This window comes from Vicia villosa, unplaced genomic scaffold (genome assembly GCF_029867415.1).
Source record: "Vicia villosa cultivar HV-30 ecotype Madison, WI unplaced genomic scaffold, Vvil1.0 ctg.001178F_1_1, whole genome shotgun sequence".
NCBI lineage: Eukaryota > Viridiplantae > Streptophyta > Magnoliopsida > Fabales > Fabaceae > Vicia > Vicia villosa.
The window spans coordinates 293,001-358,268 of NW_026705519.1; the positions used below are offsets into that span (position 1 = coordinate 293,001).

General features: G+C 35.6%; 4 protein-coding genes across 5 annotated transcripts; 1 reads left to right on the forward strand and 3 right to left on the reverse strand.

Moving 5' to 3' along the window:
* Window positions 1-17,961: 17,961 nt before the first annotated feature.
* On the forward strand, window positions 17,962-22,213 carry LOC131633809 (uncharacterized). Its single transcript, XM_058904491.1, has 8 exons — window positions 17,962-18,443; window positions 18,519-18,668; window positions 20,368-20,544; window positions 21,010-21,101; window positions 21,180-21,244; window positions 21,348-21,450; window positions 21,638-21,748; window positions 21,831-22,213. Exons 1-8 carry the CDS (start codon window positions 18,200-18,202, stop codon window positions 21,960-21,962), a joined length of 1,074 nt encoding a protein of 357 aa, XP_058760474.1. The 5' UTR covers window positions 17,962-18,199; the 3' UTR covers window positions 21,963-22,213.
* A 4,068-nt stretch (window positions 22,214-26,281) lies between these two features.
* On the reverse strand, window positions 26,282-37,339 carry LOC131633824 (uncharacterized). The gene is made up of 6 exons (XM_058904505.1): window positions 37,156-37,339; window positions 36,213-36,524; window positions 35,787-35,993; window positions 35,147-35,441; window positions 31,494-33,199; window positions 26,282-29,334 (listed from the first exon to the last, which is right to left on the reverse strand). The coding sequence occupies exons 2-6, from the start codon at window positions 36,468-36,470 to the stop codon at window positions 27,364-27,366; spliced, it is 4,437 nt and encodes a 1,478-aa protein (XP_058760488.1). The 5' UTR covers window positions 36,471-36,524; window positions 37,156-37,339; the 3' UTR covers window positions 26,282-27,363.
* Window positions 31,242-35,147, reverse strand: LOC131633805 (cationic amino acid transporter 5-like). The gene has a single exon (XM_058904490.1). It carries the CDS (start codon window positions 33,213-33,215, stop codon window positions 31,440-31,442), a length of 1,776 nt encoding a protein of 591 aa, XP_058760473.1. The 5' UTR covers window positions 33,216-35,147; the 3' UTR covers window positions 31,242-31,439.
* An 8,599-nt stretch (window positions 37,340-45,938) lies between the features above and the next one.
* Window positions 45,939-49,927, reverse strand: LOC131633803 (allantoate deiminase 2). 2 transcript variants are annotated; one of them, XM_058904487.1, is made up of 12 exons: window positions 49,519-49,927; window positions 48,746-48,837; window positions 48,351-48,454; window positions 48,193-48,277; window positions 47,981-48,097; window positions 47,661-47,770; window positions 47,476-47,581; window positions 47,300-47,386; window positions 46,950-47,192; window positions 46,715-46,840; window positions 46,452-46,613; window positions 45,939-46,329 (listed from the first exon to the last, which is right to left on the reverse strand). In XM_058904487.1, exons 1-12 carry the CDS (start codon window positions 49,604-49,606, stop codon window positions 46,210-46,212), a joined length of 1,440 nt encoding a protein of 479 aa, XP_058760470.1. In that variant the 5' UTR covers window positions 49,607-49,927; the 3' UTR covers window positions 45,939-46,209. The 2 variants fall into 2 exon arrangements, with proteins under 2 accessions (XP_058760470.1, XP_058760471.1); XM_058904488.1 differs by having other exon boundaries at window positions 48,746-48,790; window positions 49,519-49,925.
* Between the last annotated feature and the right edge of the window lie 15,341 nt (window positions 49,928-65,268).

Below are 65,268 nucleotides of genomic sequence, written 5' to 3' on the forward strand. Positions count from 1 at the left end.
TAAAAGCTTCGAGCTCCAAGACCTCAAAACGAGAGCCAAAGGATAGTGACACAAGTGATGACGAAGACTCCGATGATGAGGAAATGGGACTGTTTGTGCGAAGATACAACAAATATCTAAAGAAAAATGGAGCAAAACATTCCGACAAAGGATTGATCAACTATAGAAAGCAATCAAACATGTTCAAACAAGATGACGACAACAAAGGAAAGATCAAAGGTCTTTGCTTCAATTGTGGGAAAGCCGGTCACTACAAACCGGATTGTCCATACCTTAAGAAAGAAAAGGAGAAGAACCAAAGCAAAGTTCATAACAAATCTAAAAGAGCTTACATAGCATGGGAAAGTGATTCATCTAGTGAAAGCTCGTCAAGCGATGAAGAAGAATCAGCAAACCTATGTTTCATGGCTCATCAAAACAAGAAAAAGAAAGCTGTAAGTCATCTTAAACCTGAACTCGTAGATAAGGTATCTCATTCTCAACTAAAACTTGCTTTTGAAGAATTACATAGAGATGCAATTAAAGCTTTCAAACTTTTGGCCTCAAATAAGAAAATATTTTCATATCTTGAATCAAAAGTTGAGAAAACCGAAAGGGATATGGAAGCTTTAAAACAATCTATGCTAGACATTCAAAAGGACAAAGTTGAATTAGATCCTACATCATGGTTTGGTTGTGAGACATGTCACATTTGGCAAAAAGAAGTGAGAGATCTAAAAGCCAAGTTAGACAAGGCTCTACAACCAAAAGTGACTTTTGCGGTTGATCCAAACAAGTTCAAAAGATCGTATACTCCTTTATATAGTAAATACACTTTTGTACCAAAAGTATCAACTAGCAAAACTCCATATTCTCATCATATTACCTGTCATTATTGTTGCAAAAAGGGACATACCATTGAAAAATGCAAATTTAGGAGAATTTTAGTTCCTAAAGGAGTATTTCAATGGTTGCCTAAGTGCAACAAATTGTGTACTCACTACCAAGGACCCAATGAAAATTGGGGACCTCCCTCTTTAAATTAATCTTGCAGGAAAAGTGTCTTGACATTGCCGAAAGGTTGTGGTTCCTTGATAGCGGATGTTCAAGACACATGACTGGAGACCTATCTCTTTTCGTTGAGTTTCAAGCAAAGAAAAAGGGGTATGTCACCTATGGAGATAACAATCGTGGAGCCATACTTGGTAAAGGAAGTGTTGGTAACCCTTCTACCACTACTATAACTGATGTGCTGCTAGTAGAAGGTCTTAAACATAATCTTTTAAGTATAAGTCAATTGTGCGACAAAGATTTTAAAGTAATGTTTACAAATTCTGGATGCACAATAGAACATACTAAGAAAAGAGACATTATGTTTAAGGGCTTAAGAGTAAACAACATCTACATGCTAAACTTGGATGAGGTATCTAAGTCTAGTACCAAATGTCTAGTTGCTCTAGGCGATGACTCATGGCTTTGGCATAGACGTCTCGCCCACATAAATTTTGACTTACTAAATAAAGTTGTCTCAAAAGATTTAGTAATCGGCTTACCCAAAATGAAGTTTTCAAAAGATCATCTATGTGATGCTTGTCAAAAGGGAAAGCAAACAAAAATCTCTTTTAAATCAAAGAACGTGGTTTCAACATCACGCCCTCTTGAACTACTTCACATGGATCTCTTTGGCCCTTCAAGGACTAAAAGCATAGGTGGAAACACATATGGTTTTGTCATTGTCGATGATTACTCGAGATTTTGTTGGACAATCTTTTTACCTAGTAAGGATCAAACTTTTTCAGCCTTTACTCAATTTGCAAGATTATGTCAAAACAAAATGAACAACAAAATAGTTGCAATTCGAAGTGATCACGGTGGAGAATTTGAAAACATTCTTTTTGAAAAATACTGTGACAAACATGGAATTGAGCATAACTTTTCAGCTCCTAGAACACCTCAACAAAACGGAGTAGTTGAACGTAAAAATCGAGTTCTAGAGGAGCTGGCAAGAACAATGCTGAATGAGGGTAATCTACCAAAGTATTTCTGGGCTGACGCGATTAGTACAGCATGTTATGTTTTGAATAGGATAACAATACGTCCTATACTGAACAAAACTCCCTATGAATTACTAAAAGGTAGAAAACCAAATGTATCTCATCTCCATGTATTCGGTTGCAAGTGTTTTGTTTTGAACAATGGTAAGGATAATCTTGGCAAATTCGATGCTAAAGCTGATGAGGGCATATTCCTTGGTTACTCACAATCTAGCAAAGCATATCGAATATATAATAAGAGATTACTTATAGTAGAAGAGTCAGTACACGTTTCTTTTGATGAATCTTATGCAAAATATGTCGAGAAAGGTCTTTCATTTAATGGTGCAGGCCCATCCACTGAAGACATTGTAAAGGATAAGGAAGATGAGGATGAAAGTATTGTGAAGAAAGATGCTGAGAGAGAGAAAGATGAGTCTCACAATGAAAATGAAAAAGAAAGCATCTCAAACAATGAAGAACTTCCCAAGGCCTGGACAAACGTGAAAGACCATCCAATTGACAATATAATAGGAGACATCTCAAGGGGCGTTACAACACGCTCAAAGATAAGTAACTTCTGCCATCATTTTGCTTTTGTTTCACAAGTTGAGCCGAAAAACGCTAAGGACGCATTACTTGATGAGCATTGGCTAATGGCCATGCAAGAAGAATTAAACCAATTTAAACGGAATGATGTTTGGGACTTAGTCCCTCATCCGGGAGATCATCAAGTAATAGGCACTAGATGGGTTTTTCGTAACAAACTTGATGAAAACGGTGTTATTACTAGAAACAAAGCTAGATTAGTTGCTCAAGGTTACAATCAAGAGGAAGGTATTGATTATGAAGAGACATACGCTCCTGTAGCACGTCTCGAAGCTATTCGCCTTTTACTTGCTTATGCTTGTTCTAAAGACTTCAAACTATTCCAAATGGATGTTAAGAGTGCCTTTCTAAATGGCTATATAAATGAAGAAGTCTATGTTGCTCAGCCACCCGGCTTTGAGAATTACATGTATCCAACTCATGTTTATAAGCTGAAACGTGCTCTATACGGTCTTAAACAAGCCCCTCGGGCTTGGTACGAACGTTTGAGCAAATTTCTACTTAGTCAAGGGTACTCTAGGGGTAAAGTTGATACTACTCTCTTTATTAAAAGAAAAGATAAGGATATTCTCTTAGTCCAAATTTATGTAGATGATATTATATTTGGGTCCACTAATGCAAAACTTGTCAAAGACTTTTCTAAGCTTATGCAGAGTGAATTTGAGATGAGTCTCATGGGTGAACTAAATTTCTTCCTTGGCCTACAAATCAAGCAACTCAGTCATGGAACGTTTGTGAATCAAACTAAATATTGTACGGAGCTGCTCAAAAGATTTGGAATGAGTGAAGCAAAGGAAATTGACACACCTATGGCAACAAATACAAATCTAGACAAAGATGAGAAAGGTAAAGAGGTTGACGTGAAATTATACCGAGGTATGATAGGTTCACTATTGTATCTTACTGCCTCAAGACCAGACATTATGTTTAGTGTGTGTATGTGTGCAAGATATCAATCTTGTCCAAAAGAATCTCACTTGAAAGCTGTCAAAAGAATTCTGCGATACTTACGTGGAACTACTACATATGGCCTATGGTATCCAAAAGGAAATGAGTGTCATTTGGTAGGATTCTCCGATTCAGATTTTGCTGGCTGCAAATCCGATAGAAAAAGTACTAGTGGAACATGTCATCTATTCTCAAACTCATTAATAAGTTGGCATAGTAAGAAACAAGTATCGGTTGCATTATCCACTGCTGAGGCAGAATATGTAGCTGCTGGAAGCTGCTGTGCACAAATATTATGGCTCAAGCAACAACTTCTTGACTTTGGTATTAAGCTTGATCACATACCTATCATGTGCGACAACACAAGCGCCATAAACTTGAGTAAAAATCCTGTCTTACACTCACGTACCAAACACATTGAAATAAGGCATCACTTTCTACGAGATCATGTAGAGAAAGGAGACGTTACTTTTGAACATGTAGAAAGCAAGAAGCAACTAGCTGACATCTTCACCAAACCACTAGCAACGGAGCAATATTTCAACATTCGTAGGGAATTAGGGATACTCGATATCTCTAATTTGGGCTAATAACGTTTGTTTTCTCTTAATATTATTTCTTTACTTTATGTATATATCTATTTGTCTTGCTAACATTTTTTTAGCATAAAGGTAGTTCATCATCAAGCCAGGCGTCATATTGAAAAAGCGGTAACGTAATTGTTGTTCACTTCCAAAAATATTATTGATACTATAATATGCTATCAATTAACATGCTTATAGTGACCTCATGCATAAAAACTGCTCCTGCTCACATATGTGTCTCATTCTACCATTAACTACCTTTTACCTACTATACTTTACATGCTAGCATTATTATCTATGGTTCTCTTGTTACTCTTCTATTCTCCTGTTTTCTCTTTTTGATGTTGACAAAGGGGGAGATAGATGCTGGATGTACGGGGGAGCTTTGTTAAGAGATTGCCCTGTTGAGAGATAGATGCTGGATGTACGGGGGAGCTCTGCTGAGTCTTTATCATTTACTACCAGAGCTTAGTCGAATGGTTTGCCATCATCAAAAAGGGGGAGTATGTGAATACAAGATTACACTCAAAGATGTTTTTGATTCATGGCAAACTCAAATAAGCATCCAAACAACAAGACTGAAGCAGAAAACTTAAAGAAAAGCAAGCATTGATCACTCATAAGTCAACCCATTATGTGTATATGTTTATAGGTTGCCTCAACACAAGCAAAACAAGAAGAATGCAGAAAAACAGCAGTTAGGTCGACCTACCATCAACCCAGGTCGACCTAAAATGGAGAAAAACTCATATGTCCCTGCTAGGTCGACTCACACATCATTTAGGTCGACCTAAATTGATGAATTCTACATACCAGCCTGTTAGGTCGACCTACACATCAACTAGGTCGACCTAATCTGTGAAAATGTCCCCAGAATGCATCAGAAGAGGATTCTGGTCGACCTACTCCTTCAACAGGTCGACCTAACTGGGAGCAAAATTCTGCAAGCTCTGTTAGGTCGACCTAAGCACTACAAGTGGTCGACCTAACTGATCAAGAAAGTTCAAAAATCAGTCTTTCTTGCTTCTAACTGTTATGCAATCATATATATTGTACAAGGGTAATTATTCAAGCAACACCAACGACTGAAAGATACATAAACGCTTCTCATCTTCGTTCTTCATCATCTCCAACACAATTACACATAATCATTCTTGCGTTGCGGGTTAGTGATGAGTTCGATAACGTCCATGGAACGGAATTGAAGATTCCTAGTGGGTGAAGGTTTGTGGGGTTTGTTGGTGAATAAAATCTGCGGGTTTTGTCCTCCACGACGGGTGGTTCTTGGGGGTTTTTATCAAGAGGCGTTCATTGAGGATTCGGCTGAGTGTAACGATTGAGGAACGGGGAGTTCAAGGAATCAAGACACTGCAGAAGGGAATCAAAGTGAAGCTCTTGGATAACCTTGATCTGGCTCAAGATTAAGGGGGAAGAAGATTCAAAGGATCGACATAATTGGTTTATCGTTTATCGCTTTGTTATCTTCTTTGTAAATACTACTTTCAACATTAATGAAAGATTACCCAATTTCAATTTGGAATTGGGGGCAGACGTAGTCGTAGCGAGGACGATCGACGAACTGCCTAAACAAATATCGTGTTCTTGTCGCTTTTACTTTCTCTTTTACTTTCTGTTCATAATTGGTTATAAGTGCAAAATTGATCAACGATTCAAGTGTTAAAATTGTGAATTAAAGTTGTGCATAAACATCACAATTCACCACAACTTGAATCACTATCAATTTGAACCTATCACCAAGTGTTTGTGTTTTTGCTTAATCCAATCTTACTGCATTGCAAATCAAAGTTGTCAATCTAGAAGTTAATTGGATTTCAGTTGTCAAACGTATTGGTTAGCTATCATATTACTTCACCATCAATTCCACTTACTCTTTGGTTTTGAAACACATACGACCTTTGCAATAGCGGTCCAGAATAGACGCAAGTCGATTCAGAACCGCTTTCGCTCGAGTCTGTAGAAAAATTTGTAAAAACTTAGTGAGATCTATTCACCCCCCCCCCTCTAGATCTATAGGCCAGCGTCTAACATTATTGACTTTAGGCACTAGTGTAATGAAAGAAGAAGTACAAGCTTTAGTGAATTTTGCCTTTGTTGCACCCCAAAATTTGCCCTCCTATGTCGCTGCTATCTGGCTTATTTTTCGCATTTCATCCGCATAAGGCTTTGCATACCATTTGCATACTTTCATCATATCATTAGCACATTTGCATTTCATTCAAGAAATAATATATGCATACATTCATTTTTCTTTCATAGTATTTTTGATCATTTTACTAACCTTTTGATTTATGATTTTAATTTCTAATTCAATTTAGATTTAAATTGAATTTTAAATTAAAATTAATAAGTCAATTATTTCTTTTTTATTATTGCTATGTTTGTATTTTTGTTTGTTTTTTTTTAGGTGTAGAGCAAGATTGATAAAAAAGAGATTCATGTTTGGTCCATTTGCAAATTCAAGTGTCAAAACCCAAAGTCTTAGTCCAAGACTTTTGCAAGGCCCAATTGATCCAAGTCACATTTTATTTTTTCAAATTTTGAGCCATAAGTTGAGAAGTGGGACCACAAACAATATGTTATCACACGCTGCAGAAGAAGAAAAAAAAAACAAATTTCACCAAGTTTACAAAATTCACAAAGTTTCACAAAAGACAAAACTTGAACCAAAATTTCACAGCTCAAGTTTTCCTCACCACCACTTCTTGTACGATTTGCTCCACCATTCCACCACTCCCCACTTTTTCAGCATAATGTTCTCTCCACCATAACAAACTTGATCTTATCCTCTCTACAAATCTCTCTTTTACCCTCATAATTCTCACCTATATAAGAGCACTCTTGTTCACTAAGAAAAGAGAGGAAGAAAGTGTGTTGTTACTCTGCTAAAAAAAACTTGACTCAAGCTTCCTCCAAACAACTTCTAAAACAAAAACCTCCAGAAAAATGTACAACGAAACGTTGATCTTCATTCACTGATTCAAGCAAACTTCATTTTCAATCCAAACAATCCACCAAACTTACCATCATTCACGATCCTATTCCATTCATCATCACCTTTACGTCAACACAACCTGCATCATCAAACTCTTACTCATCACCAAAACCATCACAGCATCACCTCCAACAAGTATTCACGACAACAACAAAATCTCGCAGCCTGCAGATCCCAACATCATCCAACGCACTAACAATCACCGTGACAACACAACTCAGACACAAATACACCATCAGCATCCTCTGACACGGTTCAACATCAGTTCCAATGGTAGCAACAAACTCGCAGTGATATCGAACAACTCATCATCTCAACCACGATACAACCATACACGCAGCGTCAGCATTTTCATCAAACTCTTCCCTCGGTAACTTCCGAGGCGGTATTAATCCTCCTTTTATCAGTTTGTTTTCTTTAATAGCTATTCACTATTTGGTTGATACATAGATCTATGTTTGAATGTTTGTGTTGAATCATCTTTTGATGTGCGATTGTGTGTCGATTTTGTTGCCATGTCAATGAATCCTTGCGCTTCCACTTGTATGCTGTGCGATTTTGTTTATTGCCCTTGTGGTTGAACTAAGAGAATTAGTTAACATAGAAGAGGGTTGGGTTGTTGTTGTTGTTTTGCGAGAGCAGAGAGTGAACATTTCAGAGAGAGATAGGTTGAATTTATGGAATCGTTACAGGAAAACTGAGAGATTGAAAGGTTTTGATTTCCATTTTGTGAGTTTGGTTGAACGAGATCGAGAGAGAGGGCCGAGATATTGAGAGGAGGAGAATTTGAATCGTGGAACAGGGGATGGAAGGAGATAAACCGAGAGAAAGAGAAGAATAATGGGGCAACTTAGTTTTCCATTTAGGGTTTTATTATTGTTATGGGCTTTATTGGATCAAACCCAACTCGTTTACTATCATCACCCTCTATTCCTGGGCACACATCCCTCCATGAGGCTGTTTTATTTGACTCTTGGGCCTGTAGTTAGTGTAAGCCTAATTTGTTTCTATCTTTTCCACACTCCTGCTTGCCAGCGAATGCACCCCTCTCGGGGGCATATTTTATGTTTTTAATACTTGGTCCAAAGCCAACTTGCGCCCAGCGCCCCACCTTTATCCACACCCCCTGAGTATTTTGTTTTAATTAGATTTTTTTGTTTAGTTTAGTTTTAATTTTAATTAGAATTAACTTTTAGATTTAGTATAATTAGAATATTAACCATTAAAAATTAGGTAATTGGTGATAATTAGATTCTAGTTAGAATTTAAAATTGGTTATTTTTAATATATGTATTAGAATAGGATTTTTATTTCCTTTTGATTTCTAATTCGTTTTGCTTATTTTAAAAAAAAAACTCAAAAATATTAGTTAGTATTTTAATTCTTGTATTTGATTTTATTTCACTTTGTCATACCCCAAAATTTTCCCATCACATATCAGTCCACCTGAATTTCAATTGCTCAAAGATCTCCAATTGCTCAAAGCTACCTATCTCCTAAACAAGTGCCTCTGAATTAGGGTTCTGCTTTCTTCACAATAAAATCAGGTTCTAAGACCTCAAATGAAACCCATGGTCTCTCATATGCCTCAAAGGATCCTCATACCAATTTTCAAGTCTTAATTCAAAAGATTGATCACTCAATTGCTCAGGAAGTCAACAGTCGACTAGGTTGACCTAAAAGTCAACTGTGGCCAAAATGCAGTCAAAACTCCTGATTTTTTGTCAACATCCTCATATTGAAGTATCATTCACCATTTGACCAAGGATTGATCATGGTTCATCAAAGAAAGATCAGAAATCAATAATTCCAAAAGTTTCTAAATTAGGGTTTTCATAAGAGAAAGTCAACTGAACTTTGACCAGCCATAACTCCTACATGGAACATCAGAAATTTTACATCCAAAGCTCATTTTGAAGGAAATTGAATTCTCTACAAATTTGTATCTCACATGCCAAGTCTAAAAATGCTTCATTTGAGAGATATGGATCAAGACATTATAGGTCCTTTTCAAAAGTCAACCAAAAGTCATCTTTTTCAAAAGAGCACACAAGGAGCATGGAATATTATTTTGATATGGGACCAAAAACACTGGTTAGAGGACTCTCTAAGGTTTCTAAAAAGTCCTAGAACACTTCCATACCTCAAAAATTGAGAGAGATAGGCCTTGTCAAAGTTGGACTATTTTGGAGGGAAAAATGTGAAGGAATTGAAATATTTTGCAAATGGGCCCAAATAATTTTAGTTCAATCTTGATCCTCAAGCATCCAAGAGCCCAAGATCCCCTTGCCACGAAAATATATTACTTGGTTGATTTATTTTGATTTTCTATTTTAATTAAAAAGGAATTAAAATCATATAAATCATGGAAAATCAAATATTTGGCTAGGGATCTTATTCTAAGCATATTCAATCATCATTTAAGGCATATTGCTAATATAATTTCGTGCAAGAGAGATCGATTGAAGAAAGATTGATATTTGGCCAAAATTAGAAGGAATATGAAGAAAATTTCAATCAAATTTTTCTTAATAGCAATCAAAAATTCAATGGGATTTTCTCCAAGATTAGTAACCCTAATCCATCCCATATAAGTACTGATCAAAACCAAATGCCAAGGGTTCACAATTTCTGCCCTCAAGAGTCCTTACCCGAGCTTGCAAAAACCAAGAAAATCTCAAATTCGAATTTGAGATACAAGGCAATTCAACCAATTCTAAGCATTGCTACACGTTCCCTAAGGATCACTGAAGGTGTTTGGATCATTGCACCAACCAATACTCCCAGAATCGTCTCCCTCAAGCTCTGGTTTGCACGTTTTTAAATTCCTTCGATCTGACTTTCTCATGCATCATCAATGAATTTTGTTCATATATTTGTGTTTATTATCATATGATTATCGTTTCTGGAAATTTTGGTACATTATAATGGTGTTATGAACACATCATCATGCCAGGGTTCGAACCTTCGAATTGGGGGTTTTTGATACAGGTTTCTTTAGACCAAATTGATACCATCATCAGGTTCGTGAGAATCAGACGAATTCAAGAGCACCGTCGCGAAATATTTTTATTTTTGTTTGCACCTATTTGCTATTTTCAGGTTACACATTCATAGCGCTTTTTATAAAAAGCGCTGTAAAAGGGGCTTGTTTCAGAAATCCTGGGAAGAAGATGATGAGGTGGCCACGCGCGATTGGCCAGTTTGAAACAAAAAGGCGTGCGCGTTGTATCTCCCCACCCTGGGATTTGCTGCGTTATGGCTCACCATCATGCCATGTGCCCTCGCTTCATCAGCCATCAGATTTCTCTCTCCCCAGATCCAATGATCCTGAAGCTGCGCACCTACCATAGACCCGCAGGAGCTTGCCACACAGGATTGACCGGATAAGTTTCTATTTTTTTTATATTTAATTATATAAATCCTTTCTTTTTTTATTTATATTTACATTTATATATATTGGTTTTTATTTGTTTTTTCCCTTTTACTTATAAAAACTAATTAATTTCAATTTTTTTTTATGATAATAATGATAATATTTATATAACTTTTATATTAATACCTTTTTATATTTATATTCTTTTAATACTTATTTATTTATTTTCTTTTACATTATTTATTTTATTTATATTTCTTAATATATTTATATTATCTAAATTATTTTATTTTCTTTCTTTGATTTAATTAATTAGGTTGCAAAACCGATAATTAATTAAATCGATTTTTGTTACTTATTCAATTCACGCCCGAATCAGGGTTTACGAGAATTTGCCCTTCACTAAAGAATATTATTTTTCTGTGTCCTTTTCAGGGTTAACTTTTCAGATGCCTTTCGATTAAGCGCCACGCCTTTTACAAAGCTAAGTCCCGATTAAATTTCTTTATTATTTCTTTTTCTTTCCTTTTTATTTAAATACAAATATTATTTCTGTCTATTATTCCTCTAAATTATTTATTTTGCCTTGTCAAATAAAAGAACCTTCATACACTCACTGTCTGTTATTTTTCTATCAATTCTCAGATGATCAGAGTCAATGCTCGAGGCAACCTCCGACTGTCAACCTTCATCAATCGAAGCTAAGTTTTTTTCATATTTTTTTCTTTTTTTCTTTTATCCTTATATTTTTTATTAGGGTTAACCATACCTGTTCCTGAATTAATAATGCACTCACCCCTGTTGGTTTCTATTTTTCCCACCTTTTCAGGGTTTGTCAACCGCCAAAGCTCAAATAGTCGGTAACCTTAAAACTTTTTACCTCTTCTATTTTTTGCCTAATTATTACTTATGTCAAACCCGCTGGATTCTTATTCCCTTCCCCATATTCTTATGTATCTGCTCCTAGTCTGTATTGATTGGCCTTGAAGGCACTTAAACTGCTTTATATTTTCTGTTGTGGTTAGTAATCTTAGGGAGTGCAAGCCTTGAATTGAATTAGGATAATTAATTATAAGATAAATAACTGAACTTAATCACGTGATTGCTGCACCCACACACACTTTTTGGGTAACCTCTTTGCTGCCTGTTGCCTTGTTGCCTTGTATTTTTTGCAGAATAGCCATGTCCCTCGAATACGAGGATACCTCAGCCATGTTGCCTCGATAAATACAAAGGTCATAAGTCCCTAATGATGCTGTCTTCGATACGCTAATATGATCTCGTCCCTCGAAAGTTGCCTACGAAAGGCTAAGGTATCCTCTGGTTGCCTAAACGAAAGGCTATTCTGATCCTTCCCTTAGACTACCTGCCTCTCTATGGAATGGGACATTCTTATGGCGAACGATATTGCGACGACCCTTCAACCTCCAAATGAAAGGCTTCCTGCCCTCTTATGGCATGGATAGACCCTTTCACCCTGAAAGGCTAAAAGAACCTTTTTTTATCAAATATTAAGGTAATTGCTCCTAATTGCCTTGCTCTGGCTAAAATCTTTTTTTTACATTTTTTTCATAAACCTTCAATATGGCTACGCTCATTTACGAGCTAAAGTCCGTATTCAATTCTTCTACATTTCTTTCAAAAGAGCAAAGCAATTAAGAGCCCATGGGTAACCATGGATGCAAAGGGTGCTTTACACCTTCCCTTTGCATAAATTACCACCCAAACTCAGTTTTTATTTAAAAGGTTTTTCCTGTTCTTTTAGCCTTTCTATTTATTTGGATAAAATAAAAGTCGGTGGCGACTCTTGCTTACCGCAACATTTCGATATAAAAGTCAGTTCACCGTATTACACACTTCTTTCTCTTGATTTCATTACTTTTTTAAGTAGTATTTCTTTTCTTTTGAGATGGTTATCTCATGTTCTTGAAGTGTTTACTTCTTGTTTGTATATGCTTGTTGGCTTTTCATTTTTGTTGGCCATTTAGGTGCTATTTGCTTCTTACTTAATTAGTGATAGCTTGTTTTGATTAATTTTGTTGTGAGGTGAGATCTTTTGAGGGATCAATGAGCCATTGTTTGATTGATAAGTACTTCCTTATGTGGTTTATTTAATGTGGTTTGTGTGCCCCTTTTATTTTCTTTGTGATATCTTGTCTATTGACATTGCTTGTGTGTATCCTTGCATGTCTTCTTCTTGATTTGTGTTCACTGTCTATTGACATTTCTTGTGTGTATCCTTGCATGTCTTCTTGATGATTTGTGTTTATTGTTTCTTGACATTGTTTGAGTGTATCTCTACATTGTCTCTTTTATTACTTGTGTATCTCTTGGTGTATCTTGAATACACATTGTTTATCTTGAGTTTGCTTGTGTGTATCCTTGCATGTCTTCTTTATGATTTATGTTGATTGTCTATTGACATTGCTTGTGAGTATCCTCGCATGTCTTCTTGATGATTTGTGTTTACTGTTTCTTGACATTGTTTAAGTGTATCTCTACAATGTCTCTTTTATTAATTGTGTATCTCTTGGTGTATCTTGAATACACATTGTTTATCTTGAGTTTGCTTGTGTTTATCCTTGCTTGTCTCTTTTTTGCCATGCTCCCTTAGGACTTGACTTTTCAAAGTCATTAGACCTTAGGATCTTATCCAAGCATGATAACTTTTAGGACTTTTTTAGTCTCCCTTTTAGTTTAGGTCATCTTTTTCTTTTCAACTTTAATCCACTTAATAAATATCAAATAAGTGGAGAAGAGTGAGTATCCTTGCATTGGAATTTAATTCACCACTATCCATATTTCCCTCTAAAAAATACCAACTAAAAAACTTAATAAGTGGAGAAGGGTGAATATCCTTCCATTGGGATTTAATTCACCATTATTTATTCCATAAAAAACACATAAAATATCTAATAAATTTCAGACTCTTAAAAAGTGGAGAAAGGTGGGCATCCCTGCATTGGGCTCTAGATCACCTGTATCCACATCAAAAATCACAAACCAAATTTCTTTTTTTCTTTTAAGGATATCTTAAGTCCTTCCCATACTTAGGCGTGTGAGTCTCCAAAGGTCGAGCAACGTTGGGATGTGATCTTAACCTCTGTCCACCTAAAAAACACAAAAATAAACAGAAAATTTTCAGCCGAACTACGGCTGCTCTGATTCCTTTAAGGGATACGTAGGCATTGGATCGCGGGGTCCGAACGAGCACACTTTGTAAATATTCCTTATTTTCCCCGTGTTTTGTTTTCTTTCTTTTATCATGCATTGCATTTAGCTTTAAGCTTTAGACTATTAACACCCATAGATTACAACTAACAAGAGTGGATCCCGTCGAGTACGACGGGCGTGAGGGGTGCTAATTCCTTCCCTTTGCGTAACCGACTCCCTTACCCTTTTCTCTAGGTCGTAGACCTTTGCTTGTTTGTTTGCTTGTTTGTTTATAGGTTTTAGTCGATGTTTTCCTTTCCCTTCTCTTGGGATAAATAAACACTCGATGGCGACTTCATTGTTTTCCGATGAGTTTTTCCAGTTGCTTTAGCCTTCTCATAAAAGTCCTTAACAAATAAGAAAACATCCTCCTTTAATAACTCCCAATTCTTTTTGAAGAATTCTAGAGTAAATCCATCCGGACCGGGACTTTTATTCCCATCACAGGACCAAACCGCATCTTTAATTTCTTCCTCTGAAAACCTTCTCTCCAACCAAGACACATCATCTTCCTCAATGGGCATTGAAAACAAGGCCCTCCGGAACCGGTCTCTCCCTATCCTCCTCCTTATAGAACTCACAAAAATGTCTTCTTACCTCCTCCTTAATATTATCAACTCCTTCTAAACACCCATTAGAAGCTTCCAAGGAAGTTATCGCTTTTCGTCTATTTCTCTCCTTCAAAGAGTTGTGGAAAAATTTTGTATTCTTATCACCATCCATCAACCAAAGATTTTGAGACTTTAATCTAAGCATACTTTCTTTAAAGTTAAAGTAATTCCAAAAATCTTTAGTAGCCTTCCTTCTATCCTCAACCTCCTCCTCTATTTCATCCCCCATATTCGCCTCAATGTCCTTATCAAGAACATTAATCTTTGCCGACGCATCCTCCACTCTCAAATCAATCCAACCAAACACCTCCCTATTCCACTCCCAGAGACGCTCCTTAAATTTTTTAATTTCTCATAAAGCACAAAATCCCCCTACCTCTAAACTCCAACTTCTTTCACTCATAAACCACAAAAGCATTAAAATCTTCATACTTGAGCCAAGAGTTATTAAAGCAAAAAGGTTTTGGGCCCCAATCTAGTTTTCCCACATTTAGACGAATCGGGGCATGATCCGAGATATCTCTTTTTTCGATTCTTTGATCAACCACCTCCCACATCTCAATCAACTTCTTCGAAAGTAAGAATCTATCTAATCTACTCATAGATTTGCCATTATCTTTGAACCGTGTGAACTTCCCTCCAACACAATTAATATCAATCAATTCCATTTCCTCAACGAAGCTTCGGAAATCCTCCATACCTCTCCAATTCCGATGACTTCCCTCCCCAATACGCTCTTCTTTTCTCAAGACTTCATTAAAGTCTCCCGCCACACACCATTCCTCATTAATCCTACTATTTTTTATTCTAATCAAGGAATCCCAGATTTGCTGCCTCTCTACCCTGTTACTAGACGCATAAACATTGACGAGGTTATAATCAATTCCTTTCCACATCACGTTGATGCCAACAAAGCCTTTGTCTAAGAAACTATGATTAACCACAATACTTTCTTTCCTCCATAAGATAACCATTCCTCCCGATGCCCCTATAGAATGGCTCACCGTCCACTCTACATCTTTATTGCCCCAGAAAGTACCATCAAGAACATCATTAAAAGACGATAATTTAGTCTCTTGGACGAAGCAAACATCTATGTTGTTAGACTGAATTAAAAAAATGACTCTTTTTCTTTTAGAAAAAGAACCACCCCCTCTAATGTTGTATGAAAGCAGATTCATCGAACATCGTTTCTCAACTCCTTCAAACTCCTCAACCCCTCCTTATCTCTTAACTCCATAACAGTAATCAGTCTCTCATTAACAACATCATTCTTCAGACTCTCCACACCCAAATTAGTGATTGATTTCCACACCTTCATCCCCACATCAGATTTCGCACTTAAACGCTTATTACGTCTAACAATATCAGATTCTGCTACAGAGGAACCAGAGTAGGACTAACCTGTAGAAATCAAATCTGAAGGAGATGAATTGACGATACTCTTGCCTGCCTTGAAGTCGAACCCCCTACTGCCCACTCTATTATTTCCATCATCTCCACCTCTTTCTGATCTGGGAGCTATACAAGCAAAGTAGGAAGTAGCGATGGATACTTTACTTCCCAAGTCCGCCACGATACTCTTCTTTTTAGATTTTCGTTTTTTCCTGGTGACTGGATCTAATTGATTGATCACAGGCAGATCCCCATGGAACACATTCCTACAGGCTTCATCAAAAGATAACGGTCCAATATTTCGGTCCAGAGCATTTCCAGGCCCAAGATTTTGGTCCAAAAAGTAACCCGACCCAAGATGTAAATTACCATTTTTTGGAAAAGCTGAGTCAGCAAAACCTTTTGACACTTCCGTATCCTCCAACCCCTTTGATTCCCCCACACAACTTGTGGAACAATTTTCCACGCTTACATTTAATGCTCCCTTTTTTTTCCTCGAAAGACTCCTTTTTTCCTGGAGTAGAAGCGACAAGAAACACCTTTCCATCATGATTCTGACTATTCTCTCCTTTTTGGGAAACTTGCAGCCTATTCCTGATAGACTCTTCCTTGTTAGTTTTCCTCCTATCACCCGTCCCATCAACCTCATCCTGCGCCGTCTCTACTTCCTCCATGAACTGCCCTACTTCGCCTCCCTCTTCATCATACCGACCTAGCTCCGGCAAAGATGAATCCTCAGTTTCAGATTCATCCTGATCACACCCAGACTTTGGCATTATAGCGAACCCATAGAAATACTCAACCATCCTTATGTCAAAAAGTTGTCCTTCAACGGAAAGTCTAACTGCATCATCTATCCTATCCATTGACCTAGTTTTGATGCATATCCTTGCTTCACCCATCCTATGTTTCAGCGAAGTGCCTTCATCACTTTTAACATACAGACCTTTACCTTTTACTAAGAGAGTGAAGCATCTCTCACCCTAAGCATGGCATGGGACTCCCAAAATCCTTAGCCAAACAAACGGGAGGGGAGATTATAAAAAATTGTGTTTCGTTCATTTTTTATAAGGGGATATGAGGGGAGGGGAGCAAAATTCCTCGTAGACTCACTTTTTGCTCCCCTCCAAATTGGAGGGATTCGGAGAGGAGTGAAGATTTAGTAATCATAATTATATTATTTTCCCTATTTTAACCTCAATTATTTTTTTAATTTCAAGATTGTTCTTATTGAATTATTAAAGACTAGATTTTTTCTCCGTATTATTTCACGTTTATTTTTTTCAATTGTACGGTTGCTATTTGTGCGTTGTTCCTCTCAAGTGGGTTGTTTTTCTTTTTATTTTGCTGAAGTTCCTTTTTATTTTGCTATTTGTGCGTTTGGTTGGAAGTAGATGGAGGGGAGGGGAGGGGAGGAGAGATTTATAAAAATATGTGTTTCGTTCATTTTTTATAAGGGGGGAGGGGAGCAAAATCCCTCATAGACTCACTTTTTGCTCCCCTCCAAATTGGAGGGATTCGGAGGAGAGGGGAGATTTAGTAATCATAATTATATTATTTTCCCTATTTTAACCTCAATTATTTTTTAATTTCAAGATTGTCCTTATTGAATTATTAAAGACTAGATTTTTTTCTTCGTATTATTTCACGTTTATTTTTTTCAATTGTACGGTTGCTATTTGTGCGTTGTCCCTCTTAAGTGAGTTGTTTTCCTTATTATTTTGTTGAAGTTCCTCTTTTGATATTATATTTTTTTTATAATAATAACATACTTATACTTATATCGGTCATTATATACGATAGTAATAGGGATTTTTTTTATTATATTATTAATAATAATAATAACAATATATGTAAACAATAATATATTTATGTCATAAATAAAATTTTTAACTCTAATATTATTTATTTAATTTTTTTAATATTCTAACCTTATTTTATTTATTTTTAATTATAAAAATTGTTTTATTGGGTTAGATGAATCATAAGATCAGATAATAGTTTGATTTGCGTTGAAGATATATAGTTCAATTAATGTGTGTTGTTGTTTACGATTATATTATGGTTTATGAATGAACAAGTTTTTATTAAGAATTATTTTTATTAAGAATTATTTTTATTAAGTACAAATAATAATATTTATAAAAATAAAAAGGTAAATTGATTTTAAAATCCCTCCCCTCGCCTTATGAACCTAACATACTTGTTGTTAAAATTTTCTCCGCTCCCCTTCTTTGAACCAAACATATATTTAGTTAAATTTCCTCCCCTCCGTTCCCCTCCAATCCCCTCCCCTCGATTAAATTCCCTCTCCTCCCATCCCCTCCGTTTAACGAAACGGACCCTTATGTTTGTGTTCATTTTAATTGAATTGAAGGGACTATATATTTATCATCAAAACAACATAGAGAATCATAGAACAAAAAAAAGAAGAAAACATGGGTGCTATAGCTTCAAAGTTTGTGTTCGTTTTCATTAAATTGAAGGGACTATATATTTGTTATCAAAACAACATAGAGAATTATAGAACAAAAAAAATAGAAAACATGGGTGCTATAGCTTCAACTCTGTCCGTTGCAACAGAATTAGCACCACCCGTAGCTAAAGTTAAAGGCATTTTCACCTACCCTGTTAAGTCATGCCGTGGAATCTCTCTTCCTTCTGCTCCTCTCACTCCTTTTGGTACCTTACTCTTTCTTCTTGTGCTTTTTTATTTGAATTAAGTGGAATTTTTTATTCAATATTTTTACTTGTTAGGAATTCGGTGGGATCGACAGTGGATGATTGTAAACTCAAACGGCAGAGCACGCACTCAAAGAGTTGAACCAAAGCTTGCTTTGATTGAAGTTGAACTTCCAGATGAAGCTTTTCTTGAACACTGGGAACCTACCACTGATTCATCCATGGGTATATTACATTTTTCTTATGCTCCCCCAGAACAGTTTGATTTCTAGCTCATGAATATAAAATTTGCTAACTTTTTAGAAATATTTAGAATATTATGGAACATAAAAGAATATTACTAAATAAAGATAATAGCTATGACAATCTCATTAGTTATAGAATCTTCTAGCTACATGAACTAGATTAGTTTTAATATCTCTAGAACATGTGAGATTATTTGGTTTCTAGGCTTACAGCAACAAAACGATGAATACGCGGTGAAGTAATCCTCGTTGTGAAATTAATGATGTTATGTTAGATGTGCAATGCCATGAAACATGACATGATTTGGGGTAGGGAAGGGGTGGGGTCTTCTATCCTTAATCACATTTTTTACAACCACAAGGAGATATAGACAATTTGAAACCCCTAATCAACATCGCATCAGCTATTATTGTACACATATTATCGGGTTTAAGTGTGAGTGATTAAAAATGAGTTAAATGTTGAATGTATAAGAGATATTACTTCATTAGGTACATAGATCTTCTAACTTAACAGTTTTCAACATCTATTTTTCTATCCAATGCGAGATTTCAAATTCACACTCGGCACATCAACAATATGATGCCCTTATCTCTTAGTAATCCTAGATCACCAGCCCGGTGTTGCTCTCGGTATCCTCGGACTCCTCAACAACTTCAAATAAATAAATATTGATGAAAAAGATTAACACGAGAAAGAAAAAAATATAATATTTTAGGGACCAAAAATATACTTTGGCCTTCTAGTTCTTGAAAGGGAAAAAACTATATTAATGAGAAAAGCCAGATATCTCAGCGGAGTATTTAAAGTTGTGGGGCTATTTGGTGACCTGGTCTACCTGCTTATCATAAATAGAAAATGAAAACTCATTTTGATACCTGAATAGATAGATGTGATGTGAGCTAGTGTTAAATACATTAAATGCTTGCCTAATCTGCACGCTATGCAAGAACTTCCACCTCTTTGTCTCTACCATAATCTTCATAAAGAATCTTCAAAATCAAAATTTGTATAAACCAAAATGAATGACTCATCCACTTTTTATGATAAACCCCAAAAAATTACTTTTATATAAGAATGTTGAAGCCTTATAAGGCAGGACTTGGTGATTTATTGTTTCTGAACTAGAAGTGTACAACACAGCTACTTAAAGAAGCAAAAAAAAATGGTATGATAGATGGATCTTGTGAGGCAGGACTAAGTGTTTGATTCAGTTTATGAAATAGCTTACAATCTACCTATTACATCTTCTGAGCTTATTTGTATAAGCTGATATGATAAAATTTTGAAAAACAACTTATGTGGAAATTCTTATGGATGTAAACTCTTATGCACAATTGACTTGATAAGTTATTATTGGATGAATATTTAATTAAGCAGTTTTCCTAATGCACATTCAATTCAAACAAGCTTGACCTCAAAAGTGTCCCCTCCTGACTGTTATTTGAATTAAGGCTGAAGTATTTCTGTGTTTTGTTTTTCACACTGTTCTTAAATTCCATTCATAATTTTACAGATGCTTTGCTTTCCTTCTGTTCTTGACTTTGAGAGAATAAAAAAATTGCAGTAGTTGAAACACTGACTGACTTTTGATTTGCATATTCATCATGATCAGGATTTTCTTTTTCCTTCTTCCTTTGTTTAGTTAATGAATAGTGTCTCTTTTTTCATTTTACAGTGTTGAAAGCACCTGGAATGGAACCTCTCAAAGTTTGTTTGAACAAACAGTATGAAATAGTAGATGATATTAAAGTTTGGGAATGGAATGGCCCTGCCTGGGATGAGGGAGCCGAAGCATCGCAGTGGCTCTCGGATTATTTAGGATATCCTAGTAAACTGATCCGGTTCAATACTGGTAACGTTTTTGAAACCTTAAAGAATAAGAAAACGGCCATAATAATGTTTAGAAGGATTTGTTACTTTAGACTAATGATTGTAAAGGACTTTATTAGAATTTTGGATTGGCCAGGCCTAATTCAACTCTAAACAACCGGCTAGTAGGGTGAAGACTACCTTCATTTATAAATATACTTTCGGGCCATAGCAGAACTTGATAGTAGGTAGCCTGACGAACCTTGGATACGTTCAAGCCATATCTCATTTAATATAGGACTCTTAGCACATACTATATTGAATTTGAGAGCACATGAATATTACTAGGATTAACTTGTTGCTTTTATAGCAAATGTTAGTATAATATAGTGTGAACAAAATTCAATGTAACATATGCATGTAATACACAATGGTTCCATGAACCACGGTCATATTGTGCATGACATAAATAGCCATGATAACTCTCGAATAATGTTTACAAATGCAGCTTCCGAAACTAGAAATGTAGACCCTGATTATGTTGAGGGACAGCAGATGACCTTGTTCAGTGATGGTTTTCCATTCTTACTCTTATCTCAGGTCAGTTGCAGTTGGGAAACAAAGTCGAAATTTACTTATTTAAGTCTTTACTTTTTACTTGTCATTTATTGCTTTCAGGAATCACTGGATGCACTAAACGAGCTTCTAGAGGAACCAATACCTATTAATCGTTTCAGACCCAAGTATCCATTTGTTCATGTCTTCTGCTCTCCTGTTGTAGTATTTATATTGTATTGGTTATTAATTTAGATTATCTGATTGGGATTTTGATGGCACATGGTGCAGTATCCTTGTTGAAGGTTGTGAGCCAAATGCTGAAGACTTGTGGAGAGATATCAAGATAAACAGCTTTTCATTTAAGGGTGTCAAGCTGTGTGCCCGTTGCAGGGTACAAAGTTCTACTCAATAAATTCCTACCTGTCATATAGCTAATGAGATCCTTAAGAACATCGAAATCTATGGAAACTATTTCAATGATAATAAATTACATATGCTAATCCATGTTTTCGTGTTATTTCATAATCTAGTTATGCATCCAACTTTCATTATTGATGATGCTCTTATATTATGGTCAGATACCAACGGTGAATCAAGAGACAGGAATACCTGGAAGTGAACCATATGAGACTCTCATGAAAGTTAGGTCTGGCGAAGTCTTGAGACCAAATGGAAAACACAAAAAAAAGGTGAGACATTCTGTCATCAAATTTTCAATGAATGTCCCTTTGGTTTCATTGATGTCAAGTTACATGTGAAATGCTTGTGCAGATCTACTTTGGTCAGAATATGGTGTGGAACTGGAAGGATTCTTCTGCTAAAGGGGATGGAAACGTGCTTAAATTGGGAGATCCTGTTTATATTATCAAAAAATTCTCTTCTCTAGCAGAAGCAGCTGCTTAAAAGACTATGATGACACAAACTTATCAAAAGATTCTATTGTCTACAAGAAGCAGCTGTTTAAGTGGCTATGATGAAGTTAAGTGATTATATTTACATGATTGCTGCATATTTATTTGAATAGTTGTAAATTGTAACGCATCTATTGTGTCTTGTATCCCATTAATAACATGACAATAAGGATCATGCAAGAAAATAAACAAACTTTCTAAATATATTGGATTGAGATTTTTATAGACTATGGCATGTTTGAATGGGCTTGTTTTGAGCTTATCTATTGTCATAAATTTGGTTACTCTTTAGGAGACATAATCAAAACAGTTTATGAGATTTTCCATAAACTTTTTTGAAGATTTCAAGATAGCTGATGAAAAAAACCTATGACATATATAAAATCAATTTTAATGTATTTTATCTTTTGTTATAAAAATAGTTTATGTGAGCTTAATCATAAGTGCTTATTTTAACAAGTACTTGTATTATAAATTGTAGATAAGTTGTTTATCTAAATAAGCTATATATTTTAGCATAAAAAACATGAAATTTTTAAAAGACTTTATATATTATATTGAATTTTGAAACTTTTTTAAAAAATGTTTATAATTTAGATTTTTCACTTTAAATTTCTCAAGATTTATAAAATAGTTTTGAGATTAATTACTATGCACTATCAGTGTAAAATTCTTTACACAATCAGTGCATTACAACAATTCACAAATATTATTTTATAAATAATTAAAATAAAAGTTAAATTTCAATAAACATTTAACGGTCACGATTCACTAACGGTGTAAAACTGTTTTACCCTGTCAGTGCATACCAATTAAATTCTTATAATTATATGTAAATAGTGAAAAAAAACTATGGAATATGTCTTAAAAAACACAAGATTTCAACTTCTGCATGAAGCCTTTAACGAGAGGCGTTCTATTGAAACGTAGGATGTTTCCGTGAAACATTTTATTTAAGGTGAAACGCAAGACATTTTGACAAGAAGCGTGAGACGTTTAACAGAAGAGGACAACTTCTCTACTCATCACAAAATGTTGAGTGGTATATCTTCAACCAATTATATCACAACATTTAATTTTATCATCTTTAATTATTTATTAAATGATACATTTTTTAGTTGTTTTCAATGCATTTAACACTAAGGGTAGCTCTACCAACTTTTTGTGTTGGATAGATAAAAATTCTGACAAACATTTTTTCTTAGAATTTGTGTCATATTTAAGTTTTTTTTTTTTTTAAGTATGGGGAGTTTATAATGATATACTAATTTACAGGACAAAGAAATAATTTCCTTTATTGTTCTAAGAGTTTGTTAAGCTTTAGAGATTATTTAATGATTAAGAAATATTTTAAAATATTTAAGAATTGTGTGATTCAATATATTGAAAGAATGAGAGATTGAATCACAAATTAGGTAGAAAATATGAGATATTAAAATGAATTTGAAAAGGTTAATTTCTTATAACTCATTTGTATTATAACTCATTTGAATTATAACTCATTTGTAATATTTTGTTAAAAAATTTGGATTGGTGGATCACAGTCTTCTCTCTTCCAAAGGAGATTACTTTGGATTGAACTGTGTAAACAATTTATGTGTGTTATTTCATTATCTTGTTCTTTCTATTGTGGTTTTCTGTACACGAGTTACATTAATTTTGTTTGGAAATATTTTGTGTGGTTGCTTTTGTTCTTTATCCCACATATCATATTTTTTTAGTGTGTTTGATCTTCAATTTATAACAAATGGTGTCCACCTTAGAAAAAATAATTTACATTTACTAGAACCATGAATTCTAAATGGGATACCAAAAAGTTTTCTAGAGACAAGTGGTTTTGGATTCTACAAAGAAAAATGCAAGCAAAATGGATTCAATAAAAGTGTGATGAAACATGGAAAGGAGTGACATTGATGTGGGTAAGTCTAACACAAGCGGAAAAGGCCGAAATGTTGAACAAGACCACGAGTGTCATTATCTTATGCCTCATAGATAAAATGTTAAGGAAAGTCACAAGAAAAAAGACCGCGGCAGAAATATTATATATGACTAAATCTTTGGATCATAGATTGTGTCTCAAGCAACAACTCTTTATTCTGGATGATGGATAACAAATTCAGTGTAGAGCAATTGACATAATATCTCAAAATTATGGATGACTTGCTAAATATTGAAGTGGAACTTTATAATAAGTACAGTACTTTACTTTTGTCAAGCTCATTACCTTTTTCATATGAGAATTTCAAGGATGTTCCTATTTTGGGGTAAGAAAGAGAAACAAGATTTGAGTCAATGGCTCATGATAATCTTATCACATGTGTTTATGGAATTATTACTTTGAGACTTTGGAGCTAAAAGAAGATCGAGTCGTTCGACGCAGTAATTAATAACAAGGTTTGCAAGGTTCGAGGTATTGGAAGGACTCGGCTCAAAATGTTTGACAATCGTGAGTTACTTTTATACAATCTGAGACGTGTTCTCGAACTTAATTAAAATTTGTTTTATACATACACCTTTGATGATATAGGTTATTGTACTAAAACTCAACATGGCATGTTGAAAATATCACATGATGCACTGATAATTGTTAAAAGGTATAAAATGTATGGGTTGTATATTTTGGATTGTTCCGTTGTTACTAGTAATGCATCCGTATTTAGGAAAAAATTTCATGATAAAACTACACTATGACATATAAGTTAGGGTATGTTAGTTAAAGAGGTTTGGTTGAGCTCACTAAGAAAGATTTGCTAGGTAGTGAGAAATTAAACTAGTAAGAATTTTATGATCATTGCATACTAGCAAAACAATATGTTTGGGATGATATGTATAATTCTAGTAACCGTTTGAGTATATTTTTCTCGCATCTTTGGAATCTTTCAAGAGTTATCCAAGGAGGTGGTTTATATTTTCACACTATGATTGATCGTTTTTTTAACAGAGTATGAGTTCACATCTTGAAGCATAAAAGTTAAACCTTTGAAAAGTTTAAAAAATGACATACTATTATAGAAAATCAATTAGAAACTAAGTTGAAAATTTTAAGAACTAACTATGGCTTAACCTTTGTTTCAAAGTATTTTAATGAATTTTGTAGGAAATAATTTACAAAGAAACATACAACCGTAGATGGCATAATGCAACCAAAATATCATACTAGAACAGAGTATTACCATTTTGTAGCGGGTTAGGTGTATGTTCTTAGGAATTGAGTTACCCAAAAAATTCAAGGGTGAAGTTGTTGCTAGTGCAACATATTTCATCAATAGATAGCCACTACATGAATAAATTTCAAGGCACCTATAGAGGTTTGTACTGAGAAACTAATATACTACTCTAATTTGAATGTTTCTGACTTTAGCATTTATGTATACTAAGCCAGACAAATTTGATGTTAAAAATGTGAAATGTGTCTTCATTGGTTATCCTAAATATGTGAAGAGGAACAAGTTGTGGAAGATGGGACCTTAAGGATCAAAATATATCATAAGAATTGATATTACTTTTTATGAGACTCATATGATGATGAAAAACAAAGACTTGGATATGAAAGACTTAAAAACTAAGGTGAAGAAGACCTAGTTTAAGGTGGAGTTCTCTACTAGCGAGACTAGACATGAGGATGATGTTGAGGTTCCCACTTCTATTTCTAGATAAGTGCAACCTAGATTAACTCCAGATTATCAGTGCAACCTAGATTAACTCCAGATTATCAGTTGATTAGGTTAGGAGGAAGATTGTACCACCTCAAATATATGGTTATGTTAATCTTATTTGTTATTCTTTAAATGAGGCTAAAGGTTTGCAAGACTTAGAACCAAAGACCTTTAAGGATGCATTTGAAAGCAATGAAAGTTAGAAATAGTTGAATACAATGATTAATGAGATGCTTTCATTGGAGAAGAACCATGCTTGAAAACTTGTACAATTACCTAAAATACAAAGGGAGGTTGGATATGCAAATGGATATTTAAGAAGAATGAATCTATTTTGGGGATTATAGAAGTAAGGTATAAATCAAAACATTGTCAATAATGTTGTTGAAAGAAGAATCCACAAGATGACATTGATGGAGAAGAGATAAGAAATAGGATATGAATTCCAGGATATAGAATGCAGGAAAAAAAATCTATTTCCCATGGTTCAACACTGAAGAATAGTTAGTGTAGTCAGTTTATTCTAATAAACCATGCATCCAGTATTTTACCTTCTCACACAAGATGCCAAGCAAGGTTCAATACTGAAAACTTATCAGCATTAGATAGATAAGAGAAGAATAAGAAATTAAAACTAAGAGCAAACTAATAAATAATCATATTCTTATCCCTACCATGATTTTATTGAGAATACATCGTTATTGTTATAGTATACAAAGAAAACAGATGGCTATGATTTACTAACAAATAATCAAGTTTTTAAAAATCAAGTATCACATAAAGACTGTGTTTTGATTATACCAATGGAATGGAGGAAGTTTAGGAAACTTCATCTGTACAAGTTAATCGGTTAAACAACAATAGCTGACACTCGGCTTTCTTTTTCATCAATCAGCCCCACAATTTTCCCACCTCATATGCATATTCATATGTGAATGATAACTAGAGTCAACTAGGGAATTTTGATAATCTTTTCCTTTGCAATTCTGTACATTGGCATCCAGTAGCAGTCTGCATTCATCATCATTGACTTTCATTAGCCTGACACAAATGCAATCTGCAGAATACTTGCAAATTGTATGAAATGATTTACTGGCCAATTACTGAGAGTACATTACAGCCAATTACTTTGACTGAGCCCTGATGAAATCCACTCTTATAGATCAAAGTTGATAGGATATTGAACACTTAATCCTTTCAGTAACATTCTCACCATTGTATGTTGCAAAGATTAAATATTTTAGACAGAAGCAAATGATTCTAGTGATTTTGCAATGACTGGAAGAGGTTTAAACAGTTTCATCTGTTAAGTGGCCGTATTCTCATTTGTCGCCTGTTTGGCAATAACCCCCAAGGGTTGGCCTGTTGGTGAAAGCTTGGGACCTGAAAGTCAGCTCCTCTCAAGTTCTCAAATTTGAATCCAGCTAGGTACTAACGATCTCTTAATTGGGACAGTCCATATAGAGCTTCGCTCTGGCTTTAAATGGCCCCCTTACTAGTGGACGGTAGAATTGATCCCCTTGGATTATATTTGGTCTCAAGACCGGATACCAAGTTTTCAAAAAAGAAATTCTGTGCACGTACCAATATCTTCAAGCAGGCACAAAGAAGAAAAGTTTGGTATCAAACTCATCATTGCATACAAATTTTGAAAGTTTGAGGGTCTGGATCAATACATTCCTGTGTCTGGAGTTCCATAGCTTCAAAAAGTTGTATTTGAATAACATATTTTAGGCATCAGCAATGCAGCCTGCTCCAACATTCACTTATAGTTTTTCGAACTTTCGTAGGTTTGCAGAGCTGTTGAACAACTATGGCCCAAGTAGAAGGTTTAGGCAGCAAAAATTTCTGAAGCATGACTTCTATGATATTGGAAGCACCAACTACTCTCTGTCGCTTAATTAACCGGACTACAAGCTCGTCTAGAAACTCTCTCCCATCTTGAGGCGGGTCCATATTGTCTCTTAAAGTTTTTAAGAAAATCTCACAAGTAATAAAATCAGGATCACATCCTTGATCTAACATAGTGTTTAGAACATCAATAGCACGGGAGACACTATTCGTCGTGCAAAAAGCATTAAGGAGTATATTGTACGTAACCACGTCTGGTTGTAAGTTTGGCTCGTGACAAAGCATCTGATTGAAAAGTTTCACCCCTTGTTCTAATAACTGAGCATTACAAAAGCCATGAATCATAGAACTATAAGCCACAACATCTAATTTGATTCCTCTACTCAACATTTGCTTCCACACCATTAAGGCCTCCTTAAGCCTCCCATTCTTGCACAATCCATTGATAAGTATACTGTAACAAACTTCGTGATGATTACAATTATTATCCGTCATCTCTTTCCAAACAAGAATCGCTTTATGACTATCACCTGCTTCAAAATAACCCCACATCAAGGAGCTATAAGTGAAAGAATTCGGAATGTGGCCTTTATTCTTCATCTCTAATAGGAACTCTTTCGCTTCATCTGGCTTCCCTTCTCGACAAAGACCATCAATAAGAGCACTATACACTATCGTATTCGGTTCACATCCTTTTTCAACCATCTCCTTCCACAATTGCATCCCACGCTCACATTTCCCTTCCTTGAACAACCCACTAATAAGAGACGAGTAAATAAACTCGTTCCCGCGGTGACCTTTCTCTTCCAACGAAACCAACACACGCACCCCATCTAAAGCTCTACCCTGCTTAACAAACCCATCAACAAGTGTCCCAAAAGTAACATCATTAGGAACACATTTATTCGACACCATCCGATTCAATAAACTCACCGCCTTCTCCAACTTCCCCTTCAAACACAACCCATGAACAAGCGAATTATACGTCACCTCATTCGGAACACACCCCTTAAGAAACATATTATCAACCAGCTTAGACGCACGCGCCAAATCACCTTCCTTACACAACGCACTAATCAAAACATTAAACGCAACCGGGTTAGGAAACGTACCTTCAATCTGCATCTCATCCAACAACGCAACCGCCTCATCAATCCTCCCAACATTACACAAACCATGCATCAATGTGGAATACGTATAACCATCCGGAACACAATTCCTAACACTAATCCCTCGAAAAACCTCAACAGCTTGATCAACCAAACCAAGTCTACACAAAGCCTTAATCACTAAATTAAAAGTAAGTCCATTGGGATGAACATGATTGAAACTCTTGGAATCAATAACATGAGAGTAAAACTCCAAAGCACGATTAAAATGACCCTCTTGGATAACAACATTGAGAACGGAATTGAAGGATTTAACAGTTTGCTTACAGTGAAACTCAGCGGACATTCTGTGAAACAAGTCCAGAGCTTTTTCGGGTAAATGTGCTTTTCCGTAGGCTTTGAACATGAGGATGAAATTCTTCTCGATAAAGACTCGATTTTCGCGCTTCATTCGATGGAGGAGTTGTTCCAATGAGTGAAAATCGAAGGTGGAAGATAGATTTTCGATGAGGGAGTAGAAGGATAAATCGCCTAATTTGTAAGAACCCCATTTGTGGGAAGGGGTTGATTTGAAGATTTGAGGTGAAACTGGAGGAGGGTGAGGAAAGTTGGAGGAAGAGTAAGAGAGAAGGGATTGGGTTTGGGTTAGTTGAAGTGTGTGTTTGAGGGTTTTGGGAAATGTTGAGCATTTTGGCATGGCATGAATCAAACGAGGTTTGTGTTTGGTTTGGTTGAGGAAGTGGTTTGTGTTTTAAATTTGTGGGAACAACGTTTGTTGTTGTGGTGGTGTCTTCTCTCAAGTCATACGTATATTCAACAGTTCCCGAAAGGTTAATCAATAAAACAACTCTCTCTCTCTCTCTCTCACTCTAAATTTAGACCTAATACTCAATCTTAAAAAACATTTATATCTCTTCATGTGTAATGTCGCCCTAAATTCTCCTCAGCTATTGAATAAAAGGCCAACTGGGAATATAAAGCACATAATCTAAAGACAAGTTTAAAAGTGTTTAAAAGTGGTGTGTCTGACGATGTGTCTGACGAAAACCTGGAACTTTGATTTTAGAGTTATTTGTCCTAATGACAGAAGGCAAAGAATTAAAATAAGACTAGTGAGATAAAAAAGATTTATTAGTAATCATATGATCAGAGACACCAGAGTCAAGGGTCCTAGGACCAAGGGAGGATGTAAAGACAAAGACTATAGGATTACCAGATTGAGCAATGGTAGCAGAAGACAGTGGTTGATGTGCTGATTTGAACTTAAGGAACTCATTGTAATCAATGGTCGAAATAGTAATATCTTTAGTGATAGTCGGTTGAGCAACAACAGCAATCCTAGGTTGTCGTTGCTGTTCTCTTGCCTTTGTACGACATTCAACTTCAATATGCCTGTAACGATTGCAATAGTCACACCGACTACCATGGCTCTGGCTACCACGTCCTCTATTTCGTCCACCACGACCATAGTAGTGGAAAAGCAGAAGTAGATGATTTAGTGAGAGATGGAGTACAGACATGTCTAAAAGCATGAGGAATAACCAAGCGCAATAGTTGTTCACTAACTAATTCATAGTTTGTTCACTAATTGATTCATAGTTCAGAACAGTAGATCCTGATAAAATATGGTTACATACGAAATTGGGTTATGATGACAGTCCAATAAGTATCATGATCATGAAAAACTTGATATGTTGTTGTTCATGAGTTGTTTCATCATTTGTAAACGACATTAGAGTTAAAAAAATTTGCCTTTAACAAATAAAGATCTCTCAGATACGGTTGCATATCCTTATTCCCCTATTTCAAAGAGTTCAGATTAAATATGACATTGTAGAGACAATTAACATCGCTCAAAAAAAACTTTTTTCGCCTTTTTTCAAACCTCATAGCAAGTGGTAAAGGCTTGATATTGTGCTTGAATATTAGGCGTTATGAAAAACTACAACACAATGTATCGAGAGGCATACGTTTGCTTTTATTTAGTGCGATGAGCGGCAGCAATATCCTTCGATTGTTTGGTCAAGTGATCTTCAAGTCCTTGACCATGAAGGAATCGATTGCGGATGGATCTCCCATAATAGTTTATTGTTGGAAAAACATGAAAACAAGGTTACTTAGCGGTGGGGATGACTGTGAAGAACAGTGAAACAGGATGAAAAAGGCGCAGAAAAACGGATTTGATGTAGTGTGAAGCTCACGTGTCGGGACTATGGACGCGCGTGGTGCATGTGACGTCGGCCGGAGGGGCGTCGTGGCGCTAGAATCGCGTGTTGCAAACCTAGTAGCGGTGGTGTGACAATGATCAAATGATGTTCAGTGGCGAAGAACGGGGAGACCTGCAGCATAACTGTGTATTATAGACAGTGAGGTTTCTTGGCCACAAAAGAAGGGATCGTGAAACCCTTAACTTCTAATGCCATATTGGATGAGTGGTATATACTAAAGAAAATACAATAAATAAAACTGATTCTAATTGATACACATTAATAATGATTGATTACCGAGAACAACTTATTATACTTGCTAAAATCAAAAGCATTTTCCTTTATATATTCATTATCTTTTGCTAATTGAATAAGATGAATGTCATTACTTCAATTTTTAGAGTGGTAAAGATATAAATATGATGCAAGAACATCATTCTAAGCCATGTTAACCATAAATGAAGCTGGAATTAATCCATTTCATCAAACCACAATTTATTTTCAGCTATATATCTATACATTTCTTCATTGCTCTTCTAACTCATATCAAGTAACATTACATTATTTAATGATTCAAGGACTAATAACACAGAGAATTTCATACACACTTGAAACTGAATTATGGAAGATAAAAATTACAATCATCTTAAGGCCCTTCAATCCTAGCAGTCTCTTTGAGATCCACATTGATATTTTGCACCTTCTTTTGTAGATGAGCCATATCATAAGTTGAATGAAGACCAAAGAAAACATAGTAAACCAACATTACCAAAGTGCATATTGCAAATCTCACAAAAGCATCATATTCCAAAGATCCCATGAGAAAAACAGTTGTTGCAATTGACAAAGATGGCAACCATGGAACAAGTGGGACTCCCCAAAATCTTGGTTTCCTTTGTTGAGTCAAAAAAACCGACATCGCAAGAGTCGAAAAAAACCAAACAGGAACGGTAACCGTATATCCAATCCAACCATTAGGCCTCAATCCCCAATAAGCTGAAGTTCCCATTGAAGAACCAACAATGAGAAACAAAAACATAACTAGCTTTAACTGATTCTCTTTTGTTGTAACTCCTCTAACATAGTACCTTCTTACCAGAAGTGCAATCGATATCAGCGCGAAAACGAAAAGTGTACTTACTGATATCAAACTCGATAACACGTCCAAGCTAGTGAAAAAGGCTACGCAAGCGCTTGTGATTGTAATCAGAAGTGTTGCGTTTATAGGTGTTCCTGTTTTGGGATGAACACGAGCAAACCATGGAGGAATCATGTGCGAACGCGCAATGTGAACGATGTATCGCGCCTGGCCTAATCTTCCTACTAAAAGAACTGTTGTCATACCCTTCAGTGCACCGAAAGCGACGACGTATTTTGCCCAATTCATTCCTACTTTCTGAAATGCAATTGAAAAAGCTGCACCTGTATCAATGTCTGTGTACTTCTGCATCATGCTTAGTGAAAGTGCCATCAAACAATAAATCACGATGATCACCGACATTGAACCTATTAAACCTATTGGTATATCCTTTGGTGGATTTTTAGTTTCTTCAGCCATTGTTGCAAGACTCTCGAAACCTCCATATGCAAAATAAAGAATTGCTGATGCTTGAAATACACCTCTAGCTCCATAAGGTAAAAAAGGCGTCAAATTCGCTGTGTCTGCGTGAAGAAACCCTGCAATGATTACGAATATGATCACAGCCGTGTTGATTGCCGATGCAATCCAATTGAGGAGCGAAGTTTTTCGTGTACTGATCATTGCGATCGTTCCGGCGGTTAACAGAACAGCAACTGCTATAGGGTCAAGTAAATTGTATCCTTCTTTGAGATGATGTGCTTTGATTCGAAATGAATCTTTCGGACGATTCAAAAGGCTTGTGAAGTAAGATGTCCATGATCTTGATACTGCTGCACCTCCAAGCACGCATTCGAGAAGTATGTTACCGGCTGCTAAGAAAGCAATAAAATCACCTAATTCAATTCTTAGGTAAGCAAATGAACCACCAGCAGCTGGAACTTCAACGGCAAATTCTGTATAACAGAAAACAGAAAGCATTGCTGAAATTCCTGAAGCTACATAGGATAAGACTATCGCCGCACCAGCATGGTTATGAGCTTCTTGACCAGTTAGCACAAAGATTCCTGCACCAATCACTGCACCAAAGCCAAACCAGATAAGGTCCCACCAGTTGAGACATTTTTTCATTTCATTCTCACTTTGTTTCTGAAGCTCTTGCGACTCGGTTGCATCGTCTGATCTGGTCGAAACACGGTCCTTGAACCTTAACCATGTTTGTGAAAGAGCAGAACCATAGTTGTGCCAGCTTTGAAAGGATTCCTCTGGAAAGAAATCTTGTTTGCTGCATCTCCAATAGCTTCTCTGTGGCTCATGGTCATCATTGCCTTTTGTGGAAGCCATTCAAAAAGCTTGTTTCTGTACTGAAACTGTTGAGTGATTGGAATGGAATTTTGTCTCTGAAGAAAATAACAAGATGCTTTGAAATGAAAACAATATCTCAAACAAGTGACATATATTATTTTGTCTGGTAGTGTGGACTTTAACTCTTCTTCATCTGTTTTCTATCTCCATTCGGCGGACCGGGATTCATACACCTTAAAATGATATATTCCACTAATAAAAAAGTGTGTTGAAAATAGTGTGTTATAGAGTTGTTTCCAACACTTCTCTATATACTGATAGAGAATTCATATTTGAACATCTAAGACTGAAACATCAGAACCACAGAATTCACACTCTTTAGATAAACCAGATAAACCAGATACTGAATTTAGGAATGTGATGTGCAAAGTGTGAAGATTCCTGCACGGTAAAGTTAAGTTGGATAAAAATGACAGAGTAGACAAGGGACATACGTTTCTCTTTGGAAAATAAATGAAAATGTCACAAAATTCCAACTAATTGACATGAATATTCCACGGTTTTGACTTTACAATGCATTCATATTGATAGTGCAATAATGCACATCAGTCTACACCAATTAGTGTAGTAGATTCACGTCACTAACCAAATCATGGAGATTGTAGATTCTGTCAGTGTATGTGTTGTCCACATGTGACAATCGGATCTGAAAATTTTATGGGATCTTATTGGTGATTTTGCTAGAATGGTGAAATTTCGCACATGGACTACAGTTGACAATAAGAGCCACTCAAAATTTTACAACTGATATCACAGAACTTTGGGGGTCCTCTATGTCATGAGGCCAGAGATGCACCCTCTACAGTGAACCATTGGATGCAATTGCTGTTAGTGAGGGCGCAACTTTATTTCCTTATAGTATGAGCCCTCAGGGGCTGCACCTAAAGCGAGGTTTGTAAGCTCTCTCTAGGCGCCATGGGTTGGGATGTTAAGCCCATTCGAATCCCTAAGGGTGACGCTGGATTTATTTTTCCAACAATCTCCCCCCCAGTGTCAGCCGGGGGGATTCGAACCCATGACCATGCTCTGATATCACTTGTAGGATCAAGCGCTTACCACTGCGCTAAAAGCAATTGCTGTTAGTGAGGGCGCAACTTTATTTCCTTATAGTATGAGCCCTCAGGGGCTGCACCTAAAGCGAGGTTTGTAAGCTCTCTCTAGGCGCCATGGGTTGGGATGTTAAGCCCATTCGAATCCCTAAGGGTGACGCTGGATTTATTTTTCCAACAAACACCACACAGACACTCTAACACCGATAATGTTAAAAATATAGGCTATTGATACCGCTATATATATACTCCCTCCGTCTCAAGTAATACTATGACCTTCTACTTACAGAGAGTATTATCAATTGTTGGTTTTTCAAACCATTATCGAACATTGACCTACCGTAGACCATATGAGACACTTCTTCATCCTAGACTTTGCCAAGTAGAGGTTTAGAATCAAGAGGTTGATCATGATTTCCATTGGAATCTCTGATGGAATGATCTTTTCTTCAGTCCAAAGTTATTTATATTTTATATCATCAAGATATTTATATCTAGATGTTTTCTTCAGTTTTCTGAGGGCGTAAAACAAACAAACAAAAAACCAACTCTCAAGTAAAAACAGACAATATTTTAACAGGAACATTTATACAGAGAAACAATAGGAATCTGGTAAAATATATTGGAAACTAAGTGACTAAGGAAGAGAAAGTAGCATTTAAATATAATTGTATTACAAAGTTATGGTAGAGCTACATCAGAACACTCCTGCCAACAGATATCCTCCATCATGGCTCTGAACATCAACATTCAGAGACATGCCTTTACGAAACCCGTCGGAAAGGTATAGAACACAGGTATGTTATCAGATGAGCAAAACGATACATAAATATACTACTACAGCGAAGATGTAGAACCTCTAGCAAGTTGAATTCTCTTTAGACAGCCATTCTTGTGTTGCTATTAAGTCAGGAAGAACAACAGCTCCAGATTTCCTCCACTCCTCGGCTTCTGGTGTCTTAAATCTATCCAACAATAGTGCATGCATCCCTAAGCTCTTAGCTGGCTCGTAGTCTTTGCGCATGCTATCGCCAATATGTAAAGTTTCTTCAGGTGCAATATTTCCAGCCCTCTCGAGTGCAATCTCATAAATTCTTGGGTCTGGTTTCTCAATGCCTTCAAGGCCAGAAAAAACACCAAAGTCCCACTCAGTTCCCTGTATCATCAAACATTATAACTATCAGACATTCTCGTCAGTGAGCTACTATTCAACATGATTTTCTCAAATGTGATCCAATAAGAGCTTTGGATTAGTTGAAATTCATTGAACATGAATTAGTAATAGCTAGTGTTTCAACACGGAGGTGCTACATTCTATATTAACATTTCTAACAAGACCTTGCATAAAAACTGGAAAAGTATTCTTGCATAACAATTGGTACCGGCCCTATCGGATGCTTCTGTAAGTAGCAATGCTCTATAACGATGCCAAATGTAAAATTATCTTTTAAACACGTTTATAATTCTGAAAGCAAACCTTAAAAACCCGTTGGAATTTTACCTGATTTAAACCTAAAGCTGGAAGAATCACATCTCGATATCGATACTCAGCATTGCTAACAACACCAACTTTGAGACCCTTTCCACGAAGCCATCTAAGAAATGGCTTGGAATCTGGAAAGACAGTATATGGAGCAGATGAACCAAAGGATGCATAAATGCGCTTGAAAATCTTTTCAAATGTCTCCTCGTCATATTCATACCCAGCCTGTCAGAAAAATAAAATTACTCCTTCATCAAATTCAATGGATTTTTGCAGATGACAATGCAACTTATGCAAGCATCATAAATCTACAAGTCATTGCTTGATTTAAATTAGCTTACAATCAAACCGAACACATCAACAAGGGTTAACTAATAGAAACAACATTGGCATCTTGACATGTAAAGTAAACACCCACGGTAATGACTTCAACAAATATCTTACCCTGACAAAGGAATCTCGCACGCAGGTTTTCCACCACACAATGTTTGGCATTTTGGCCGCAAACCCAAAACACGGATAATTCTTTGCCATATCCCTATATGCATACTTAAAGCCCTCGTGCATACGCTTGTAATCCGGGCATGGACGGCCAGAAGCTTTAGCAGCCATACAATAATAGTCACCAAGCTCCCCTTTGTAAGCCATTAGAGTACCGGTAACATCTATAGTGACACATCGTAGTTTAGGCAATAATGACATGGTAGCACAAATTACAAGCAAAGTATTGAACTCCTTCAAAATTGATATTCAAGCCTGCACATGTAATTCCAAAACTAGCTTGTTAAGTCAGAAAATAAATTTCAAATACGAAAGACCTCACGCAATGATACCGCTAATTAAACTTGTTCGGCTGTAAGGGGGATACAGACCTAAGTCATTCACTTCACAGGAGACCATTAAAATGCCCAAGATCCATGATTTTACAATGAAAATGTAACAATGCATGTACAAGATTGGCATAGAAATTAAAAAAGCATGCACAAATGACTCCTAAATGTAGCATATCCTCAAAATATCCAAAATGTAGCATATTCTAAAATCTCTATCATAAAAATAAAATAAAAAAATAAAAAATTCAATCTGAAATTACAAATTACTAACAGTATAAGTCAAATTGAAATCATGAAATAGCCGAATAAAAAGAGGGTTTCGGATAAATCAAAACACTTCAAGCTAAAACCACATACAGATGACACTCACGTACATGGATGAAGCACCATTTAAAAAATTCCAGGAAAAAACATGCAGATGCAATTTAAGAGTGTGTTTATGTGAAGACCCAGAAATTATTTAACCAAAAAGATTGTTTTTTTATAATTGTTTAGTGCAAATGAGACAATTTAATATTCGAAAAATAAGATATGGAGAAGAATCTAATTCTTACCAGCACAAGAGTTGATACTTTGTGTACAAATCAGAAATGGTCCTGAAGATGGTTCAGGGAAAGTATGGTTTCATCATGAGTCCAATTTATAGAGGAAGGGAATAAAAAAGGAGAGTGTGTTTATAGAGAGAGAAGGGAGAGTTGTTTTTGAAGCTGAAAATGTGAATCAGTAAACAGCCCCTAGATTTATTACTAATCTTTTTCTTTTATTTTTTATGTTTATGTGCTAAGTCGGCAGGGTGATGATAATTAAATTTTTTTTTTAATAATTTTAATTTTTAAATAATTTTTTATTAAATTTTTAATTTAATTGATTTTGGATTTTTGAATCTTTTAAATTTTGTTGTTTCATTATTCAACCTCCTTCTTTGTTTTCTTATCTCACCTTGGGAAAATAAGTTGAGATATTGAAAAGTGAGGATAAAGCTAGTTTAGATAATGACATACTAAGAGCTAACCATATATGGGTGCTTATGAGTACAAAGGGGCCACTCTCCCAATAAAGTTTCAAAGGAAGATTTTCATTAGTGGTTTGATTCTAAGCAACTCATTCATCTTCATATTATTGAAAACTGGTTTATTGAAGCAATGGGAGGAAAAAGCTTTAAAAGAAAAGATGTTAGATAGAGTGATTTGCAACTAGAGTTGGTTAGATATGTGTTCATCTATGGTGTGTAACACTTTAACCAAATTGAAGTCTAATCGTTATCCAATCTTCCTTTCTTTTAATTTAGAAGAGGTTAAATTTACTTCTCATTTCAAAATTCATGCAAATGTCGACTTCGACCCTGATGGTTTTAATTGGAGCTTTTTTCTATCATATCTACCGGGAGATAATCATATATGATGTCATAAGATTATCACTTGATTCTTCATGGAGGACTTAATCATGCCACACTACAACTTAAACATTCCTAAGTCCTCTAATGCAAATTTCTTAGACCAATTTAGGCATATAACTTTGGAAATTTTCAAGCACAAGATCATTACTAAAATATTGGCTGATAGGCTTGCCGCCATTCTTCCATTCACCATTTTCCCTGAGCAAAAATGATTCATTCATGGCAGACAAATCAAATATTGCATTCTTCTCACTTTTAAAGCCATCAATCTTATAGATTAAAGGGGCTTTGGTGGTAATGTGGCTCTCAAGATTGATATCTCAAAAGATTTTGATACCATCACTAAACCATTATACTTAAAGTCCTTCATATTTTTGGGTTAAATTCTAAATTTTTCAACTGGATAAAGGTCATCCTCCATTCTACTTACCTTTTCATTCGTTTTAATGGTAAGCAAGTTGGTTACTTCACTTGCAAGAATGAATTTAGGCAAGGAGAACCCTTATTTTCTCTTCCTTTTTTACATTTTTAAGGAGATTTTAAGTAGAGATTTAACCAATCTTGTGGCTAATAAGGATCTTTCATTATCTAATGACACAAGATATTGCAATGTCCCTTCCCACACACTGTATGCTGATGACATTATGACCTTTTGTAGGGGTAATTTAAGTCTATTAAAGGTGTGACTAAATTTCTTCAAAGATATGCTCAATGCTCAGATCATGTTTGCAATAGAAAAAAGTCTTTCATTTATGTTGGTGCCATAAACTCCCTAGACACTATTATTTGGCTGGCTTGCTTGGCTTCTCGGTGGCTCACCCTCCCTTTATATACCTAGGTGTGCCAATACTCAAAAGCAAACCTAAGCCTTCTCATTTCAATCCCTAGATGGAAAATTTAAGATAAAATTGGCTACTTGGAAAGCTAGGTTGCTCTCTATGGTAGGTAGGATCCAGTTGGTTAAGCCAGTAGTGCATGACATGTTAGTTCATTATTTAACCATTTATGATTGGAACCTCAAACTGGTTAGAACTATGGAAGCTTATATTAGAAACTTCATTTGGAGTTGTGATGTGGATAAAAGGCAAATGGTAACTATTGCTTGAAAGTCCTGTTATAGGCCTTTGAAAGAAGGTGGAATTGGCATCAGATCGTTACAAAGCACTAATGAAGCCTCTAACTTGCATTTTTGTAAGAACTTGCTCCAAAGTCAAGATAGTTGGGCCACTCTTATGAGATCAAGGATTATCAAGAAAAACAAATTGATCAATCACCATAATCCTTCATCTTTATTGAGGGGAATGAAAAAGCACTTCATAACTATCAAGGACAATTCCACTTGGATCCTGGGAAGAGGTAATAACATCAATTTCTAACTCGACTCTTGTATTGGCTTACCCTTGGCACAAAAATTTAACATTCCCACCATGTATCATTCTACTCTCTCTGCTACTGTTAGTCAGTTTATTGACAATAAATCTTGGTCTATTCCTCCTATTTTGCAAGTGGTTGTCCCTGATTTGATCAAAATCATCTCCAAATACCACATCCCTTGGATTGATTCAAAAGACAAAAGGGTGTGAAATGGAGCTGTCAATAGTATCCTTAGCTTGAAACAAGATTTTCACTTCATTAATAAACCTTTTCCTAATGCCTTATGGAGCAAGTATCCTTGGGGAGTTAAGAATCAATTCATAATCACAAACCTTAGTTCTTGCAGGAAAATGTTCGAAATTGATTGGTCTCCTCAAGTCCATATTGTTATGTTTGTTGCTATTGTAAACATCATCAATGCAATATGGAGTGTGAGGAATCTTAATAGATTTGAAGATAAACACGATACTTGGAGAACCTACATTTCTTAAATCTCAACCCATGTGCTTGTTTCTAGTAACAACACTGACAAGGTCTCTAACTCTTTTATAATTTTTGCATTCTAAAATTTTTAAGATTAACATACACCCCCAGCCTAAGATTTTAAATGAGATCTTTTAGCATCCTCCTCCTCTTGATTGGTGGAAGTGCAATTCGGATGGAATGGTTAAAGGCATTCCTCCTTTATCTGTTTGGTTCGGAGTCTTTAGAAACAATAGGTCTGGCTATGTTGGTAGCTTTGTTCACTTCATTGGCAATGGTAATTCTCTTCTTGCTGAGTTAACAAGAGCAATGGTCGCTATTGAACAAGTTTGGGAGAGGAATTGGAATAAGCTTTGGCTGGAAACTAATTCAGTCTTGGTGGTTAAGCATTCTTTGATTCCTTTAATTATTAGAACTAGATGGCTAAATTTTATTCACCCACTCATTCCATGGAGTTTGTGGTTTCTCACATCTTTAGAAAGGGTAATTTTTGTGCAAATTCCCTTACTAGAATAGGCTTCACCGTTAAATCTTGTACTTGGTTGAATAATCTTCATATGGATCTTGCTAGCAATTTCTTACTAGACAAGCTTGGTGTCCCAAGAGTTAAATTCTCTCATTCTTATTGGGGTTTTGGCTTGGTCCTCCCGTTATTTGTTCTTCTTTTTCTCTTTTTTGGAGTTTCTCTTTTGCTTAAAAAAATATGGGTGATTGATTTTGTAATGAAAAAACATGATTCCGAATAATTTGATTTTGATTATATAGGTGTTTGATTTTGCAATGAAAACATGATTCTGAATAATTTGATTTTGGTTAAAATGAGCTCAAAATAAAATGATTTATATTTAAATGAATTCTTACAAAAATTAATTAAACAACAAATTTCATTGTGAAAATTTTATTTAGATTCAAAAGTTGCAAATTTTGACTCAAATAATCAATTCTAAAAAACCGAATCAATTCAACTCAAGAAAAAACAAAAAGTAAAAATCAATCTTATACCCTAAAAAATAAACCAACCATTCCATATATATATATATATATATATATATATATATATATATATATATATATATATATATATAGGTTTGTAATACATATTTTTGTAAGTTAATTTCTATTTTTAAAAAGGACAAAACTTAGGTATAAATGTATAATTTCATTTTACACGCATGTAAATTTCTCATATTTTCACTCATTAAATAATATTTAAATATATTTGTCACATTTTCATTGGAAAATAGTAAGAACCATACCTAAAAAATTGTATCTAAGTTGTGTCTTTTTAAAAGCATTAAAAAAGTATAAATATTTTAAATTTTACTTATAAAGTAAAAATATAATTTTGATGATTTAAATATTCAACATTGAATATATATATATATATATATATATATATATATATATATATATATATATATATATATATATATATATATATATATATATATATATATATATATATATATATATATATATATATATATATATATATATATATAATTTTGATGATTTAAATTTTATTTGTTATTTTAAAAATTATAATAAAATAATAATATTAAAATATTTTTTTATAAAAGTAGTCAAATTAAATTTTCATTCGAAATAGAATTAACATTATCTCTTTAAGTAAAATTTATAAACTGAATAAATATTTTTCGCGTCTATTTAATTCAACTAACAAATAGCAGTTAAATTAACGCGTCCACTCCATAATTTATAGTTTATTTATAAAATAAATTTGGAAAAAATGAATTTATTTTAAGAAAAAAATATTTTTATTATATATTAGTCCTGAAACATAATCTTGAATAAATTACCAGAATGAAAGTTGATATAGCAAATATTACTTAAATGAGGTAAGATTGTTGTATTAATGTACTAGTATTCATTTTTACTTTAAATAGATTTGTTGGTTTTGATATCAAAAACATATTATACTATTTTCTGTTCTTTTCTTTATAAAAAAACATAAATAAATAGTTTTAGGTGAATAAGGGTCTGTTTGGTAAAAATAGCGGTTGACTGATAAGCTAGCTGATAGCTTATAGCTTATGACTGATGGCTGATGACTGATGACTTATAACTTATAGCGGATGGTTGAGACTAATAGCTTATAAGCTCATTGAAATGTTTGGTAAAATTAGCGATTTAATTAACTTATAAATGTAAAATGACAAAAAAAATATTTAATATATAATTATTTTTTTTTAAATTAAAATAAATTATAAGGGTTAAAAATGGATTTTAATTAAAGTAATAAGGATAAAAAAGGAAGAAAATATAATAAGCTATAAGACATAAGCTAAAACGCTATTTGAAATAGCGTCTGGAAAATAAGCTATAAGCTAGTAAAATAAGTTATAAGTTCATGATGAAAAGACCGTTATCAAACGGGTCTAAATTATCATATGAGCTTATAAGACATAAGACATAAGCTATAAGCTCGAAAATATGTCTTACCAAACAGAGCCTAAGTAAACACGATTTTTTATCATCAATAAAATTGACATAGTTTAAAATAGATCTATTTAAAATTTTAAGGCATATTTTGTTTATTTATTTTTATAAAACAAAGTAATAAATTTAAACAATTTAAATATCACTTTTTAATTGGTAAGAAATAATCCATCGAATAAATAATTGATATATAATATAATATAATTAATAAATTAGAGTAAAATTTACTAGTAGATTATCTTTTATAAATAGTAAGAGATATTTTTGTTTAGTACGTGGGTCAATCATCCTCTCATATAAAGACAATAACATATTTGTTTGTATAAGAGATATTCTTGCTTTTTAAAATATAAATCTATCTAGCTTTTCGGAGTATCCGTGCATACATTGTGGATTTTCTTTTAACAATCGTGGATTATTTAATATTTAAAGGTTGTCCTACAAAATTAAGAGTAAGCGTTAAAACCGCGTGCAGAAAAGTTCTATAAAAAATACAGTAAAAGTTAAGTAAGAATTAGACTTAGAAAATCTCATTTATAAAGACATAAAAACATGTTTAAAGTATAATTGCAAAAGGTGACGGTGGATTGAAAGAAAACGGTGGTCGCGATCTCAAGTGGTATTTGGCTAGGAAACAGCGTCAGGTATTGTTTGTTTGGCAGAGCAGCAACCAACGTTGTTAATATCGAATACCGTTTGCTAGGATTTAAAAACCATGACCTAGGTGTAACCTCAGTTCCTCACTTTTGTAAAACCCTAGTATAATACTCCCTCTGTCTCAAAATATACAGACTAGATACATTAAATATTCAATGAACCTAAAAAGTAAATGTGACACTTATTTTGGAACGGAGGAAGTATAGTACTCCCGTTACTAATAGAAAAGTGTCTCTTTCTGTGTGGGTGGTTTTGTGAAAGAATTCATAAGCATGGGCGGATGGCCCCCCCCCCCCCCCAAAAAAAGAAAGAATTTGATAAATTATTTGAATTCAGACCAATTTTACTAGTAGGTTGTATTTAAACTCGTTGCGAAGATCCTAATAAATAGGCTCAGAAAGGTGATTGAGTCAATGATCTCGAACACACAATAAACTTTCATCCTAGAAGTGTTCATGTTCAAGGTAGATTTCGAGAAAAAAAAACATATGACACAGTGAATTGGAATTCTTAGATTACGTAATGACAAAGATGGGGTTTTATGAAAAATAGAGAAAATAGATTTCAGAATGTTTGAAGACAGTATCGACCTCAATGTTGGTTAACGGAAACCCTACTAATGAGTTCTATATGGAAAGAGGACTAAGACAAGGGAACTCATTGTCCCCTTTCCTTTTCCTAATGGTGGCTGAAGGGTTCAATGTACTCATGAAAAGATATGCCGAGTTGAGTAAATTCTTTTGATACAAATTTGAAATGGGAGAGGAAAGCTTTTCACATCTACCACACGCGGACGATACACTAATAATAGGAGAAAAAATGGGGGGAATGTGAGGATCATAAAGGAAAATCTGATGATGTTTGAGATGATGTCAGGCCTAAAAGTCAACTTTCAGAAGAGTTACATAATTAACATAAAACATTTGCCACTGCTGGATCCAAGAAGTAGCAAATATCCTAAAGTGTAAGGTGGGAACAACTCCTTTCACTTTGGAATTCTGATAGGCACAAATTCGATATCAAAAAGACTTGGCAAACAGTGATTGATATAGTAAGATATAGACTCTCCAAATGGAAATATAAACATCTTTCCATCGGTGGCCGAATGGTATTATATAAACATCTTTCCATCGGTGGCCGAACGATATTGTTAAAATATGGCCTATCAGCTATTCCATCCTAGTCTGTATTCTTTTTCAAAGCTTTTCAGATATCATCTCTAAACTTGAATCTATGTTCAAACAATTCTTTTGGGGTGGGAGAGAGGATAGGAGAAAAATAAATTGGATAAGATTTACAGGCCTATAGATGAGGGAGGACATGGAATAAAAAACTTGAGGGTTTTTAATGAAGTCCTATTGGGTAAATGGGAATGAAAAATCAGATTTGAAAGGAGGAAGTTGTGTTATAGAGCGTTGGCTTATAGATAATACGAGTCTGACATTGTTTTGAGGAGAGGCGAAGGAAAGACTTCATGATGGGGGAGAACAATCTGTAACTTAGACATATGTTGCAATGTATCTAGAGATCAATATTATTTAAAGAGAGTTATTCAGACACACTGTTAGAAAAAAGGCTTCAACCTAATAGGTATTGATCAAAAGCTTGACACAAAGCAGTACCTCCGAAAGTATCGTGTCTCGTATGAAGGATTCTCCATGATAGGTTGCCAATTAAATAAAATCTAGCTAGAAGAGGGGTTTCAAAATTGTGTGTTGGCGGGTGCAGAATAGTGGGAACTATATCTCACATACTTTTTTAGTGTCCCATTTTTGCAGGTATATGGTATACTGTTAGTAGCTGGCTCAGAATATCCACAATATTCCATATAGAGAATGTGTGGCTCATCTTGATCAACTTGGAAGACTTTATTCCAACAAATTAAATATAATGTGGTTTTCATATATTTGGAAGTTGGAACATATGGAAATCAAGAAACAATAAAGTATTCAATGACAAGGAAGTCTCAAAGGAGAAAATGTTATAATTAATATAAAGAAATTCGTGACCGTTCGCCATGACCCCTTCAACGGTCACGTAGGCCACAATTGAACTCATGGCGTTCGTCATGAGGCCACAGCGGTAGCCACAGACTTTATGTCCAGAATTCCAGCAACATAATGACTTGTTCTTTTCCCACTTCCTCTATTTTTTCAACCAATTTTTTCACGAATTTTGTTTTACTTGGTTGAGTTTTTTCTCAAATAAATATGGTTCAACGGCTTCATTTACAAATTACATCATATTTCTATATTTTTCTGAAATCTCTCATTATTCTCTCTATCTCTCTTCATCGAAAAATATTTCCTTTTCTTTAGATTGAATTAATTCCATATACTGTGAGTGGTTTAAACACCATCTGAAGGTGTATCTCTTGAATGATTCATTACTGTGCAAATAATAATCGTAACTATTTTAAACGAGTTGTTTTATCTTGGAGACGTCGTCGAAACTCAACTACTTTGCGTAATTATTGACACTACGGCAAAACGTTTTAAGGAAAGCGACCTAGTACGCGACTTATCCCGATAATTTTTCTCTGTGGAAAAATTTAATTTTCAAAACCGAAAACTAACACTATAATATTCATAAATATAATATTTCGCCTCATTTCTAAAGTTTCTTTGTCATGTTTCCTTATTTGAAGAGTTTGATTAACATGTCATCTTCAAATGTCCAATGAAAGTCAATAATTGGTCTTCAATAGTGTTGATGGATGTATATTAAAAATATATTTTGATAGAGACTAAATTAATTGATATTCTTCAATATAATAAAAGTGAATTACCTACAAATTTAGAGTCACAACAATAACAAAAATAAACATTTCAATCTAAAATGAAAATAACACTTCCATAAGCACTTATTGAACAAACCCTTAACTAAACTATATATTCAAATTCAAATACCCCTACCAATAATTACATAACAGTCTTGACATATACATGCTACTTTGACAAATGTAAGTATGAATAAAATGGCCTTTATATTCCTTCTTCATCAATTTATCAAATACATTTGAAACTATGACCACTCATGTATGGTCATGGAAGAATTGATTTTTCACATCAAAATTTGCAACAACTTCAATTGTTACAAACTTGGAGGCCTCCTCTTGACATGAGGATAATTTAATAACACAACTATAACAAGTTCAGGAAATGAATGAGCTCAATAAACTAACCTATACTTACATGCTACAAACACAATATATACATATTTTTGGTTTAATTGGTCATCACAGATTTTCCAGAAATGATAAGGTTGCTAAACCGGCCGCCCAAATATCATCGTCTAGCACATCCTCTTGTGGAGAGTGACTTATGCCTCCGCGACAGCGCACAAATAGCATTCCCACCTGTTCAAATCCTCATTCATTGTCATATTCTACATATGAACCGGAAAATACTAACATAGCAACTAATAACATTTTTCGGTCTAGAAAAAAAACAGTAAGGCTCGAAGATAAGGATGTAAAACCTTTGTTAAGCGAGACATTGCCATGGCATCATGCCCTGCTCCACTCATTAATGTAGGTACTTCATCTTGAATGTCACCCTCCATTCTCTTGAGTGCAGAATAAGCTGCAGACTTCAGCTGTGAGGTTAGTTCAGAATCACAAATCACAGCACCTGCATCATGCTGCGAGGAACACAGAAAAGACGATTATTGATATACAATTCAGAAAACGAAGTTGTGTGTTTTAAGCTTAAGAATATGTTGGGTTGAACTTGACAACATACCTTGTGTTCAATAAGGCAGGAAACCGAACGCTTGTCACATATCTGGTAAATACGATTGGATAAATCGTAGATAACAGCCTCACGTCCGAGATCATCAATTGCTCGTATATCGACTGTATATGTAACCTGCAACAAATCATGATGTTATCATCATAGTATTCAAAATTAAGGAACAAAAAAACATGTCCACTTGAAGATCACCAGGGCAACAACATTTTGGAAATTCATCGCTTGCCTGGCCTGGAATGACATTACTAGCACTTGGCCATGTTGATATTTCACCAACAGTACAAACAAGTGAACTTGAAAGTGATTTTATCGATGAATCGCTGCAATGACCATCAAAAGAAAGGTACTCTTCGGGATGTTTGCAGAGGCTTTCCATAAGTACAATTTGTTCAGCAGCGGCCACCATAGGATCTTGGCGCATTGACATTGGGACAGTTCCAGCATGACCTTGTGAGCCTTTAACCGTAACCTGCACAAAATAGCTTATCATTAAAATCATCTTTCAGTTCATTTTTCGTATACCAATTAAACAGAATATTTTCAAATTGCTCAAACACGATGAAACTATTTTTTTACTTTCAATCGTGTCTGTCCAGCTATGCCTTTAACGACACCAAGTGGGAAACCAACTTGTTCTAGCACAGGACCCTGCTCAATGTGAAGCTGCAGGACATAAGAAACAGGTTAGCTATGTTTGTGAAATTATTGAGCCAAACAGCATGATAAACGAATAACGCAAATGCTCGTTATACCTCGACATAACCCCAAACGGATTTTGGATCATACTTGAGCTGTGAAAACATTTCCTCCGCGGTTTCTATTGAGTTCTCTTTAAGAACCTCTTTTATCGTTACATTCCTGAAAGGCGTCTATACGTAAATAGATTTCTTACACGAAATTTTGCAATACTCATAACCAGAAAGTTCAAAGTTGATACCTCTTATCAGTTATCCCCAATGTCGTAGCAGGTAAAATACCAGCTATAGCCCCGCTTCCTAAGAAAGTAGTTTGAAATCTCACACCCTCTTCATCACAAAATGCAATCACCTGCACGATTAGATGACATTAGAATGAATCAGCTTTCAAGATAACATTCATGCCCATCCAAAAAGACACATGCTAGAGATTTTTACTGTTTCGATTCAATTTAGTATCGAATCAATTTAGAATCAATTTAGTATCGAATTGAGAAACGACTCGCGTTGTAAAATACTGGTAACCATGCATCAGAATATATCAGTCAGTTACTTGACTAACCTCAACAGGACGCCTTAGACTTTGCAGCTTTCCATTGACATGCATAACCTTTAATGCAGATATTGCAGAGACTATTCCTAGTGATCCATCAAATTTACCAGCATCAACAACAGTGTCCTGACCAAAATAAGTATCATCATAGTCAGTGATTCGAACAATGAATTCTCACTCAAATTTACCATTAACTATCAAGAAATAGTTCATTTTCTCACCATGTGAGATCCAATCAATAAAGCTTCTGTATTTGCATTTGCACCCTCGACTCTACCGTGCACATTTCCCATCTGGTCCACCCAACTGGAAATAACATATATACATTAGTTAACCTTTAAGAGAAACTATTAAGAGTTAAAGAATTTAGAAGGCTAACGTTCTCAAACCAGCATCTTCCATCCATGTTTGAATAAGTTCAATCGCCCTCATCGTTGCAGGACTCAAAAATGTCCTCTCTAGATAGCCACTAGCATCACTAACCTGTTCATTCAACACCAACAATATTAATAACATCTAAAAACAAACAATTCAGTAGTACACCAGCCACTGGATTTTAGCCTTTTCTGCATAGTGTAATGTTGCATATCAACATTGAACAAAATTTCACAATGTCAAGTATCATTTAGGAATACCAACAATGTGATGACTAGATTGACACTGTTAGAGATCACTTCAAGAATCTTTCATATACAGTTTATATCAATTTAAACCAGAATAGAAATATTAATGGAAAATTATCAGAAGTAAAGCTGAGTTGATAAGGTTATTTACCTTTCCAAGCTCAACAAGTCTTGCCACCGCCTCGTCTCTTAGAATCTGCGGAAACAAATCACCCCTTTTTTCTAAATCTCCAGTTTCAATTCCTAACCATTTTCAAGTAAGCATTTAGCATATCCAACCACAAAAACTGAAAAGGCTAATTTCTGCTTCTGTTTTAAGCTCTTATCACCTCTTTCCAAATTAAATTAATCCAATACACACAACGAAGTTTCTTATCCACCACATATAACTAACAAGAAACACACAAACAAAACACAATTATTCTAATTTTTTATGATATTTCAACAGAATCTTCCATGTTTCATCAAGTGTCAGCCTCAGACTTAACAAAAGCACACTCAACATAAGCCCAGAAGAGTCAACAAATGGCCCACATGAATATTTCATAAAAGAAAGACCCTTTTCATTTTCCTCAGCATGCTCAGAGGTCATCATAGCCATGAAACAAGCTGAGGTGGCGTTTGCTGATTCGGGTATGCCTTTTTTCCAGGCTTTAGTTGAGTTGAGATGCTTCTGGTACATCAAAACCTAAGAGAGAGAAGACAAAATGATATTTTTTTGCTAACATCATGGAAAAGGAATCTGAATCCTTAAAAGGGTATCTTTACATTTCATCAACCAAGATTCCAAGAATCAATACAAAACCAAACAAACAACTTCAATAATATTCAGGTTTTTACTTTAATACTTTTTCTGATATTATTATTATTATTATCATCATCATGTATTAAGAAATGAAAGAAAAGAAGAAAATGGAAAATTACCAGATAACAAAGAAGCACGTGAAGGAGTTGATAGAAGGAGATAGAAAAAGAAGATGCAAGAATAGAAGAAAGTGAAAGTGTAAGTCATAGTGTCTTTGTGTTTGTGTGGCTATGGTGTGGATAGATAGGAGGGAGGAAGAGAGAGAGAAGAAAGGAAGCAAAATCGTAACTGATGAGTTACGAGTTCTCTCTTTCCAATCTCAAGGGACCGAACCAAAGAGTTAGGAATATAAGAAAGAGAGCATGTGGTGGAGGTGGCGGCTACTATGCTATTGGTAGTAGAGACTCGTGACATGCACGAGCATGAGCAGGCAATATGCGGGACCCTATGAAGCGAGTGGTTCTGTGTTACTTGCTTTTGTTTTTGTATCTCTGCATGGATTTGACATCATTCAGATTCAAAGATTCGATCCAAAAAATACTTAATAAACATCACATTTATATGTTTAACATTAACACTAATTTAGTTTAGTATGGGATGGGACGTCATATGAGAAGAAGGGATTGGACAGATCCAGAAAGGAGTAAAGAGTGGCGTGTTTTTCTACTTGGACAGGTAGTCGACCTTGTAGTAGAGACAATAGGACACTAATCACATAGTGGATGATTAATTGACACATATTTTAAAAAATCATGACATACATTGGTGGAAGGGTAGACTAGATTCTTCCTCATAATTCTCATTTTGTTTCAATTTTTGAATTTTTTGGGGAGGGAATTGTGAGATATTGCATCGAACTCTAGTATGTTCGAATGGTAGCTTCTTGGTTCGACAGTTCGAAAGAGTTAAGCATGAAGTCGAAGGTTGTTCACATGCTGGTGTCGAAGTGTGCATGCTGTAGTCGAAGATGGGTCTAGCATGCAGATGTCGAAGATGCTAGGGTTGTTAGCATGTTAAATTAAGTTTTAGTGTTTAAACCTTAATTTGTTAAGTTAGCTTGTTTATTAAGTTGGCTTGTGTAATGGGCCTTGCTGAAAAAGCCCATTAGTTAGTATGTTAGGTTTTATTATAAATAGCATACTAGTCTCTCATCATTGCTAAGCTGCAAATCCTAATTTAGGGTGAGAGAGGTTATTTGTTATTCTTGTAAACTTGTAATCTTGTTTTAAGAGAAAGTAAAAGAATAGCAGTTATAACCAATTCCTTGTGTACTTCTTCTCCTCCCTAATTCCCTTGTATTATACTTTGTTCTTGACATCGTTTTTCACAACAAATTGGTGCGGTGAGCGTGGAGAAGATGCCTTCAACAAAGTATGAGATTGAAAAGTTCACCAGAGTGAATGATTTCGGTCTGTGGCGCTTGAAGATGAAAGTCCTACTGGTTCAGCAGGGTTGCTTGGAAGCGTTGAAGGGAGAGGCAGCCATGAATGCTGCATTAACGGCAGCGGAGAAGACGAATATGATCGAGAAAGCACACAGCGCAATTTTGTTGAGCCTTGGTGATAAGGTTCTCCGGCAGGTATCAAAGGAGACGACGGCATCAGGGTTATGGGTGAAACTTGAAAGTTTGTACATGACCAAATCGCTGGTAAATCGACTCTACCTGAAGCAAGCTTTGTATTCATTCAAGATGATTGAAGACAAAGTGTTGGCTGAGCAGTTGGATATGTTCAACAAGCTGATTCTTGATCTTGAAAATATTGATGTGAAGATCGATGATGAAGATCAAGCGATGTTACTATTGTGTTCTTTGCCTTGATCACATGCTCACTTCAAAGAAACTCTCTTGTATGGAAGGGAGTCCCCGACGTTTGAAGAAGTTCAATCAGCCTTGTATTCTAAGGACTTGAATGAACGAAAAGAGCATAAACCTTCGACTGTTGGTGAAGGTTTGGCCGTTAAAGGAAAACTCTTACGAAAGGATGGTAAGTTTGACAAGAAGACAGGCAAAAGCCAGTCGAAGTCTTATAGTGGCGAAGCATCTGGCATTCAATGCTATCATTGTAAGAAGGAGGGTCACACAAGAAAGGTGTGCCCTGAACGCCTGAAAGATCATGGAGGTAAGGATAATGGCAACGCTGCCATTGTTCAAGATGATTTCGAATCATCTGATGTTCTTGTGGTTTCAAGCAGTGACTCTAGGAAGGAGTGGATTATGGATTCAGGTTGCACTTGGCACATGACTCCAAACAAAGACTTGTTCGAGGAATTATGTGATCAAGATGGTGGATCAGTATTACTAGGAAACAACAAGGCTTGCAAGATTGCAGGTGTTGGATCTGTGAGCTTCAAGCTCCATGATGAGTCAATAAGGTTGTTGACCGAAGTCAGGTATGTTCCTGATTTGAAGAGAAATCTACTTTCTCTTGGTGAATTCGACAAGAAAGGATATGTTTTCCAAGGAAAGAAAAGTATCCTAAGAGTCATGAAGGGTTCGAAGGAAGTCTTGAGAGGCGTGAAGAAACAAGGCTTGAATACCCTTAAGGCTGAAGTTGTAAGTGGTTCGACAAATGTTGCATCCATGAAACCTTTGTCGAAGACAGAAATATGGCACATGAGATTGGGCCATGTCAGTGAAAGGGGTCGGGTTGAATTAGGGAAACAAAATCTGCTTGGTGGAGACAAATTCGAAAAGCTGAAGTTTTGTGAACCCTGTGTACTTGGAAAATCTTGCAGAGTGAAGTTCAACAAAGGCAAACAAAGAACAGATGGATCCCTTGATTACATCCATGCTGATCTTTGGGGGCCTGCAAGGTGTCCATCACATTCAGAAGCAAGGTATTTTCTATCCATAGTAGATGATTATTCCAGAAAATTATAGGTATTCATCCAGAAGACTAAGGATGAAACTTTTGAGAATTTCAAAAGTTGGAAGACTCTAGTTGAAAATCAGACTGGCAGAAAGGTCAAGAGGTTGAGAACCGACAATGGTCTTGAATTTTGCAATGAGGCATTCGACAGTTTTTGTGTTGCCTCTGGTATTGCAAGGCACAGAACTACTGCAGGTACTCCACAGCAAAATGGTTTGGCTGAAAGGTTTAATCGAACTATTTTGGAGAGAGTCAGATGCATGTTGACTAGTGCTGGACTAAAGAAGGTGTTCTGGGCTGAGGCTGTTTCGACAGCAACATATCTGATAAACAGATGTACTTCGACAACGTTAGATATGAAGACACCTGAAGAAGTTTGGTCGGGACATCCACCAGATCTCGACAAACTAAGAGTATTTGGCTGCGTAACCTATGCTCACATTAGGCAAGACAAGATCGAACCTAGAGCTCTGAAATGCATGTTCATGGGATACCCTGAAGGAGTCAAAGCTTATAGGCTATGGTGCCTAGAGCCAGGTCACAGGAGGTGTATCACCAGTCGAGATGTAGTTTTCAATGAAGCTGAAATGGCTTTTAAGAAAATTGATGATGTTAGTCGAAGTACAGAAACATCTGACGAAGAGCTAGAACAGGTAGAGATTCCTGTTGAGGTAGAGCATGTTGATGCTGAATTGCATATCCCTGATGAAGTCGAAGAAGCAGAAGATGCTGAGGAAGTTGAGGAAATTGACAATGACTACCTATTGTCGAGAGATAGGTCGAGAAGAGTCATCAAGGCACCTCAGAGACTTGGGTATGCAGATCTTATAGCTTATGCCTTAATCTCTGCAAGTGAGGTTCTAGACGAAGAACCTAGAGACTACAAGGAAGTTATGAGGAGTCGAAATAAGACTGAATGGCTGAAGGCCATGGATGATGAGATGAAATCTCTTCATGATAATCATACTTGGGAACTGATCAAGAAACCTGCTGGGGCAAGGTTAGTCAGCTATAAATGGATTTTCAAAGTTAAGGAAGGAATTGAAGGAGTGACGTCGAAAAGATACAAGGCAATGTTAGTTGCAAGGGGTTTCTCTCAGAAAGAATGTGTCGACTTCAATGATGTGTTTTCTCCTGTTGTGAAACATAGGTCCATTCGAATGTTGCTTGCCATGGTGGCACAGTTCAATCTTGAACTGGAACAGATGGATGTGAAGACTGCGTTCTTGTATGGTGATCTAGATGAAACGATCCTGATGAGGCAACCTGAAGGGTGTGTCGAAAAGGGGAAGGAAGATTATGTGTGCAAGTTAAATAGATCTTTGTATGGGCTGAAACAATCTCCTCAACAGTGGAATAGGAGATTCGACAAGTTCATGGCACGCATAAGTTTCATTAGAAGTCAGTTCGACCACTGCGTTTACTTCAGATTTCGACCTGGTAATTCATTTGTTATTTTGTTGCTTTATGTGGATGATATTCTCATAGCAAGCAACAATGTTGAAGATGTGACGAGGGTGAAGGTTGAACTCAATAAGGAGTTCGATATGAAGGATCTGGGAGCTGTTTCCAGGATTCTTGGAATTGATATTCAAAGAGATAGAAAGAAGTCAAAGTTATGCTTATCTCAAGAGGCATATCTACGAAAGATTCTCGAAAAGTTTGGTATGTCAAATTCGAAGTCAGTTGTGACTCCAACAAACCCTCAATTCAAGATGAGTATTGATCAGTGTCCCAGTACTGATGTTGAAAGAGCCTATATGAATAGCATCCCATATTCTAATATAGTTGGTTCTTTGATGTATGTTATGGTCTGTACTAGACCCGACATAGTATATGCAGTAAGTCTTGTAAGCAGGTACATGGCGAACCCTGGAAAGGCTCACTTGCAAGCATTGAAGTGGATTTTAAGGTACATAAATGGGTCTCTGAATAGAGTCCTAATTTATGGTGGAGCCTTGGGTGAAGATAGTAAAGCAGTAATAGAAGGATATGTCGACTCTGATTATGCAGGTTGTATGGATTCCAGAAAATCTATTTCTGGATATGTTTTCACTATGTTTGGCACTGCAATTAGTTGGAAAGCAACACTTCAGAAGGTTGTTGCTCTATCAACCACTGAAGCGGAGTATATTGCCCTAACTGAAGCTGTGAAAGAAGCATTGTGGCTTGAAGGTTTTGCGAAGGAGCTGAAACTTCAAGGTCGAGGTATCACTGTTAAATGTGATAGTCAAAGTGCAATACACCTGTCGAAGAATTCAGCCTATCATGAGTGAACTAAGCACATTGATGTGAGGCTGCATTTTGTCAGAGGAGTAATCGAGCGTGGAGAAGTCCAAGTGCTGAAGGTTTCGACTGAAGACAATGCTGCTGATATGATCACCAAGACATTGCCGAGTTGCAAGTTTTTCCACTGTATGCAGTTGATAAAGCTGCATGAAGAAAGCTAGTTTGTTCCCTTGATGTAGTAGAGTTAGATCCAAGGTGGAGATTTGTGATATATTGGATCGAACTCTAGTATGTTTGAAGGGTAGCTTCTTGGTTCGACAGTTCGACAGAGTTAAGCATGAAGTCGAAGGTTGTTCACATGCTGGTGTCGAAGTGCGCATGCTGTAGTCGAAGATGGGTCTAGCATGCAGATGTCGAAGATGCTAGGGTTGTTAGCATGTTAAATTAGGTTTTAGTGTTTGAACCCTAATTTGTTAAGTTAGATTGTTTATTAAGTTGGCTTGTGTAATGGGCCTTGCTGAAAAAGCTCATTAGTTAGTATGTTAGGTTTTATTATAAATAGAATACTAGTCTCTCATCATTGCTAAGCTGCAAATCCTAATTTAGGGTGAGAGAGGTTATTTGTTATTCTTGTAAACTTGTAATCTTGTTTTAAGACAAAGTAAAAGAATAGCAGTTATAACCAATTCCTTGTGTACTTCTTCTCCTCCCTAATTCCCTTGTATTATACTTTGTTCTTGACATCGTTTTTCACAACAGAAATAAATTCTTTGATCTTTTCAACAGAAATAAAAATGAAGAAATGTTCGGTATATATGAGCAATGATTTATACTCTCATTCTCTTAAGGTTTTTGGTAAATATGTGATGTCAAAGATTGATTAGATCATTGAGACTTTCGACGCTCTCCAGACTCCCCAACAAAAGATAAGTAGGACTATTAAATTCCAAGTGACGGGAAATGCCAATCATTTATTTTTAAACTGAACGATCTATATCCCTTCGACCCTTCACAAAAGTTGGGAACTCTAAATATTGGGTCATAGACATTCCTACAATCAAGGATAACATATGAAATCGATACTTGGATCCATGCTCTTTTCTACCTTATGATAATTTCTATATGGGGACGGGTTTTGAACCTCCTCAAGTCTTTAAACGAAAATAACCTTAATTAGTTGGTAGTGACACCTTCTCAATTAATGCATAATAAATTAGACCTACATTTAGGTCTTTCGCCTTCTATGTACCTATTTGTGAATTTTGAAACACAATATTATTTTCTTCAATATTTACTTCTTTAATTTGAGAAGCTACCAAGCCCAACAATTCTCAGTGACTCTTCTCTTTTAATCAATCGCCTAAATTCTTAGAGGCCTTTATAGACTCCCTTAAACACTTTTAATATTGGTACTTCGTCATCTGGCTTATGATTGAAGTGGCCTAAGATGAGTTTTTCCACCACACTGCCTTAGAGGCTGAAGGGGGACTTCATATTTTTGCCAACCTTGTTTTTGTCAATGTTGGTCACTTGACTATTACTTGATAGATCGAAAGGGAATCACATGGGAGGATAGGGAATTTTGTGAGTGGAATTGCGATTATGTTTCCCGCGTCTAGGATTTGGTTCATATATATGACATGGTCCGCTTTGTGAATGAGAAAATTTAAAAGACCATTATGAACGATCTTTACAATGATACTTTAACCCATGTCTCTACTGTCGATTTTGATAAAGAGAACGTCATATTTAGTCTATTTTATTTCTCGTGCTTTGTTTTCACATTTACCTCTTACTAACTTTTACTTTTTAATTTGCAGTTGATGAGTCTTGTGAGAATGACTTAAAATAAGTTCAAAAAGGAGAAAGCCAGTTCTAGATCCAATGTGTCATCTGTTGAGGCTCGTGAATAACTCCTTCATTAAGATTCACCTCTCCTCCATCTGTAGGGGTCTGTTTGGTTTAAATAAGAGGGAGGAGAGGGATTTTAATGGAGGGACGAAAAGGGGTGAGGAGGTGAGAGATTATTTTTCATTTTATATATGTTGGTTCAAAAGAAGGGAGGGGAGAGGATGAGAGGAAGGAAGAGATTTTATTAATAATTTATATTTTTATGCTTATGATTTTATATAAGTGATATGATATTCAAAGGTGAAAAATTTATACATATTTTTTTGGTAATAAAATTTATAATATTGAGTGATTAAAAAAGTCGCTCCATTTGTTTCAAAATGATTGTCGTTTCAAAATGACTATTCAAAAGTTGCCTTTCATGCCACCACGTCAAAACTACAAGCTACTGGCTAAGGAAGTAACGTGTTCATACATCCAACATCTACACTTATATCCGTTGGAAAGTAACCTTTGGCTTATGATAAAAATACTCTTTTATTTTCTCAATGTCTCTTTCTCTAAAGTCTATAAATGAAGATTAAGATTACTACAAAATGAAACTCAACATTTATCATAAACATCTTTGTAGAATCTTGTAAAAATCAAGGAGTTGTTGCTTATATCTTGCTCAACACTTTTGTATTGCTTGTACTTAAACGTTTGTGTAATCTGCATTTAAGAAGCAATCTTGTAAACACAATGTTAATAAATTTTTATTGTCTGTTCCTTGAGTGACTAGTCTTAGTTTGTATACTCAAGAAGACGGTGACTGATGGTCATCGTGGGAAATCTTCTTTAAGGGTCCAGTTGGGTCAGAATTCTTAAAGGAGTCGTTGATCGTTATATCTCTTAAGGGACCAGGTGGATCATAATTCTTAAGTGATCACTAACAGGTTGATCAACTTGTTTTGGGAAAGTCTTCTTTAGGGGACCAGTTGGGTCAGAATTCTTAAGAGATCACTAATAGGGTTGATCAATATTTTGTTGTTAGCCACCGGCAGTTGGCCCGTGCAATTGTAATCATTTATATGATTGGTGGATTAAGTCATTTTCTAAGGTAAAATCACCTTGGCGGGTGGACATGACTAACCTTTTCTAAGGGAACTAGGATAAATGAATGTGTCATCTTTCTATTTATTGCATGCGCTAATGTTTATCTAAACGAATATTTTTCTAAGAAGGGCAAAGTTTTGAAAACCCAATTCAAACTCCCCTTTCTTGTGTTTTTCTCTACCTTCAATTGGTATAAGAGCTTGGCTCTGTTATTGATTTTTTAATCGAACACTTAACCATGTAGAGAGATCCAGCTTGAGAAAAAATGTTTATCTGCAAAGAAAGAAATGATTTTTGTTCTAAACCATTGAATCTTCACCAAAGTTGGTATATGAAGATTATGAGTTTCATGATAAAGGAATCCTCAGTAGCAAGGAACCTTGTTTGCAGAAAGTTAATTCTTTCTAAGTATGGTATGTTTTCAACAATCAGATTAGTCTACCATTGACTTTCTCAGTATTTCTCAGTAGGAACTCTTTCATGTAGAGAAGAAATAAGTTGTAAATAAAATTAGGGCAATAAAAAGTACCAACCTTCGACAATTGAATTAATTCAAAAAAACCCTTATCTTTCCAAAATTGACCTTTGGCTTTTTCGACTTTATTTAGCCAAGAGGTATAGTCAGCATTGACCAAAGGGGCAGAGCAAAATACCCTGGAGGTACGAAACAGGTAATCAAGATCTAAGGGTTTTGTCTCACTCACCTTAGGTTTGGTACGATGATAGGCAGGAGAAAATTAGTTAATTTGTTCGACTTATCTAGAAAGGTCTAGGACAGGACCCATGAGAGCATGAGGAACATCAGCAATAAAAAAGAAAGAAGCACCTGGGAACGAAAAATAAGGAGCTTTTCCTCGTGCAAGGGTGGCTCATTGATAAACTGCTGGTTTCCAATAGTGAGGGTGTGTAAAGTTTGCTGACCAAGGGGAGAGGTTCCTTGTTCTTCTTATGACTCTTTAATTGATCTGCAGAAGGAAGACAGCCCTTGTTCTTCTTGTGACTTTTTGACTGATCTACGAATGCCATTGTTGGATTGAAGAAAGTTAAGAGAATAAAAGTTAAGAGAAGAGGAATGAGAGATGATTTAGCATAAATAAAGGAGGAAAGACTAAAATAAAATGTCAAAGTATTTATATGTTTTAGACAAGGAGTCTTTTGAGTGTTGGAAGAGAAACGATTGGCGCCAACGTAGAGGACACATGGAAGATACTGGTGTATGGAGACAAAGGGTTGTTTACTTGTGGGCCATGATTATCCTAGGAAGTTGGAGCTAAAAAATAGGGTAGTGGATGCACGCCTACTAAAATGACATTTTAGGAGAATGTCATGATGACGACGACGTCATCCCATTACGATAAATAGTGAAAGTCGAAATGGCTCCATCTCTTTTTAATCGAAAGAGGCATTTTGTGGGGCAATTTGTTAGCTAGGATTTTTGATAGATTCAAAAAGACCAGCTAAAGTACAATGGCACATAGAAAGCCATTCTCAGGCAAATGGCCAGAGTCGACAAAAAGGGATGCAGAATGAGAGTCGACAACTTGGCTGAAGAAAGATGTGGACTTAGAATATTTTGATGTAAAATAAATCTACGGTGGCTTTGGGGATGAGCGAAACGTAGCCAACAGAGTATAAATAGAGGAAAGAGGTGGCTTTGAGATGGCGCTGGCGGCGACATCAACAGAGAGAGCGGCGATTTGACGGTTGTTCGCAGTGTGAACGGAGATATCCGATGGAGGATCTAGTTTCTATAGAAGCATGAGAGTGAGGTTGGATAAAAGAGGAACTACCCTTCATAGAGGGATGGATGACCACCATAAGAGTTGTAGATGAAAGCCACCATGAAAGTGGGGAGTGGCCACCAACAAATCTAAAAGATTTGAAGAGAGGTTTCTAGAGAGAAGAGAGAACATCTCTCTCTAGATGACTTGAGTAGTTTTTTATTCAAGCCACATTTTTTATCAAGTTACATCAAGAAACCGTTGAAATTTTAATAAAAATTAATTTTAAGCAATTTTTAATTATTTAAATATAGTTATAGTTTTAATTTTATTTGAGTGCATAAACCAAATAATAACAATAACTAGAAATTCATATAGTTGAAGAATTTTAAATGTAAACTTAAAATATAATTAAGGATACAAACATTTGCCAAATGAATTAATATCACAAGTATTGCAATTTTAATTTAACACATTTGTTACTAATATTGTGAGACGGAAAGAATGCAAATACTTGGCTTGTCTTGTATTGAATCATTTTGCTGTCGTTTTCTAAAGATACCTTGGAATCTACTAGGTACTAAACAAAACAGAACCGTGTTAATCTTAAATTAAAAGTTGCTCATCATTTATCAATGTTTGCACTTTACAACCCACACACACCACATGAAGTTCATAATTTGTCCGACTCATGTGATTTTGTTACCCACCGTTCATTCTGTATGCTACTTGTTTAGTATCTGATCCGGAGAGTTTATCTTTTTTCTTTTGATAGAAAGTTTCGGATGATTTTCATAGAGTGACGGAAGAATCCTATAAGATAAAAAAGGAAATTTGTGATCATTTTTTGAGGGAACTATTCCAACGGACACCGAGTAAAGAAAAAAAGTGGACAAAGAGGATAAAGAAAATATGGTCAGAGAATTTTTAGAGGTCAGAGTCCATAGAATGATATGGGAATGTGAAAGTTCAAAAAGTCAATATCTCTCATAGGGTGCATTTAGAAAGTAATACCTAAGATTATGTTGATTTAAATTTTTTAGTGCATGTGATAGAAATATGAGCTTTTACGAGAAATGGCGGAAGTGGATTTTAGAATGCTTAAGATTATCATCAGTCTCGGTGTTAGTAAATAGAAGTCTAATAAAAACATTCAAGACGAGTTAAGGGGTAACCCAAATAGATCCTCTTTCTCCTTTCTTATTTTTAATTATAGCAAGAAGTTTTTACTGATGAAAAAGGATATTAAAATGGGAAAATATCTAGGTTACAAATTTGAGGCAGGTGAAGACCGATTCTCTCATCTGCAATACGCAGACGACACCATGATCATAAGTGAGAAGAGATGGTCCAATATTCGGACCATAAAGGAAAGTTTACTGTTGTCTGAATTAATGTCTGGTTCGAGAATAAGCTTTCAAAAGAGCTCAGTTTAGGGATCAATGTGTCTCAATCTTGGATGGTAAAAGCTGCAAATATTCTAAATTGTAAAATAGGCAATACACCTTTCACTTATCTTGGTCTTCGAATTAGAGCAAACCTAAAACGGCTAGAAACTTGGAACCAGGTGTTAAAGACTTAGGAATCTAGATTGACAAGATGTAAGAATAAACATTTCTCTACTGGTGGTCGGGTTGTAACCTAAAAATTTGTTTTATATGTGATTATAGTCTACTTTCTCTCTTTTTTTCAAGACCCTGTCCGGTATCATTTTAAAATTAGAATATAATTTTTAAACAGTTTTTATGGGGGGAGGAGAGGCATAGAGAAAAATTCATTAGGCCAAAGTTGGAGAAAGTGTGTGTTAGAACAAGATTTGTTCTGATCAATATTCTTAGTTTTGATGATAACAATGTATATGAATTTTGTATGAGATAATGTGGTACTCTAATACTATGCAATTTCCATTTCAGGAATTATATAAAGAGTATGCACAAAATCAGCGCAAGAAGCACTGACTCAGAAGGTTCAGTATGCAACATCAGAACATGGTCTGGCAAGACATCAGAAGATGGTCAAGCAGAATCAGAACATGGTCTATGGAAGCATCAGAAGGACTTGAGATCAGAAGCAGAAGCACTGAAGTTCTCATGGTATCACGCTAAGAAGCACTTCAAGGTCAGAAGACAAGAAGATGCTCTGCACCAAGCTGTTTGACTCTGATGATATTCAAACGTTGTTTACACAAACATCAGATCAGAAGCAAGTACTAGCTGGCAGGCTACGCTGACTGACAAAAGGAACGTTGAAAGCTATTAAAGGCAACGTCAGTAGACACAGCGAAAGCAAGACTCGAGGTAGTTGACAAAAGAGTGAAACATTAAATGCAATGCTGTACGGATTACGCAAAGCATTAAATGCTCCCAACGGTCATCTTCTCAAACGCCTATATAATGAAGTTCTGATGAGAAGCAAGGTTACGAATTACGAATTCTGAATACAACACTTGCGCAAATATACAGAAACGCTGTCAAATTCAAAAAGCTCTCAAACTTCATCTTCAACCTCACTACATTGCTGTTGTAATATATTAGTGAGATTAAGCTTAAACTTAAGAGAAAATCACAGTTGTGATAAAAGCTTTAATAGAAGCATTGTAACTCTTAGAATTTGCTTACATTAAGTTGTAAGAACTAGAGTGATCAGGTTGTTGATCAGTATACTCTAGAAAGTCTTAGAGGGTATCTAAGCAGATTGTTCCTAGAGTGATCAGGTTGTGATCAGTATACTCTAGAAGACTTAGAAGTTGTCTAAGTGGAAAACCATTGTAATCTTGTGTGATTAATGGATTAAATCCTCAGGTGAGGTAAATCACTCCAAGGGGGTGGACTGGAGTAGTTTAGTTAACAACGAACCAGGATAAAAATCATTGTGCAAATTGTTTTTATCTTACAAGTTTTAAAGCTACACTTATTCAAACCCCCCCTTTCTAAGTGTTTTTCTATCCTTCAATTGGCATCAGAGCGCCGGTTCTAAGGTGCAAGCACTTAACCGTGTTTAGAAAAGATTCAAGAAGAGAAAAACGCTTAAGTCAAGATGTCTGGTGAAAATCCAACAAATACATCTACATCTGGCTCTGCTGAGCAATACAATGGAAATGGTAACAATGGTTATACTAGACCACCAGTATTTGATGGTGAAAACTTTGAATACTGGAAAGATAAACTTGAAAGTTACTTCCTTGGTCTAGATGGTGACTTATGGGATCTGCTGATGGATGGTTACAAACATCCAGTGAAAGCTACTGGTGTAAAGCTTACAAGACAAGAAATGAATGATGATCAAAAGAAGCAATTAAAAAATCATCATAAGTGTAGGACTGTTTTGCTGAATGATATCTCTCATGCTGAATATGATAAGATATCTAACAGGGAAACTGCCTATGACATATATGAGTCATTGAAAATGACCCATGAAGGAAATGCCCAAGTCAAGGAGACTAAAGCTCTTGCTTTGATCCAGAAATATGAAGCCTTCAAGATGGAGGATGATGAAAATATTGAGAAGATGTTCTCAAGATTTCAAACGCTAACTGCTGGATTAAGAGTTCTTGACAAGGGATACACAAGGGCTGATCATGTCAAGAAGATCATCAGAAGCTTGCCAAGAAGATGGGGTCCTATGGTGACTGCTTTCAAAATTGCCAAGAATCTGAATGAAGTCTCTCTTGAAGAGTTGATCAGTGCTCTGAGGAGTCATGAAATTGAGCTGGATGCTAATGAACCTCAGAAGAAAGGTAAGTCTATTGCGTTAAAATCTAATTATAAAAAATGCACCAACGCTTTTCAGGCTGAAGAAGTAGATTCTGAAGAATTAGAATCAGAAGAAGAAGATGAACTGTCCATGATCTCCAGAAGGGTAAACCATCTCTGGAAGAGCAAGCAAAGGAAGTTCAAGAGCTTCAGAAGTTCAAAGAAGCCTGAAAGAGGAGAATCTTCTGGAGGCAGAAGATCTGACAAGAAGAAGGTCATCTGCTATGAGTGCAATGAGCCTGGACACTTCAAGAATGAATGTCCAAAACTTCAGAAGGAGAATCCCAATAAGAAGTTTCATAAGAAGAAAGGTCTTATGGCAACATGGGATGATTCAGAATCAGAATCAGAATCAGACTCTGAAGGTGAGCAGGCAAACCTTGCACTGATGGCCACAGTGGATGACGGATCAGAATCTACATCAGAATCAGATTCTGAAGAGGTATTTTCTGAACTTTCTAGAGAAGAGTTAATTTCCAGTTTAACTGAACTTCTGGAAATCAAGGCTCATCTTAGTATCAAATACAAAAAGCTGAAAAAGCTATTTGAATTTGAAACTAAGAAGCTGGAAGTGGAAAATTCTGAACTGAAGGAAAAAGTTTTAAAATTATCCAAAGATATTGGATCTCCTTCTTAATCAGAAAAATCCATTCCTAGTCTCAATAGTATTCTGAAAGAATATGACTCGAGCTTCAGAAAGTTTCTATCTAGAAGTATTGGCAGAAGTCATCTTGCTTCTATGATATATGGTGTTTCTGGAAACAAAAGGATTGGCGTTGGCTATGAGGGTGATACCCCACAAAAATTTGAACCTGTTGATGATTTGAAAATCACATACAAGTCATTGTATGATCAGTTCAAATATGGCCACTCACGTGATATTAGGCTCACTTCACATGCCAAAAGTTTTAACACTTCACACACCAAGAAGCATGTGACACAACCTAAAAAATATCAAGCTGCCAAACCTAAAGAATATCATGATGTTCCTCCTGTTACTTATCATGCTAAACCCAAGTTCAATCAGAACTTGAGGAAAACTAACAAGAAAGGACCCAAGAAACTGTGGGTACCTAAGGAGAAGATAATTTCTGTTGCAGATATCCTTAGCAGCAAACAAAGCACAAAATGTCATGGTACCTGGACTCTGGGTGCTCGCGACACATGACGGGAAGAAGGTCTATGTTCCAAGACCTAGTGCTTAAATCTGGTGGAGAAGTCAAGTTTGGAGGAGATCAGAAGGGCGAGATTATTGGCTCTGGAACCATAGGTATTGGTAACTCTCCTTCCATAGCTAATGTACTTCTTGTAGAAGGATTAACGCATAACTTATTGTCCATAAGTCAATTAAGTGACAATGGTTATGACATAATCTTCAATTAAAAGTCTTGCAAGGCTGTAAGTCAGAAGGATGGCTCAATCCTATTTACAAGCAAGAGAAAGAACAACATTTATAAGATTGATCTTTCAGATCTTTAGAAGCAGAAGGTGACTTGCCTTATGTCTGTTTCTGAAGAGCAATGGGTCTGGCACAGAAGATTAGGACATGCTAGTTTGAGAAAGATTTCTCAGATTAACAAACTAAATCTGGTCAGAGGACTCCCAAATCTGAAATACAAATCAGATGCTCTTTGTGAAGCATGTCAGAAGGGCAAGTTCTCCAAACCTACATTCAAATCTAAGAATGTTGTCTCTTCCTCAAGGCCGTTAGAACTTCTGCACATTGATCTGTTTGGACCAGTCAAAACAACATCTGTTAGAGGGAAGAAATATGGATTAGTCATCGTAGATGATTATAGCCGCTGGACATGGGTAAAGTTCTTAAAACACAAGGATGAGTCTCATTCAGTGTTCTTTGAATTCTGCACTCAGATTCAATCTGAGAAGGAGTGCAAAATCATAAAGGTCAGAAGTGATCATGGTAGTGAATTTGAGAACAGATTCTTTGAGGAGTTCTTCAAAGAAAATGGTATTGCCCATGATTTCTCTTGCCCTAGAACTCCACAGCAAAATGGAGTTGTAGAGTGAAAGAATAGGACTCTACAAGAAATGGCCAGAACCATGATCAATGAAACCAATATGGCTAAGCACTTCTGGGCAGAAGCAATAAACACTGCATGTTATATTCAGAATAGAATCTCTATAAGACCTATTCTAAATAAGACTCCTTATGAATTGTGGAAGAACAGAAAGCCCAACATTTCATATTTTCATCCTTTTGGATGTGTCTGTTTTATTCTGAATACTAAAGATCATCTTGGTAAGTTTGATTCTAAAGCACACAAATGTTTCCTTCTTGGATATTCTGAACGCTCTAAAGGCTACAGAGTATACAACACTGAAACATTGGT

Bases quoted from the DNA above. Each gene is read 5' to 3' on its own strand.
- LOC131633809 (XM_058904491.1), top strand. From the start codon at position 18,200: ATGGGTGCTATAGCTTCAAAGTTTGTGTTCGTTTTCATTAAATTGAAG. The intron at 18,669-20,367 runs GTATATTACATT...TTCATTTTACAG, and splicing joins TACCACTGATTCATCCATGG to TGTTGAAAGCACCTGGAATG. The intron at 21,245-21,347 runs GTATCCATTTGT...CACATGGTGCAG, and splicing joins ATTAATCGTTTCAGACCCAA to TATCCTTGTTGAAGGTTGTG.
- LOC131633805 (XM_058904490.1), bottom strand. From the start codon at position 33,215: ATGGCTTCCACAAAAGGCAATGATGACCATGAGCCACAGAGAAGCTAT.
- LOC131633824 (XM_058904505.1), bottom strand. From the start codon at position 36,470: ATGTCATTATTGCCTAAACTACGATGTGTCACTATAGATGTTACCGGT. The intron at 35,994-36,212 runs GTAAGATATTTG...TTTTTCTGACAG, and splicing joins TGCGAGATTCCTTTGTCAGG to GCTGGGTATGAATATGACGA. The intron at 29,335-31,493 runs GTGCAAAATATC...CAAATTTAAAAC, and splicing joins TGGCTCATCTACAAAAGAAG to ACAAACCACTTCCTCAACCA.
- LOC131633803 (XM_058904487.1), bottom strand. From the start codon at position 49,606: ATGACTTACACTTTCACTTTCTTCTATTCTTGCATCTTCTTTTTCTAT. The intron at 48,098-48,192 runs GTGAGAAAATGA...TATTTTGGTCAG, and splicing joins TATTGATTGGATCTCACATG to GACACTGTTGTTGATGCTGG. The intron at 47,582-47,660 runs GTATCAACTTTG...GACGCCTTTCAG, and splicing joins TTGGGGATAACTGATAAGAG to GAATGTAACGATAAAAGAGG.